This window comes from Lathyrus oleraceus, chromosome 1 (assembly GCF_024323335.1).
Source record: "Lathyrus oleraceus cultivar Zhongwan6 chromosome 1, CAAS_Psat_ZW6_1.0, whole genome shotgun sequence".
Classification (NCBI taxonomy): domain Eukaryota; kingdom Viridiplantae; phylum Streptophyta; class Magnoliopsida; order Fabales; family Fabaceae; genus Lathyrus; species Lathyrus oleraceus.
The window spans coordinates 140,873,941-140,946,029 of record NC_066579.1 but is presented as its reverse complement, the minus strand read 5'-3'; the positions used below and the strand labels follow the sequence as shown (position 1 = coordinate 140,946,029).

The 72,089-nt window shown below is 39.3% G+C and overlaps 2 protein-coding genes across 2 annotated transcripts; both read right to left on the bottom strand.

Annotated features, from left to right (window-relative positions):
• Positions 1-28,096: 28,096 nt before the first annotated feature.
• LOC127096008 (protein argonaute 5) lies at positions 28,097-47,490 on the bottom strand. The gene is made up of 8 exons (XM_051034639.1): positions 47,276-47,490; positions 47,027-47,182; positions 46,805-46,938; positions 46,600-46,706; positions 46,411-46,514; positions 46,086-46,253; positions 29,441-29,589; positions 28,097-28,296 (listed from the first exon to the last, which is right to left on the bottom strand). The coding sequence occupies exons 1-8, from the start codon at positions 47,422-47,424 to the stop codon at positions 28,097-28,099; spliced, it is 1,167 nt and encodes a 388-aa protein (XP_050890596.1). The 5' UTR covers positions 47,425-47,490.
• Positions 47,491-47,528: 38 nt separating this feature from the next.
• LOC127095999 (protein argonaute MEL1-like) lies at positions 47,529-48,000 on the bottom strand. Its single transcript, XM_051034632.1, has 2 exons — positions 47,626-48,000; positions 47,529-47,549 (listed from the first exon to the last, which is right to left on the bottom strand). The coding sequence occupies exons 1-2, from the start codon at positions 47,998-48,000 to the stop codon at positions 47,529-47,531; spliced, it is 396 nt and encodes a 131-aa protein (XP_050890589.1).
• Between the last annotated feature and the right edge of the window lie 24,089 nt (positions 48,001-72,089).

Here is a 72,089-nt window from a genome sequence, read left to right as displayed (position 1 = left end):
CATCCGTACCTTTCCATCCTTCTTAGTTACTGGAACGATATTTGCAACCCATGGTGGATAATTTGTGATTGCTAAAAACCCTGCATCCAACTGTTTTTGCACTTCTTCCTTTATCTTGACAGCCATCTCTGGTCTTGTTCTTCTGAGCTTCTGCTTGACCGGAGGACAACCTTCTTTGAGAGGCAAACGGTGTACCACAATATCTGTGTCAAGCCCTGGCATGTCCCGATAAGACCAAGCGAAGATGTTAACATATTCTTGCAGCAATTCAATCAGCCCTTTCTTCACATTATCTTCCAAAGCAACCCCTATCTTGATTTCTCTCTTGGCGTCCTCGGTGCCGAGATTAATCACTTAAACAGACTCTTGATGCGGTTGAATGACCCTTTCCTCCTGTTTTAATAACCTGGTAAGTTCTTCAGGGAGTTCACAGTCTTCATCACCCTCTTCTTCAGCTTGAAAGATTGGATTTTCAAAGTCGAAGCGAGCCATAGCAAAACCGTTATCAATAGGATCCGGTGATGTGCATCTGCATGAGTGATGGTATGTGCTTATGAGTGTGAACAAAGAGTAAAAACTAAACAAAACATTACCATTTTTTAAAATTTTTGAAAACTGCAAAAATAGAAAGACAGGGAACGAAATTTTTGCATGCAAAAAGATGTCCTTTATTTATGATAAAAAATGCAGGTATCCACATAGATGAGCCCTACAATGAGTCATTACGCCCTGGGCGGAACGTAAGACTTGGATATGCATGAATAAACAAAGAAAATTACTCCTCTAGAAGAGTGACTTGGATAATCTCCCCAGAAGACCAGTTGCGGAGAATTTCACCCGGGACCCTTGGACGCACCCAGTTGTCGATGTCGCAATCACTATCCTCATCTTCATCGTTGACCGCAGAAACCTGGCCAACTGATTTGGCTTCTCCTTCAACCATGTTAACATTCGCACTACCATGTTGTGGCATGTGATTATTGACGACATTAGGAGCCGGTGCAAGGTCGATGGCCTTTGAATCTATGAGGTCCTGAACTACGTGCTTAAAAGCTTCGCAGTTCTCAATATTGTGGCCAGGTGCCCCAGAGTGGAAGCTACACCTAGCGTTGGCGTCGTAACCCATCAGAGGTCTACCAACGGGAGGAGCCAGAGTGCGTAACTGCACAAGTTGTAGTTGTTGAAGACTAGAAAGTAGCTGAGCGTACGACATTGGAAGAGTGTCGAAATGCCGGTCCATCGTCCTTGGCCTCTGTTGATAAGCGGGTCTGTTACCCGGTTGTTGTGGTTGGTACTGAGCTGGTTGACGCTGGGGTTGTTGTTGTTGTAGTGGTGCTGCAGCTGGAATGGTCACAGCCACAACATACGGTTGTTGATGATAGTTCTGAAAGTTATTCCTCTGGTTATCCCTGTTCTGATAAGAAGATATGGCACTTGCATCCCCTTCTCTCCTCTTCTGTCCCTGAATGAACAACTTCTTCACCCCTGATGAGGATCCACCTCCACTCTGGATCTTGTATGTCTTCAAATAGCTCTCCACCCTCTCACCGGTAGAGACTATATCAGCAAAGTTGGAGGCATTGCAACCTACCAGGCGCTCCAAGTAAAGTTCGGGCAGAGTGTTCATGAACATGTTAGCCATTTCCTTTTCCAACATAGGAGGTTGGACATGGGAAGCTGTTTCTCTCCAGCGTTGAGCATATTCCCTGAAGCACTCATTGCTTTTAAGAGACAGATTCTGAAGTTGAGTTCTGTGTGGAGCCATGTCTGCATTATACTGATACTGCTTCACGAAAGCCTCAGCCAAATCCCTCCAGCAACGGATGTGGGCTCTGTCCAGCCTCATGTACCATTTCAGGGACGCCCCAACTAGGCTATCCTGGAAAAAGTACATAAGCAACTTCTCGTCATCGGAGTATGCAACCATCTTCCGAAAGTAGGCTTGCACATGGGTCTTCGGGCAAGAGTTGCCACTGTATTTGTCAAATATCCGGACCTTGAATTTCGGTGGCACCCTTACGCCTGGGACCAATCCCAAGTCAGCAATGTCTACTCCTAGAGGATTCTGTCCTTCCACTGCCTTCAACCTCTCTTCCAGGCTTCGAAACATAGGGTCCATACCATGACTCATACCAAAGTCCTCCTGAAGCAAGGGGAACTGATCCTCCTGATCATCATGGACGGGTTGCTGACCGGAGTTGACAAGTAGGATCGGGGTAGGCCCTGGTCTACTGGGTTCATTAACCTCTCTAGCTGGAGGATTAGTCAACGTCTCTGGTTGAGTAGTGGCAGGATTCCTCTGCATCATCTACCTGAGCTCTTGCTGTCCCTGAGCCACCCCTTGAACCACATCCATGAACTGATTCATGCGAATCTTCATCTCGGCGAGCTCTGCTTGTAGGCTTTCCATTGCTCTCTGGTGGTTTCTGCGGGTACCGTACTGGTGAATGCCTGGGTCAGCTATCCTGCTAGTGGAACACCAAATAATATGAGAACACCACAACGGTACCTGTTATGCAAGATATGCAAATGAACATGTAAATGCAATGACACGTTTATCGATTCCAAAGGGTATTCTACCCCTTTGATTCCAGTCTCACGCAAGAAGACTGAGTCGTAGATAAGCTTCGAAGATCAAGATGCAATAAGGAAAACCATCATATAAATGAGTTCAAGAAGGGAAAGGCCTTAGCCAACAGTACATCAAAAAAGGATCCCCACAACAAGCCTGTGGATCATCACTACAATACAATAAGTAAAGAGAGGAACAAAGATCAGGAATCAACCTCCTGTATACAACCCATAAGGACTGCTCCTCGCTTCATCCAGTAGTGCCACTGTGTCAGGACGATCTGGAGATTCTGTCAAACACCGGATAAGCAGATTCCTTTTGTGAATAACTCCATCCAACTCGTTGATGTGCTCTCTGTAGTAATTCTCATCATCTTCTCCGAATACCTTTTCAAGTCTGGATTCCTTCAAACCTGCCAGTAGTTTGAGTTCCTCAATCTGTCCTTGAGCTTTGTTGAACTGATATGTGATATAGCCATTGGTTGAACGGGCGCACAGCAGCTCATGGCTCTTCTCCCTCAGCAGGATCTTCAACTTCTCCATCTGACCAGTCAATTGGACCACCGTCTCCTCCTCTTTTGCCTTCCGAGAAGCTAAAAATGTATCCCATTGCTCTTGCCAACCAACTAACTTACATGAGCATCTGCTAATTGCTGTTTGACTCGCCTCAACTCAGAACTAGATGATCTCAAGGCTTCGTCTGTCTTCCTGAAGAAATCCACCTCCACCACTAATTTCCTCTCTGTTTCCCCTTGCAATCTGACGGATTCCCTCTTCTGATATTCCGCCTCATGGAATTGATGCATACAGTCTTGCAGCTTCACACTTAACTCCGAGTTTTCAGATTGAAGCTCCTCCATGGCATTTTTCAATTTGTCATACTCTTCTCGGTTCACCATTGTTGACTGCTCAGGAGTAGGTGGATACAAATGTTCCTCAATAGGAAATGGCAGACCAAACTCTTCGACTCTTCCTTGAAGCCAATCTTCATACTGAGGGTAAGTCCTGCAATCTCCTTTTCCAAGCACAGTCCTTCCTCTCTTGATCACCTTGAGCCAAGCCTCAGTTGCCTTACGGGATACAGTCAGATCAGATGAAGAATGGAAAAACAGAGATTCTTCCACATCCTTTTCTAAAGGCGGAGTTCTTAAAGCATATCCAAACTGTCTGACTGCCAGAGAAGGATTGTAGTTGATACCTCATCTTCTTCCTACCAACGGTACATTCGGGAAGTTCCCATAACTGTGAATAATATCCGCCCCAAGCAAGCCCCGGTCTGACCACCAAGAAATATCTTTAGCTCTTATCCCCATCAATCTCTTCGACCAACTCAACGAGTCCTTGACATCAATGAACGCTCCTGACTTGGGCAGGTGGGAACTGAACCACTTATAAAACAAAGGCGCACAACAATTTACCAATCCTCCCCTTCTATTCTCATTCATGTGATGCACTAAATGAAAGAAATCTCCCAACAAGGTCGGCACTGGATTTCCCAACACGAGGAGGCGTATGGCGTCTACGTCTACAAATTTCGCCACATTAGGAAACAGGACGATCCCATACACACAAAGAGCCAACACAACATTGAAACCCCTCTGGTCACCATCTTCAAGCTTCTTCTTTGCTTCTCCCAGTAAGAAACTCAGATGAAAACCATTAACTTCTCCCTTCTGACACATATTAGCCTTCAAGACTGATTCCCCCAAATATGTGGTTGAAGAAACCATGCTGAGATCGGGCAGAAACTCGGAACTGTAGAATAGCAACTGCGGCTTGATAGGAATTCTGAGAAAACTAGCAACCTCCTCCAAAGTAGGGATCAAAATGTAATCCGGGAATGTGAAACACCTCAATGGAGGATCATAGAACTGCAACAATGTAAAGAGAGCATCGTGTTGATCTTTGGAAAGAACCGCGATGAAACTTAGAATCAAATCGGAATCCTTTCGGAATCCTTCTAGAGAATCAGGATCCATTAACTTCATCAGTTGTTGAATAGGCTCCAAACAGACCACAAGAAACTTGTAGGCGACATGTCTCTTTCTGCCAATATCCATCTTAAGAGAACCAGAGAAACCCCGACCAGAATCAAGAGGAAGATGTAAACCCCCCTAGAAATAGATAAACATGTGTTAAATGATATGAATGCAAAATGATGTGATGCAATGATGTGACATGGGAATCAGGATTGCTGTATCGGCTTGAACATCTGTCGGGTTGCACTATCTGAAGAGAAACCCACTGAAGAATATAATACAAGATCAAAGCTCTGCTCCAGAAAACCGGGTTGGTTGGAGGTTAAGGCTTCCTGAATTTAGCCCGCCCCTCACTGGTAGGTTCTAAGAACAGAAGTTTGTCAACTTCGGCCCTTCGGTCGAGAATAATACGTTTACCACTGAAGGTTTGGCATTATTACGGGATAAAAGACCTCCACTGACTCCCCTCAACAGGACACCCTAATAGCAAGTTCCCGGTCTCGGGGTCCTTAGATTGATCAGTGAGAATGCGCCCACCAGAGCTAACATAATCACGTCTCGGAGGAGAGGCCTCGACTGAGTTCTCGGGAAATGGTCACCAGAGTCGACGATTTCTAGAGGAACATCTGCCGTTATGGAACACCCATAGGACAGAATATATCCAAAAGAAACCTCGTCTGGATGTGGGTCTTCATGAACGACTGAACGTAGCAACACGCCACACAAGCCTCATAACTATCCACTCTAAACCTGTGTGTACACTCAAGCCTGGGTAATGGGCTTATCTCTCATAGAACACCCCATCCCAACAAATAAACAAACCAACAGCAGAGCCAACAGATACAACAATGATATGTACACAATGCAATGAAGCAGGTAAATACTGAAAAATAAATAACTGTACAAAAGAATGAACACCCAATAAACAAACAACCTACAAAAGCTAGGAGGGACTCGCTCAGGGAAACCAGGGTCCCCAACAGAGTCGCCAGCTGTCGCAACCTGAAAAAGGAGATGCGAAAAAACAACCGGCGAGAAAAGAAATGAAAGAAGAGTCGCCACCGCGCGTTATTCATCCCAAAGGAGGGAAAGGAAACGCTCGAAGTAAACCTGGAAAAAGGAAAGGAAAAGATAAGGTCTCGCAACCAAATCTTGGGTTCGGGAGTCGATTATGCGAAAGGAAGGTATTAGCACCCCTACGCATCCGTAGTACTCTACGAGATCCACTCTTGTTGTTCTTGTCTAAAGGGTGTGGGTTTGTCTAATGTACTATTTACTAAAAGAGGGTCAAAAGAAAATGACTCGCACGGATGTTGCATCCACTGCATACGTATCTCATCTGAATATGAGAATCAGAGTCTTCGTAGCTCGGCTACCTATGGGTTAAAGAGGAGTGTGCCCGCTAAGACATCGCGTCTTATGCCTACGTATCTCATCTGGAATGAGAATCAGAGCAAGCCGTAGTTCGGCTACCTACGGGTTAAGGGTTGTGTTTTTTAGATGAACGACGTTACTATGCAATCTACCGGATGCTCGACCTTTGGAGACTTACTCGCCTGTAGTAGAAGGAGTTAACGTGTTCTTAGGAGAAGAAAAATCAATGAGTTTGTTTGTGTTTTAGGAATGCTCATGCAAAAAAGGAAGTCCTAGACGAAGGAACAGTGCTACCTTAATTGACATGCAAACGAGAGACTATACGAAGCCTAGAAATCCTATGGGGAGACGATCATATCATACAAAACAAACATGCATAAAGTAAATACGCCAACAAGGGGGTTTAAACATATATGGGTAGGGCTTTAGTCAAGAGGGGTCATATCAACCTCGACAAACAAGCCATGGAATAGGTAATCAAATGGGCTCTTAACCACTGACATTGAACGTCAGGATGAGTAGATCAAAAGGGTAATGAGGGTAAGACCTCATAGCTCTTAACCCTGGACAGGGTGAGCTCATGACAAAAAGTGGGGATTCAGAAAGCTGGAACCCTCTCCACTGACCGACCGGACAAAAGATCTTGGGCTTTTGTTCTGAAGCATCGACACGTAGTGTGAGCATAAAGAACGACACACTGAATAACGGAGGATTGACTACTAATCCCTTTTATCCGTCAATTGCCTCTTCATGGAGGTCTTTACCACTGGTGCCTCTTCTTGGAGGTCTTTGGGCACAAAAGTAAACAAACAAAAGAAAACATTGCCTCCTATCGAGGTCTTCCAGCTAAGAAAGCGATAAAATGCGGGAAAGAGGTAAAAAGGATCAAAAGATCTACCACACGGATAAAGATCCGAAGTAACAGTAACTAAAGAGACAAGAAACCCAGAGATCTCTCGAGCTGCCACCATCAAAGAAAGCAAGTCAGTACAGGTAATCAGAATAAATCTCCAAGTGGTATCCCACAAATATAGTGGAATGCCAAGCAAGCTATCTCTTCAGGAGTCATATGAGCCCTCACAAAAACTCAACAAACAGGTTAGAATAACAAGACGGGGTGCAATCAAGAGTTGCCCCAAATTAAAATGTAACCACATGAATCATGCCATTAAAATTCACAAAAAGAGCTCACAAAAAGCAACCAAGTGTAGGAGGCCTAAACCTCTTGTCAAACACATGCATCAAAAGGGTATCAAAATTCAAAGTCAGGGGGCAAGGATCCACACATCAAGACATGACATACATGCTAAAACATGTGCCCACATGCAAAACCTAACGATACCCACTCTTCCAAATTCACCCATAATACCTCATACATTCAGAAATTTTAGGTTGAAAGTATAAAGTAGTGGAAATAGGGCATACCTGATTGGGGAGGATCGATTGAAATTGAATTGCACCGTTGACTTTGTAGAACAATCTTAGGGTTTATATGAGAGGGAATTGGTTCTTTGCAGATGAGTTCCCTTCAGTCTCTGGAGGTTGCTCTGAATTAGTTAGAATCTCTCTAGGCTTTTTCCACCGATTTTTTTTTAGAATTTATAACCTGATTTTCGTGGCTTTGTGGGCTCAAATGAGAGAGGTCCAAGTCCAAGATTTTTCTGTTATATTTTATTTATTTATTTATTTTATTATTTTTTCTTTCTTTTTTATTTTTTTTATTTTTTTTTCGTTTTTTTTCTTCGTTTTATTTATTTATTTATTTTTTTAATTTTCAAAACGAGTGGGCTTCGCCTAGCGAGCATGACAGTTTAAGAAATTCCTCTGAGCGTAGGTGATTCTGGTGGCTTTTCTTCGGACTCGCTAGGCGACCCATTCTGCTCGCCTAGCAAGCATGACAGCTCATGAACAAACTTTTGCTCCTTCAAGATTAACGTTTTGAATGATGAATAGACCCCATTTGAACATGTTGGAAGTATCTCAAGCCATTCCCTTGTGTTGACTGATCACCCAGATAGGACCCACAAAGTGTCTTGGATGATATTCAAGCTTCTTGGATCTAATTCCGATTGACATGATGAAATGTAATATGAAATGTTAAATGACCTAAAAATGAATGCATGAATGAGGGGGGCAAATTTTGAGGTATTACATGTGGTTGAAGGAATCTTGAGTGTTTTGGTTCAGTTCTATGATCCTCTCTACCATTGCTTCACTTTTCCTCATTATCAGCTTGTGCCTATGTTGGAAGAGTATGCCCATCTCTTGGGAGTACCTGTTTCTGACAAAATGCCTTTTAGTGGATTGGAAGAGATTCTCAGATCTCATATTATAGCTGAAGCTCTTCACTTGAAGAAGTCTGAGATTAAGGCTCATTGGGTGAAGAAAGGAGGAATGTTTAGGTTGACTTCTTAGTTCCTCATCAAGGAAGCTATTGCCTTTGCTCAAGCTGGTAGTGTGGATGCTTTTGAAGCTATCTTTGTATTGCTCATCTATGGTTTATCTTTGTTCCCTAACATTGACGGTTTTGTTGATGTTAATGCCATTAGAATCTTCTTGATTGGGAATCATGTGCCTACTTTGTTGGGTGATATGTATTTCTCTTTGCCTTTAAGGAATTCTAAGGGTGGCAGAACTATTATCTGCTGTGTTCCTCTTCTGTACAAGTGGTTTATTTCGCACTTGCCTCAGACACCTGCTTTTGTGGAGAACAAAAAATGTATAAGGTGGTCCCAGAGACTTATGTCTCTCACTAATGATGATATTGTTTGGTGTGATTCTGCGTTGAGTAGTGTGGATATTATTGACAGTTGTGGTGAATTCTCTAATGTGCCTCTCATTGGTACACAAGGAGGAATTAACTATAATCCTGCTTTGGCTCGTCGTCAACTTGGGTTCCCCTTGAGAGAAAAACCTAATAACACTTTGTTAGAAGGTTTTTTTCTATCAAGAGGGTAAAGATCCCTAACATTTGAAGCAGAAGATTATGCATGCTTGGCATAATATGCATAGGAAAGGAAGATCCAAGCTTGGTCCGTGCAACTGCGTAGCTTTGGAAGCTTACACTCTTTGGGTGAAGAAGAGAGATTTGGAGTTGAAGATGCCATATGATTGTGAGAGACCTATGTCTATGGTTGTGGTTAGGCCATTAACTCTCCCTAACCAAGATGTAGAGGAGTTGGAAGACGCACTCTCCAAGATGAAGCAAGAGAAGGATATGTGGGAAGAGTGATTTCATGCTTTGAGTAGAAAGCATGAAGAGTTGCAGCTTGAGTCTAAGGACAAAGACGCACTAATTGAGCTTCTTGAAGACCGAGAACTGAAGAGACAGAGAGAGCCATAGGTTTCATCTTCCTCTAGTATGCCTCAGCCTTCCGTTGCTTGGAAGAAGATTGTTGATCATCTTGTCCTCGAGAAGACTCAGATGAAGACTTCTTTTGAGCCCGAGATTCGACGGATCCGAAGGAAGTACGCGCAAGTAACCAGATCATCTGACACCACTGTTGTTAGGGGATCCTTAGGATGATTAGTCTCCCTTTCTCTTGTATTTTTGTATTTTTGGTTTCTGGAATTGTACTCAATGTAATCCTTCCAATTATATAAATAAAAGAGATTTTATGGTCAATCAAGATTGTGTAATTGTTATTATTATATATTTTCAAATAAAATAGTATGTTCCTAGAAAATAAAAACTATCAAAACATTGTATTTCATGCATCATTTGCATAACAAGTTTTTCCTTTCGCCAGATGTCTAATTGGTTATTCTTCTATTCTTCAGCCAAGCTGACTCATCAATACGATACCCGCGCCAATCATCCGCGAATTATGGAACACTTAGAGCAAGAGAACAGAGACTTAAAGGACGAGATTTCCCGCCTGACTGCCATGATGGAGTCAGTTCTAGCTGCCCAGAGTCAATATTCTCCAACATCTGCAACTCCTCCTCCTCAGAGGATTGTCATTTCAGAGGTTTTTACTTCAACCTTTCTTGCCACTCAATTCGCTCCTGCCATGCCTACCGAATTCCCGTGGGGAAGTCCGCCCAACTTTGTGCCCGAGGGTTTTGCGCCTACCTTTGCTTCCATGCCGTCATCTAGCCCGGTCATATCTGTGCCACCACCAGTTGTTCATACTCTGCCTCATGTTGAGGACACCATCTACCATTCTGAGCCGTCTGAGGGTCTGGATGTTTATGAGAAGATGAATGAAATGAAAGACCAATTCCTTGAGCTGCGAAAGGAGTTTAAAACCTTGAAGGGAAAAGATTTGTTTGGTAAGAGTGCTACGAAACTTTGCTTGGTTCCCAATTTTAAGATCCCGATGAAGTTCAAAGTCCCCGACTTTGAAAAGTATAAAGGGAATACTTGTCCACTCAGTCATCTCGTCATGTATGCTAGAAAGATATCGACGGAAACTGATAATGATCCAGTATTGATTCATTATTTCCAAGACAGTCTGACTGGTGCCGCTCTGACGTGGTACATGTGTTTGGATAGTGCGAGTGTCCGCACATTCAATGATTTGGGTGAAGCTTTCGTGAAGCAACATAGGGTAGTCTCTTCATCTTCTCCCCATTTCTTTAATTTCCAAATCTCTCCTTCCATTTTTCAAAATCTTCTTTGTGAGAACTACTTTTCTAAACTTAGACCAGTTTTTGCAAAAAGATAGAAACTTTGACCTTATGCCATTGCATTTTCAAACTTCTTTTCTTAAAACAAACTTGTAAATAAACTTAACTATACTTGACTAAAAATTTCAAAAAGCCAAAAAGAACTAACTCATTCAAACCATTTTTAGGCCTTTGTGCCTTTCAAACTTAATTTTTTATTAAAAATAATGCACCCATTTTAAAATTTGTATCACGAACTACGAGGTTTTGATCCCTCATTTTTATGTTGGTACGTAGGCACAAGACCGAAGGTCTTGTCAAACACAAAAATATAATTAATGAATTCTTTTCTCATCCCCCCATTCTGTTTTGTTTGTAAACATCAATTTATACCAAATGCATATGCACACAAAAAGGGCTCCCTAGGAGTACCTAGGACACTTTTGGTGCTAACACCTTCCCTCTGTGTAACCAACCCCTTTACCTGTGATCTCTGACTTTTTATTAGTTTTGATTTGAAAACTTCTTACTTTTTGGGTTTTGTTCGTACTTTTTTCCCTTTTCCTTTGGAAACAATAAAAGTGCGGTGGCGACTCTTGTTATTTGATCTTTAGCTTGTCAATAGCTTGATGATCATGAATATCCTGCTACACTCATGCCCGAGCTTTGATTCAGAAACCCCAAACCCACACCATTGAAGGATAAACTTGAGGATTTTCTTTGAAAACCGAGTTTCAATTTTTCATCTGTTTTGAGATTGAAACTCCAAGAGTCCATCCCTTTATTTGATCCATTTCTCTTCCATCAAGCATCTGAAGCAATGCCAAGCATAATTGAAAGCAAGATCGTGCCAATCTGAAGCTCCATTGAAGGTGAATTTTCAGATTTTGATTGTATATATTTGTTTGTGTATCTTGTTTGTGTTTGTGGTCTTAGGACCATAAGATACCTAATAAACAACAAAAACCCTAAAAAAAATGTATGTGTGGACTGTTGGATGTGATTTGAGCTTTGGACTTAGAATTAAGCAACACTCCCTATGCAAAAGGACTTGGCCAATGCCAACATTTCTGAAACCAAGTTATTGTGATTTGAGCTTTCATCTGATGTAAGTATTGGGATCCACTTGAGTTCATCTGCTACATGGTCTTGATACAAATGTTACTTTGAAACTGTGTCTAATGCCTTATTCTGAGTCATTCAAGAAGTATGTCATCTGATACATGGAAGATTATGAAGAAGACTATGAAATTTTTAGCTTGGATGTGGATATCTTTATTTGATGCCTTTCTTTTCATCTTGCTATTTGTGTGTTGATATTGCTTGATTCCAAAGTCTAAAGGAGAAAGTGGGTTTCTATATGACACTCCTGTCTATTGGATTGCATCCCACTGGTCAAACCTTTTCAACTCTTAACTTTTAAATTTCTTCTTAGGATTAGTCTCTTCATCTCCTCCCATTTCTTAAATTTCAAATCTCTCCCCCCTTTCAAAATCTTCTTTGCTTGTGATTTCTAAACTTAAACTTTATTGCAAATTGGAAACTTTGGCCTTATGCCATTGCATTTTTAAACTCTTTTCTTAAATCAAACTTGTAAATAAATCTAATCATACCGACTTAAAATTTCAGAAGACAAAAAAGAACTAGCACCCATTCAAACTCTTTTAGGCCTTTGGTGTCTCTCTTAAACTTAAATTTTTGTTAAAAGCAATTCACTCATTTTTGAAATTGATACCACGAACTACGAGGCTTTGATCCCTCATTTTTATGTTGGTACGTAGGCACAAGTCGGAAGATCTTGTCAAACACAAAAATATAATCAATGAATTCTCTTCTCATCCCCATACTCTATTTTTATCAAACATCATTTTATACCCAAAAAACACATACACACACAAAAGGGCTCCCTAGGAGTACCTAGGACACTTGGGGTGCTAACACCTTCCCTCTGTGTAACCTACCCTCTTACCTATAATCTCTGGAATTTTATTAGTTTTGATTTGAAAACTTCTTACCTTTGGGTTTTGTTCGTACTTTTCCCTTTTTCTTTGGAAACAATAAAAGCGCGATGGCGAATCTGGTTTAATTGACGTTAAGTTTAACCATAGCTTAATGGTCATGAATTTACCGCTACAGAAATTAAGTGGCGACTCTGCTGGGAAGTAGTCCTCAGTGGGTTTAGCCTACTTTTTTATGTGTATATAATTGTATATTTGATGTTTGTATATTTGTTTTGTGTGATATAATCTGCTTGTTGTGCTTGGTGATCTCTGAGTGGTGAGATACGTTCTAACCCAAACTTGATCGCAACTAAGATAGGAGGATGATATAGTCATGTTCAACTTGTCTGAAGTAGTCCTTAATAAGTTGGCTTGAGATCCATCTATTCAGTGGAGACCCTTTTAGAGTTACTGATGTCACATAAGTTATTTGTGGATAGGCAATACTTTATCTGATTTGGGGTCCAAGAAGCTGAGGACCGTAGAACATTTAACCTAACTTACCCTATTTAGGACGTAGTGCAGAGACTATTCAGGTGTAGACTAGATAACAGTTGTTACGCGATACTACACTCAGACGAGTTTCTCTTGAGAATATTATGGGTTGATGAGTCAGTCATCCTAACCTGTAATATCAGACAGATGGAATTAAGACTCTGGGAACTTTTTAGAACATTATCTACAGGTTTTATCCTTAGTACACTCCTTTGGGATGGTTCTTAACCTGACTCCATGCTCGTGACTTACAACAAACCCTTGATTCTTGGTTGATCCAATCAAGTCTTGTCAATATCAATGGAACTTGGGTGTTGATAAGGTGAAAACCACAATCCACCAAAATGGATGATTGATCTTGACAAAGACTTGATCCATTCTTTGACCTTTGTTTGCCTTGTGTGTGATCCCTTATTTGTGATTGTTGCATTCATGCATGCATGCGCATCATAACATTCATCACACGAAAAATGGCTTCAAGGAACTGAGGTTTTATTTGCAAATATTTTCAGACCATGGATTATGGATGAAGGAACACTAAGAAGTACATTTTCAGATGACCCGACTTCAAAGAGCTAAGGAAGTTATCATCCTTTGTATTAGATCCCTTGGACTTCAAACAACGTCACAGGAAGTTGTTATCAGTGTTATCTACTGATATGGTTGAAGGACTCTTGAGTGTGTTGGTTCAGTTTTATGACCCTCTCTACCGTTGTTTCACTTTTCCTGATTATCAGTGTATGCCTATGTTAGAAGAGTACGCCTATCTCTTGGGAATACCCATTTCTAACAAAGTGCCTTTTAGTGGATTGGAAGAGATTCCCAAATCTCATATTATAGCTGAAGCTCTTCACTTGAAGAAGTTTAAGATTGAGGCTCATTGGGTGAAGAAAGGAGGAATGTTTGGGTTGACTTCTGAGTTCCTTATTGGGAAAGCCATTGCCTTTTCTCAAGCCGGTAGTGTGGATTCTTTTGAAGCTATCTTTGTGTTGCTCATCTATGGTTTAGCTTTGTTCACTAACATTGATGGTTTTGTTGATGTTAACGCCATTAAAATCTTCTTGATTGGGAATCTTGTGCCTACTTTGTTGGGTGATATGTACTTCTCTTTGCATTTGAGGAATTCTAAAGGTGGTGGAGTTGTTGTGTGTTGTGTTCCTCTTTTGTACAAGTAGTTTATTTCGCACTTGCCTCAGACGCCTGCTTTTGTGGAGAATAAACAATGTCTACGATGGTCTCAGAGACTTATGCCCCTCACTAATGATGATATTGTTTGGTATGACTCTGCATTGAGTAGCTTGGAGATTATTGATAGTTATGGTGAATTCTCTAATGTGCCTCTCATTGGTAAATAAGGAGGAATCAACTACAATCCTACTTTGGCTCATCGTCAACTTGGGTTCCCCTTGAGAGACAAACCTAATAACACTCAGTTAGAAGGTCTTTTCTATCAAGAGGGTAAAGATCCCCAACATTTAAAGCAGGAGATGATTCACGCTTGGCATAATGTGCATAGAAAAGGAAGATCAGAGCTTGGTCCATGCAACTGTGTATCTTTGGAAGCTTACACTACTTGGGCGAAGAAGAGAGTTGTGGAGCTGAAGATGCCTTAGACTTGTGAGAGACCTATGTCTATGGTTGTGGTTGAGCCATTAACTCTCCCTAACCAAGATTTAGAGGAGTTGGAAGACGCACTCACCAGAATGAAGCAAGAGAAGGATATGTGGGAAGAGCGGTTCCATGATTTGAGTGGAAAGCATGAGGAGTTGCAGGTTTAGTCTAAGGACATAGATGCGCTTATTGAACTTCTTGAAGACCGAGAAGTGAAGAGACAATAAGAGCCAGAGGGTTCATCTTCCTCTAGTATGCCTCAGCCTTCCGGAGCTTGAAAGAAGATTGTTGATTAGCTTGCCCTCGAGAAGGCTCAAATGAAGTCTTCTTTCGAGTCCGAGATCCGACACATCCGAAGGAAGTACGCGCCTGCAGCCAGATCATCTGACACCGTTGTTAGGGGATCCTTAGGATGATTAGTTTCCTTTTATCTTGTATTTGTATTTTGGTTTCTGAAATTGTACTCAGTGTAATCCTTCCAAATTATATGAATAAAAGAGATTTTTATGGTTAATTAGATTGTCACAACTGTTATTATTATATATTTGCAAATAAAATAGTATGTTCCTTGAAAATAAAAATAATCAAAACATTGCATTTCATGTATCATTTGCATAACAGGTGTCTTCTACCAAATGTCTTATTGGTTATTCTTCTATGCTTTAGCCAAGCTGACTCACCAATACAATACTTGCGCCAATCATCCAAAGATCATGGAACATTTGGAACAAGAGAACCGAGAGTTGAAGCCTGCTTGACTGCCATGATGGAGTCTATTCTAGCTGCTCAGAGTCAGTCTTCTCCAACTCCTACAACTCCTCCTCCTCGAAGGACTGTCATCTTAGAGGTTGCTACCTCAACTGTGCCTGCTCCTTAGTTTGCTCCTAATATGCCTGTCGGATTCCCGTGGGGAATGCCACCGAACTTTTTGCCCGAAGGTTTTGCGTCTACTTTTGCTTCCATGCCGGAATCTAGCCCAGTCATGTCTGTGCCGCCTCCAGTTGTTCACACTTTGCCTCGTGTTAAGGACACCATCTACCATTCTGAGCCGTCTGAGGGTCCAGATGTTTATGAGAAGATGGATGAGATGAAAGACCAATTCCTTGAGCTGATAAAGGATTTGAAGACCTTGAGAGGAAAATATTTGTTCGGTAAGAGTGTTGTGGAACTTTTCTTAGTGCCAAACGTCAAGATCCCAATGAAGTTCAAAGTCCATGACTTTGAAAAGTATAAGGTAAATACTTGCCCGCTTAGCCATCTTGTCATGTATGTAAGGAAAATGTCGACACAAACTGATAATGATCAGCTATTGATTCACTACTTTCAAGACAGTCTAACTGGTGCCGCTCTGAGGTGGTACATAGGATTGGATAGTGCAAGTGTTCGCACATTTAATGATTTGGGTGAAGCCTTTGTGAGGAAGTATAAGTATAACATGGACATGACGCCTGATAGAGACCATTTGAGTTCGATGTCTCAGAAGGACAAAGAGAAATTCAAAGAAATACGCTCAGAGGCAGAGAGAGCTTGCTGCTCAAATCAACCCTCCATTGGAAGAAAAAGAGATGACCAAGATTTTCCTTAAGACCCCGAGTTCGTTTTATTACGAACGAATGATTTCTAGTGCCCCCAGTGACTTTACCGATATGGTAAACATGGGGATGAGGTTGGAAGAGGGTGTCCGTGAGGGACGTTTGTCTAAGGAAGAAGTATCATCGAGTAAGAAGTATGGTAACAGTTTTGCTAGGAAGAAGGAAGGTGAAACCAATGCAGTGCCAACAGGGAGGCAGAGGAGGCCTAAAGTTAGAAGAAGTTCACAACCGCGTCAACATCATCATCAAGTTTCATCCATTATTCCAGTATTTTCCAACAATCAATCTATTCCAATTCAACAATAGCAACATCAACAACAACCTCAACAAAGAAGAAACAACTACAACAACAACACCAATAATCAACAACAACAACAGAATTTTGAGAGGAAGAAGGTATCTTTCGACCCTATTCCTATGACATACGTTGGGCTATATCCGTCTTTAGTTCTTAAGAACCTACTTCAACCAAGAAATCCGCCACAAATCCCAGAACCACTTCCATGGTGGTATAAGCCCGAACTCCGTTGTGCCTTTCATCAAGAGGCTCCTGGCAATGATATCGAGAATTGCTACCCATTGAAGTACGAGGTCCAAAAGCTAGTAAAGAGTGGGATGGTGTCCTTTGAGGGTCGTGCGCCGAATGTGAAAGCTAAGCCATTTCCAGCTCATGGTAATCTCTTTGTTAATATGGTAGATGGATGTCTGGGAAGTTTCTGAGTGTTTGATGTGCGATGTATTCGTCGATCCTTGGTGGACATGCACAAGACCCTTTGTACGATTAATGATTGTGAACATGACCACGACATATGTGCAATCTGCAGTGTGAACCCCCATGGGTGTTCAGTCGTCAAGAGAGATATCCAGAGGTTGATGGATGAGAATGTAATCCAGATTCAACAGTCGAGGGATATAAATGATGTTAATGTTATAGTACCAATGTTCAAGACCTCTGAGCGGGTAATGATTTAGTTTGATAGCAACATCGTTAACAACATCAATAGATCAATATCGCTGTTAGTGATATGGTTAGAGGGCCTCATCTCGTATGCATTCGATAGAGTTATTCCATATCAGCATAACACTGCTATGTTGGAGAATGGTCAAGAGGCTCCGTTGCCTACGACTAATTGTGTTGTAAACATTGCTGATATTGCAAAGGTGACTCGTAGTGGTCGTGTTTTTGGTCCTATTTTCCCAAAAGATGTAGAAGATATTGGTAAGAAGGTTGAGGTACCTGCAGCAAATCCAGTTAGTTCTCCTACGTGTCAATCTGGTGAATCCAGAAAGCTAAAGCCTAATGATTATGATGAGGTACTGAGGTTGATAAAGAATAGTGAATTCAATATGGTGGAGCAGCTGCTCCAGACTCCTTCCAAAATTTCAGTGTTGTCTTTGCTTATAAATTATGAAGCATACAGAGAAGCATTGCAAAAGGTATTGGAGCAAGCTTATGTGGAACATGATGTGACAGTAGATCAATTTGACCACATTGTGGCTAACATTACTTCCTACAATAACCTGAGTTTCTGTGATGAAGAACTTCCCGAGGAGGATAGCAATCACAATATGGCACTACATATATCAATGAACTGCAAAAAGGATGCACTATCAAATGTGTCGGTTGATACTGAAATTATGGTATAGTCAGAGTTCAGATGTTCTACACGAAGTCATGACATCTGATCCAACATTGTTACTAATACAACAAGACAATTATAAAAATTAAAACCCAGTACTCATATGCACTCAGTCACATATGTCAAGACATCTGCTAATATTCCACCATGGAAAGAAGAACATCCAGTTTTGTCCATCTAGTGCAAAGACACAGTAGAGATCAAACATAGCCCTTATGTTTATTTATCCTGCCCAGTTATCAGCATGATGTCTCAATATTGATTTGAACATCACTTGTCCCAACATTACAGATGGGTGAACTGTAACAGACCAACCAGTCTATACACCAGTATTAGCAGTCAATAATGAATTTCATAACATCCTGTTTTGCATTCAGACTGCAGGCTATGTGTCAGGTCTGTTATTCCCTTCATAAACAGACTAGAAACAAACTGAGTTATAACAGACAAAATATAGTGTGCAGAAGGTAAAAACACCAGTAATTGTTAACCCAGTTCGGTACAACATTACCTACTCTGGGGGCATACCAAGCCAGGAAGAAGATCCACTATTAGCAGTATTAATTCAGAGTTAAACTCCCCCGTTTACAACTCTTCACTTAATCCCTACCCAATGCAATCTATACCTAGGCACTCCTAGATAGAAACCTCCAGTTTCCATTCCTATCATTACAATTACCATGTAATGCTTAGACAACTTGAACATGCTTCACAGCTTTGTTCAAGAACATAACAACTCTTGCCTACAGGCTTTAAGTTACAAATAATCTCATGCTTTCAAGCACTGAGAAACACCTGGTAACCTTCCCACAGGTTGGGAGGTTTACCTCACACACACCCCTAATTTTTACATTGTTTGAGGCTTACAAAACCTAGGTTACAATCTGCTATTTATAACCTAACCACCCAACTGGATTTGGGCCTTCAGAAATCGTAGCAAGCTTCTCCTTTGCTGTTACAGAGCTGACAGAATTCTTCTGCTACAATCAAGGTCTTCAATCTTTTATTTCCTAAAAGATCTCCATATTTGGAAACTGTATATTCACCAAATATATTCACCAAATCTTCTGATTGAATCTTCAAGATCTCCACATAGGAGTTAGGATATTCACCAAATATCCTAATTAATCATTTAACACAAACCAGAATTAACTGATTCAGTTTCATACACATGTGAGATATCACAGTCCCGATGTCCTGACATCTTACATGACATGTTGGTCCAGATGTTGAACTTCTTCAACCCAACATATTAAAACAACAGAGGTGATTACATTATTTGTTTTACAAAATTAATGCCAATCTTAAGGTACTAACAGATACCGAATGTACTCCCCAAATCAACTATGTCGAGATTACCGTACCAAGGAGCTCTTATGAGATACAATGGCGTGATCGTCAAAGCTTTTGATGGTTCTCGCAAGACTGTTATTGGTGAAGTGGAACTTCCAGTAAAGATAGGTCCGAGTGATTTCCAAATTACTTTCCAAGTAATGGATATCCACCAGGCCTATAACTGTTTGTTAGGAAGGCCATGGATACATGAGGAGGGAGCTGTGACATCCATTCTGCATCAGAAATTGAAATTTGTGAAGAATGGTAAGCTCGTCATTGTGGGTGGAGAAAAAGCATTGTTAGTAAGTCATCTATTGTCTTTCTCATATGTGGAAGCTGAGGATGAGATTGGAACCCCGTTCCAAGCTCTAGCTATTGCTGAAGAGACAAAATTTGGGGCACCTATGTCCTCTTTTAAAGACGCTCAAAAGATTGTTGAAGATGGTGGTTCTGATCAGTGGGGACGGATGGTAGAGGTCGCCGAGAACAAGAACCGATCCGGTTTGGGTTTCCAGCAAGGGTCGTCTACGGTTAAAGTTGAAGATGTGCAACCTAGTTTCCGTAGTGGAGGGTTCATTTACGGTAATGAACAACACTCAGCTGCTGTAATCGAGGATGATGAAGATGAAGACTGCACCAATTTTGTGACGCATGGAAAAACTTGCAACAATTGGATTGCTGTCGATGTTCCTGTTATTGTTCATCACTCTAAGTAATTGTTTTATTATTTTTGAAAATACTTCTCCTATGCCTAAGGGAGAAGTGAACATTGTTGGGCATATTTCAATTTGATCATTAATAAAGTGTAATTCTATTCATCCGCATCTATGATGTTTTATTTTGCTTTTTGCTTTCTGAAAATGGTAATCACAAAAAACATAAATAAATAATAATTGTCCATCTACATAATATTTGGTCACAATTCAATTCTCTAAAATAAAAATATCAAATCATTATTCTGGTTGGTTTCTAAATCCATTGAATACAATGATCCTACTCCTTCTCCAAACATTGAATTCCCTGTGTTCGAGGCTGATGAAGAAACTGATGAAGAAGTATCTGATGAATTGTCTCGTCTACTTGAGCATGAGGAAAAATCCATTCAGCCATTCGAAAAGCAGATTGAGTTAGTCAACTTGGGTTTCGAAGATGAGGTGAAGGAAGTCAAGATTGGGTCTCAACTATGTCCAGAAGCTAAGAAGGGGTTAATTTATCTTCTTCGAGGGTATTCTAATGTGTTTGCCTGGTCCTATCAAGACATGCCTGGTTTGGATTCTGAGATTGTGGAGCATAGATTGTCGTTGAAGCCAGAATGCCCGTCAGTCAAGCAAAAGCTGAGGAGGACTCATCCTGATATGGTAGTAAAGATCAAAGAAGAAGTGCAAAAGCAGATCGATGTCGGTTTCCTTGTTACTAGTGAGTATCCGCAGTGGGTGGCCAATATTGTGCCTGTTTCGAAGAAAGATGGAAAAGTTTGTATGTGCGTCGATTATAGAGATTTAAATAAAGCCAGTCCGAAAGATGGTTTTCCTCTGCCACACTATGATATGTTGGTAGATAATACAACTAAATTTAAAGTCATTTCACTTATGGACGGATTTTCCGCTTATAATCAGATCAAAATGGCACACGAGGATATGGAGAAGACCATATTCATTACACCCTGGGGAACATTCTATTATAGAATGATGCCTTTCGATTTAAAGAATGCTGGGGCAACATACCAGAGAGTAATGACCACTCTTTTTCATGATATGATGCATAAAAAGATCGAAGTCTATGTTGATGATATGATTGCTAAATCCAGTGATAAAGAAGAGCATGTTGAGCATTTGTTGAAGTTATTCCAGCATTTAAGGAAGTACAAACTCCGCTTGAATTCCAATAAGTGTACTTTTGGTGTTCGTTCTGGTAAGTTGTTGGGTTTTATTGTCAGCGAGAAGGGTATTGAAGTTCATCCTGCCAAGGTCAAACTAGTACAAGAGATGCCTGCACCCAAAATTGAGAAGCAAGTCAGAGGTTTTCTCGGCCGTTTGAATTATATCTCAAGATTCATTTCGCACATGACTTCCACGTGTGCGCCTATATTCAAGATCCCTCAAAAAGATCAGTCTTGTGATTGGACCAAAGACTGCTAGAAAGCTTTTGACAGTATCAAGGAATATCTGCTGGAGCCTCCGATTCTGTCTCCGCCTGTTGAAGGAAGACCGTTGATCATGTATTCGACTGTGCTTGAAGAAAGTATGGGTTGTGTTCTGGGTCATCAAGATGAAACTGGAAAGAAAGAATATGATATTTACTACCTGGGTAAGAAGTTCACTGACTTCGAGACTCGGTATTCTATGCTGGAAAAGAATTGTTGCGCATTGGCTTGGGCTGCTAAGCGTCTGCGTCAATATATGTTGAATCATACCCCTTGGTTGATATCCGAGATGGATCCAATCTAGTATATTTTTGAGAATTCTGCTTTAACTGGGAGGATTGGCCGTTGGCAGATGTTATTATCAGAGTATGATATCGAATACCGATCTCAGAAAGCAATTAAAGGTAGTGTTTTGGATGATCACTTGGCTCACCAACCAATCGAAGATTACTAGTCAGTACAATATGACTTCCCTGATGAAGAGATCTTGTACTTGAAAATGAAAGATTATGATGAACCATTGCTTGAAGAAGGGCCAGAACCTGGTTCCCGCCAGGGCATGGTATTTGATGAAGTTGTTAATCAGTATGGTAATGGAATCGGGGTAGTGATTATTACTCCTCAAGGCACTCATTTTCTGTTTAAAGCTAGATTGACTTTCAAGTGTACAAATAACATGGCTGAGTATGAAGCTTGCATTATGGGGCTTGAATAGGCCATTGATCTCAGAATCAAATATTTGGACGTCTATGGAGATTCAGCCTTGGTTGTGAATCAAATCAAAGGTGAATGGGAGACGAATCAACCCGGTTTGATACCATACAAAGATTATGCAAGGAGGATTTCAACTTTCTTTACAAAGGTGGAATTTCATCATATCCCTCGAGACGAAAACCAGATGGCAGATGCTCTTGCAACATTGGCTTCAATGATTGTAGTAAACTTTTTGAATGAGGTTCCTGATTTGGTTCTGATGCGTCTTGATAGGCCGGAGCATGTGTTTGCTGTTGAAGAGATCAAAGATGAGAAGCCGTGGTATTTTGATATCAAGTGTTTTCTCCAAAGTTAGATTTACCCGCCTGGGGAATATTTGAAAGATAAGAAGACTTTGAGGAGATTAGCTTACAACTTCTATCTGAATGGTGATGTGCTTTACAAGAGAAACTTCGATATGGTTATGCTCAGATGCGTGGATAGACACGAAGCAGACTTATTGATGACTGAAGTCCATGAAGGTTCCTTTGGTACTCACTCCAATGGATATGCTATGGCTAAGAAGATATTGAGAGCAGGTTACTATTGACTGACAATGGAATCTGATTGTTTCAAGTTTGTGAAGAAATTCCATAAGTGTCAAATCTATGCAGATAAGATTCATGTCCCTCCGACATTGTTGAATGTCATTTCCTCTCCATGGCTCTTCTCCATGTGGGGAATTGATATGATTGGCATGATTGAGCCCAAAGCTTTGAACGTACATCGTTTCATTCTGGTGGCTATTGAATACTTCACAAAGTGGGTTGAAGCGGCATCATATGCAAATGTAACCAAGCAAGTTGTTGTAAGGTTTATCAAAAATCAGATTATATGTCGGTATGATGTGCCAAGTAAGATCATTACTGATAATGGGTCTAATTTGAATAATACTATCGTGGAAGCTCTTTGCAAAGACTTCAAGATTGCATATCATAATTCTTCTCCCTACAGACCAAAGTTGAATAGGGCTTTTGAAGATGCACACAAGAACATTAAGAAGATCATTCAGACGATGGTGGTAACGTACAAGGATTGGCATGAGGTGCTCCCGTTTGCTTTACACGGGTATCGTACATCCATCCGCACTATAACAAGGGCAACCCCTTTCTCACTTGTTTATGGCATGGAAGTTGTGCTCCCGATAGAGGTTGAGATCCCATCACTGTGTGTGCTGATGGAAGCCAAGTTGACAGAAGCTGATTGATGTTAGACCAGGTATGACCAGCTGAATTTGATTGAAGAGAAGAGGTTAACTACTATGTGTCATGGTCAACTCTACCAACAGAGAATGAAGAAAGATTTTGATATGAAGGTCAGGCCTTGTGTGTTTAGAGAAGGTGACCTTATGCTCAAGAAGATTCTATCTTTCAAGCCAGATACTAGGGGCAAATGGACTCCTAATTATGAAGTCCAATATGTTATGAAGAGAGCCTTTTCAGGCGGTGCTTTGATTCTTACAACTATGGACAATGAAGAGTTCATGCATCCTATGAATGCCAATACAGTCAAGAAATACTTTGCCTAAAAATAAAAGAACAACTCACTAGGTTGAAAACCCGAAAGGGTGGCTTAGGCAAAAAATGAGCGTCTCGGTGGATTGAAAACCCGAAAGGGCGATCCAGGCAAAGGTTAGAGACATAAAACAGAAAAATTATCCCGATAAATTGAGTACCCAACCTTGGGGCAATTTATGAAAAAATTAGGGATCATGGCAAGTAACGGCAGGCGATTGATCTTCAGTCTTGAAGACATTCTTGAGCACGTCATTGGGTTCTGTTTGTCATCCTCAACCGAAGCCAAGAGCATAGTGGATATCAAAATTGGTAGAAGGATTAGTGATCATTGTATTCAATGTAACCCTTTTCCATGTAAATTACCATTTTTCAACTTTTGTAAAGATCTATGGAGTCTTGCCATTTACAGACTACAATTCTATTAAATGAAGTTAAGCATTTTATCCAATTATTTCCACTCTAATTTATCTTTCAGCCAAATAGATTTACATTTTATGATGATAATTTTTGAATTTAAATTTAAATATCAAAATCATTTTTTTCTTAGGATAATAAAAATAATTACTTTTTAAAGAGCAATCTATTTCAGGAATATCAACAGCGGTCCGAGAACAGGTAAGCCCTAAAATGCGCAGTATTGTTGGTTTTTTCCCAAGCAGTTGGTGTGATCTTTGTTTCCTCCCCATAAACTTTTCAATCTCTAACAGGGTATTGTTGGTTTCCCCAGCTGAGTTTGTAATTGCCTCCCTCGAGTTGTAGGCGCATTATCGCAGTGGGTTGCATAGATTCAGCAAAATTTTGTTTCCCCTCAAGTCACCAGCGGAGTTACCCCTGACCCCGGTCAGCCATGATTCTTGAGCAGTATTTTCGATTCTCTACAAGGTTGTCTCCCACTTGACATGGTGTTGACCTAAAATTCCCCGTAGAGTTAATAGTGCAGATTTTCGACAAATCTTTTCTTTTTCCCAAACCAGGGTGGAGCCTTTGAGATAGATGATTCACATTCATCCTTTACCTCTCTTCCTCTAGTTGATTCCTTCCAGTGAGGATAGGCTGAGTGTTGTATTGGTGATGCAGGCCAGTGACATTTGTATCCTTTGTGATCGTTATGTCAGCATAATCATCATATAACATATACATATACATATACATTCATAGATTTCATCATTGCATTGTTAATACACTTTGTGATTCATTATTTATCTGATCCTCTACTACGGCGGTGTCTTTTTCCCCCCACACAAATTTGGTATGTCTGTCCTCTTTCAATTGTAGAGTCTCAGCCCTTTAAGTAGAAAGAATTTAACCTTTCTCATTCCCCACTGAGTTATTTCCTCGTGGATGATCATTATTTCAGTTTCCTCCCTAGTTGATTGTCTGGATGGAACCACTCCTCTTGAGCTACATCCTCATTGGGTTGAGTCTTTGATTGACCGTTTCTTTCTAGATCTTACCTAGATAGATGCTTTTGGTCCCCTGAGAGTCTATTACCCAGTAACTGGTAATATTCTTCTCAATTTGCAAGTATTTCACTTTTGCCCTAACACCCGACAAAAGTAACGTATTTTCTCCCCAACGGATTCGTTCTCACGTCTCCCATGAATTCTATCCTTGATATGTTCATCTTAACCGATGACAGATACTCTCTCCCTTCTGAGTCTATCCTTGATATGTTCATCTTGACCGGTGACGAATATTCTCGTTTTGGTATTCTACCCAGTAAAAAGGTAGTTGTAATCCATATTTTGTTCTCTAGAAGGTTAATAATTGATATGTTTGAAATTATGGTATCAGATATAAGATGTCGAAGGAAATGTCACGACACTAATATCTGTTAACACACAATGGATAAAGATACATAATTGTAAAGCAAATCACACAAGAAATTGTTAACCCAATTCGGTGCAACTCACCTACGTCTGGGGGCTACCAAGCCAGGAAGGAAATTCACTAAAATATAATTAGTTCAAAGACTCTCCGTACACTTCAACAAGTTACAGTCTTTCTCACCTAATCTCTACCCGTGTAATTTCTACCTAAGCACTCTTAGATATGAGAACCCACTCACTTCCCTTACAATCACACACCAGTGATTTTAAACAACAATACCTTGAGAAAAGCAAATACTTTTCAATTACACACTCTTGATTTTACTTCACAATTTCAATCAAGAAGACACACTCTTGATCTTGCTTCACAGCTTTGGTCAAGAAGACACACACTCTTGCTTAACAACTTTAAAGTGACAAATTACAACCACAAATCAGTCCAATTCAATCATCAATGGATGACTTGAATGACCTACAAGTCTTACGACTAAACAGACACAAACCCTAACTCTCTCTATGTATTTCGCTCAGTCTTGGTTGTGTATTCAAACAGGTTTTCCGAGTCCCTTTTTATAGAAGCTTTCAGCTGGGCTTGGACATCTTGAAAACCCTAAATCTATTTTCCAGTCAAATCTTTTTATAACAGCTGGTTAGATCTCCTTGGTAAATAAGTAAATCTGGTTGTAATCCTTGATTGAATTTGCCAGCTAATCAGATCTTCAATCATTCAAAGATTGCCATTAATTGTGCAATCACAAAACACCAGACATTCACACTGAATGTTCTATGTACAGGATGTCATGACATCGGGTCTGACATTCTGGAAAAATCTTGCATATTCCAATAATTCCTTTTATAGCTTTTAGCAGGTACAACCATATCAGATGTCATGACCTTGTGCATGTCATCTGAAACAATCATGCATGAACATGTCTTTCATTTAAGCTCCAGCAGGTACATCCAATATCAGAAGCCATGGCTTTGTATGTGGCATTCTGAAACAATCCTGCATGCACATGTTCTTGAACTCCAGCAGGTACATAGGATATCTCATGTTAAGACATCACACATGACATCTTGTGAACACTCATTGTTTTACCAAAATTGCTGCCAACACTTAGAATCAACAAACTCCCCCTTTGGCAAATTTTGGCTAAAACATATATCTGTCCTTTTTGTTCACAAGGTAAACTATCAGTAGTTAAACAACATAACAGTAGTTTAAATAGCAGCAGAAGCAAATACAATTACTAAATATAGCTACTAGTAATGCACACATGCACAAGGGTACTTCTCCTCCCCCTAAATCTGTGAAACAAAAATAGAATTACTAGTTATGGATGCAACTAGTAAGACACACAAAATGCACAATGCACAAGGGTACTCCTTCTCCCCCTAAATATGTGCATTCATCAAATAACAGCTACTGTAACTCCAGCATCTGTACCAGCCGGAATGTCATTCGGACATCTGCTACAACATCAGCACCTGTACACCATATCAGACATCCCCTTTGACATCTGTAAACAGAATAACATTCTGTTTTAACACCTGTGCGCTTCCCTAAATAATAGTTGTCCTCCAGATCAGCTACATACATCTCACAACTCCACAACTGCTTCCACAATCCATATCAACACTTCTCCCCCTTTTTAGTCAAAAATTAACCAAAGGTGACCAATCAGACAAAATAAATGTCTATTAGCCTAGCAGAGAAAGTTAGATCAGATGTTATAACATTCAGCATGTTAAAACATAAAATTTAGGAAGTACAAACCATCATTATACACAGCTGTGATAGCTGGGATAATGAACAAATTCAAGGAACTCTTTAAGAGCCCTAAATATTACAAAACAGGCATCAATGAGGACTGCCACACATTACAAAAAAAAAACAAGAACTCCATATAGCAGCAGCAGAACATCACCCAAAACATCAGACATAACAGCTTCACAGTCTTCACAGCACACCTCATACAATCTTCAGTCTTTAACAAAAAAAAGGGGGAACCATCAATAACAGGAAGAAGTATCACCTTCACCTTCATCTTCATCTTCAAAGCCATCAGAGCTTCCAGAGCTGTCACAGGATTGTGCTTTTGCATCTCAATCCTTACCAGTTTTTTCTATCTCCTCTTTTTCCAGGCTACAAATAAGAGCTTCCAAAGCTTCTTTTCTTGCCTTAGCCACCTTTATACCATTCTCCAATTCCTTGCAGGTATCTCTTAGTTGGTCAATTAAGCTCCCTTGAGATGCAGGTTCCCTTCTGGCAGATGTCATGACAACATCATTGACATGACTTGCCTCAAAAAGCTTATAGTGAATTGATAGAGGGGCCTTTCTCCTGCTTGGAATGTCACTTGCACTTAAGATGGCATACTTGACAGTTAGTTTACTTGCTGATAGGTGTTTCCTACTAGGCCATTCCTTAACTTGGCCAACTGTAATCATCCTACAGACCTCATTATCTGTGGTCTCTAGATCTACCCCTCCATTAGTTCTTCTCCATAGGAACTTGTTGATGATGGTTGGTGAAAGTTTCACACACTTACCCCTAACAACAACTTTGCAGAACTCCCTGCTGCTTTTTTCATAAATCTCCTTAGGGATGTTTACAATGAATTCTTTGACTAGCCCCTCATAGCACTAAGGCAGAGCAGTCACAGTTTTCATAAGACCAGCTGCCTTAATTAACTCCATTATTTCCTTTACTTCAACAACGTCTTTTCCCAATTCTCTTTCAACCACTACCCTTCTTTGAGTGACAAACCTCCATTTGTCTAGATGAACAACAACCACTTTGTTTGGAGACTTCTTTGCAGCCTTCCTTTTAACAGAGGAGATGTCTGGAACATCATCTTCGACATTCTCATCAGATTCAGAGCTCTCACTACTTTATTTTCCTCTTTCTCACCTCTACTTTGCTCCAAGACTTGGAGGGACCTATACCAACAACCTTTTTCTCTCTCCTGGCTGTCCTTATCTCAGTCGTACTCTTCCTTTTTCTCAGTTTATTGGCTACACTTATTTTCACAAGATTGACCAAAGTGTCATCTTCTTCTTCAGACCTTTCTTCTTCAATATCTTGAGCAGTATCAGGAGACCTGCTTGGTAAATTTTTTCCAAGAGAGCATAGTCCCTCAGCAGCTACTTCCTTTTCTGTCTTAGATGAGTCATCATCTTTCTCAACTTGGGTTTCCACCTCAGGAGAGGGGTCCCTTCTAGACAAAGGGGTAAAAATATCCTTGACTCCATGTTCTTCATTCAGTATTCTAGTAACTAGGTTTCTTATGGTGCGATCAATGAAGTGCATGTCCTCTTTATCAGAAGATTTTTCAGGAGTGTTACCTTGCTTAGCTCCAGTCGTGGAAGAAGAGCCTGGGACGTCACCTGGCATCATACACAGAGGAGTCACGTCCATCAAATCTTCGTCTAAAAACTCCATGGAGGGAGTTCTTGTATGAAGGGGTTTTGAGCTAGATGATGATGGATGTTCAGACATGTTGTTGAACTTTTGAGAGAAATTTCTTTGCCCTAGCAGAGGTTTTCTGAGTAGTTTGATGAAGATGAAAAGAATTGTGTTCAGGCAGAGCGTGTAAATGAAATAGCCACTATTTCCAATACTAGATGATGATTCATTATTAATGTGGCTTTTTCTTTTCATTGGGCAGACACTATTTTTGTTACCTTTTCCACTCCACATTAATTGCCATACTTTCTCAAGAAACCAAGCCCCTAATTTCTTTTCATATTTCAGTTGGTCATTAAACACATCCCTTGCAGCCTTGTTAGTAAGTTGCATTTCATGCTGTAGAACCATGAGTTTGTTTTCCATATATTTTCTAATTGAGTGATGACAACAAATAATGTACTTGGTTCAGCTGTGCTGAATATGATCTTTGGACATAGTTGTATCATACAGGTTGTCATAATACAATGTCATGACATCGAGTGTGACATTGTATATAATTATCAGTAGATTCATCCAACCTGATTGAGAATTATTGCTTTCATCTGATATATTTTCATCATCATAAGCATCAGTTTCATCTTCCAAATGTGAAGGAGCAGGTGTCCTTTTACTGTCTGTCTCAATCTTTTTTACACGCATAGTCCTTTGTGGCCCAGTTCCAACAAAGCTTTAACCAGTTTCAGACTGCATATAACCAGTCACATGTTCCCCTTTTTCAGATGTTTGGGCCATCATGGCCTTCTCTTCGTCGAGGTTTGGTCTTGGCATCCTTGTCCGCCCTTTCCCACAGACTTGTCTTTCATTACCCTTGAAGGTTCTTCCAGCAACTGTACTCATCTTAGAGGAGTCATCCATTTGAGAGCTCCACATGTAACAGTTGTCTTTGATCCTGATTCCTTCCATAACTACTTCACCGTCTTTGTTAATAATCAGACATTCAGTTTTAGTGAAGATGATATTCAGACCTTGATCCCCTAGCTGACTGATGCTTATTAGATTTGAAGACAAGCCCTTGACAAGTAGAATATTGTCAAGTTTAGGAGCTCCAGGACACCCAAGCTTGCCTATCCCCTTTATTTCACCCTTTGTTCCATCACCAAAGGTTACATGGCTTATGTCATGAGGGTGAAGGTCAGTTATCAAGTCTGAGTTTCCAGTCATGTGTCTAGAACATCCACTATCAAAGTACCACTCTTCTTTGAGGGGAAAGTGAGCTATTAGACTTGTATCATTAGGCTTAGGAACCCATTACTTCTTGTTGATAGGCCTGTGCTGTTTGGGTCTGGGTTGATAGTGAGTCTGTTGATAAGCAGGGGTAGGGTAACCATACAGCTTATAGCAGAAGGGCCTTGAGTGACCAAGTTTCCCACAGTAATGACATCTCCATCTTTGGTGTTTGCCTTTCTGCTGTGTTCTCTTCTGATGATGTGACATATGATGTGACATCTTAGGACCGCTCTTACTGTTGCTGCATTTAGGTTTAGCTTGAGGTTTGCAACTAGTGTAACTGCTTTCAGCCTTAGATTTATGGTACCCTATTCCAGATTTGGCTCCTGTGATTAGTCCAGTTTGGAGAATCTTGTCCAAGGAGTCAAATCCATTGCTCAGCATCCTTACATACTTGGTTATCTCTTCTAGTTTTGAGTTTAAGAGCATGGCTTCAGTTTTTAGCTTGGAGATGGTTTCCACATGTTCTGCTTTTTCATTCTCCAGCTGTGCTATCTTCTGGCTTTCAACTTGTTGACTTTCATCTAGCTTGACCTTCAGAGCCACAACTTCTGTTTTCAATTTGGAGATGGTTTCCAAATTTTTTCCCTTCTCATTCTTAAGTTGAGTTATCCCCTTCTTCTGGCCTTCTACCTGTTTACACAGCTCTACACTTTTGTGACACAACTTTCTGTAGGTGGAGGCCAAAGCTTCAAAAGTCACTTCTTCATCACTTGAGTCTTCATCAGAACCCCATTTTCCTATTAATGCAGTCACCAGATTTGCAGCCTCTTTTGTATCACTCTCATCTGACCAAGTGGCAGCAAGACTCATCTTCTACTTCTTGAGGTAGGTTCCACATTCAGTTCTAATGTGTCCATATCCATCACATTCATAGCACTTTACTTCTTTTCCTTCTTTGGGCTTCTCATATGACCTTACTCTCCTTCCATTGCTGATGTCAAGTGAGATGTTCTTGACATTTGCCTTGGATCTTACATCCATTTTCTTTAACAATCTGTTGAACTGTCTCCCCATCATTGCAACTTCATTGGCCCACTCTTCATCCACATCTTAACTGTTTTCCTCTTCTATGTTTGATTTGAAGGCAAGGCTTTTGGTTTTCTTTTCAATTCCATCATTCAATCCCATCTCAAAGGTTTGGAGGGAACCAATTAGCTCATCTACCCTCATGCAGGAAATATCTTGAGACTCTTCTATGGTAGTCACCTTCATTGCAAATCTCACAAGCAATTGTAGAGCAATGGATAAGATGTCGAAGGGAATGTCACGACACTAATATCTGTTAACACAATGGATAAAGATACATAATTGTAAAGCAAATCACACAAGCAATTGTTAACCCACTTCGGTGCAACTCACCTACGTCTGGGGGCTACCAAGCCAGGAAGGAAATTCACTAAAATAGAATTAGTTCAACGACTCTCCGTACACTTCAACAAGTTACAGTCTTTCTCACCTAATCTCTACCCGTGCAATTTCTACCTAAGCACTCTTAGATATGAGAACCCACTCACTTCCCTTACAATCACACACTAGTGATTTTAAACAACAATCCCTTGAGAAAAGCAAATACTTTTCAATTACACACTCTTGATTTTACTTCACAGTTTCAATCAAGAAGACACACTCTTGATCTTGCTTCACAACTTTGATCAAGAAGACACACACTCTTGCTTAACAGCTTTAGAGTGACAAATTACAACCACAAATCAGTCCAATTCAATCATCAATGGATGACTTGAATGACCTACAAGTCTTACGACCAAACAGACACAAACTCTAGCTCTCTCTATGTATTTCGCTCAGTCTTGGTTGTGTATTCAAATAGGTTTTCTGAGTCCCTTTTTATAGAAGCTTTCAGCTGGGCTTGGACATCTTGAAAACCCTAAATCTATTTTCCAATCAAATCTTTTTATAACAGCTGGTTAGATCTCCTTGGAAAATAAGTAAATCTGGTTGTAATCCATGATTGAATGCGCCAACTAATCATATCTTCAATCATTCAAAGATTGCCATTAATTATGCAATCACAAAACACCAGACACTCACACTGAATGTTCTGTGTACAGGATGTCATGACATCGGGTCTGACATCCTGGAAAAATCCTGCATTATCTAATAATTCCTTTTATAGCTTTTAGCAGGTACAACCATATCAGATGTCATGACCTTGTGTATGTCATCTGAAATAATCCTGCATGAACATGTCTTTCATTTAAGCTCCAGCAGGTACATCCAATATCAGAAGCCATGGCTTTGTATGTGGCATTATGAAACAATCTTGCATGCACAGGTTCTTGAACTCCAACAGGTACATAGGATATCTCATGTTAAGACATCACACATGACATCTTGTGAACACTCTTTGTTTTACCAAAATTGATGCCAACACTTAGAATCAACAATGGTCATCCTAACCGGTGATGGATTTCCTCTTCTTTGCGATTTTCTGCCCAGTAACCGGTAGTTATAAATCATTCTTCCCCTCAGAGCCTATCCTTGATATGTTCATCTTAATCGATGACAGATATTCTCTTTCCTGTATTCTATCCAGTAAGCAATAGATATAATTCCTACTTTTTCAGGCATATTATCCTTGGTATGTTTACTCTAACCGGTAACGAATATTCTTTCTAATGTCCCAAAGTGAGTATATCCTTGATATGTTCATCTTAACCGATAACATATATTCTTCCCTTTGAGTCTATCCTTGATATGTTCACTTTAACCGGTGACGGATATTCTCTTTCTAGGTGGTCTTCTGCCCAGTAACCGGTAGTTGTAATCCCTATTTGGTTTTTCCTCAGCAGGTTATTCTTACCCAGTAACTGGTAATGAGTACACCTTCTGTTGCCCTTAGCGAGTCATCCTTGATATGTTTACCCTAACTGGTAACGGAAGTCCTCTCTTTCAGAGTATGTTATCTCCTTTCCCAGTAACCTGTAGCAGATAATATACTTCTGGTACTCCTGTGTTGAAGATCATTTCTTCCCTAGTCGAGTTTGAGTGCATATTTCCTAGTGAGATCGTCGTTCCCTGCTTGGTTCGAGTATTTTGGCTTGGTTCTGATCTACCCGTTTCCACTGCAGATTTTCCTTTTATCCCCGGCTGAGCCTTTCCATTGATTTATTTTCGTGGAATCCCTCGTGTCCCCCAAAAAATTTTAAGTCGTAGCCTGGCCTATGCACAACCTTTTATCCCCTAGAATCTCTGTCTCCCCAGTGATTTTTCCTTATGGAATGCATTATACTTCTGCGTGTAAGACCCCAATTTTGACCCTAAGATCCCTCATGCAATTTCATCATAAGCATTAGCATTGGGATCATACCTTGGCATCCTCCTTACCCCTCTTTCTTGGGTTTGTTTTGGGAGAGATCACCAAGCACTATATGATTGTATCATACTTGTATTTTACCTTTTTACTAACCAAAATACCAAAAATATGTCTTTGCATTTGCCTAAGTCTTTTGTAGGAAGGGCATGATCCCATTGATCTATCAAGTCCACATCTAGGGTTTGAGACCCTCATTACTAAAGAGCACAACCATGGATTGATCCAAGAATGGTTATAAGCATCATATATGAGTCCCATTGTTATCTACATGTCATATTGATCAAGTTCTCTTCAAGAGTTTGAGGGGGATTTGGAAACCCTAGTTTGACTAGGTATCCTGAGTAACTTCTCCAACAAGCTATCTCACCAATTGATCAAATTTCTCAAGGGAAATTTCAAAATTCATCATCTTATGCATATATGATCTACCATGAGCCTAAAAAGTCAAGAGAATTGAAGGTTAGCAAGTTGGTTGATGGTGGTTGGCCAGATGAATTCATCTGATCAAAACTAGGTCTCCCTAGACCCTATATCCTACAATTTCCACCATATGAAAATTATTACAAGGTATAAATTACTCTAAATGACATTCCAAACAACGTTCATGTTGGGACATAGAGCTATTTTTGCTTGGAAAATCATTTTCTATGTTGAAACATTATAGGTCATTTTGTCTAAACCCTAATTTGAAAGTCAACTTACCAAGACCATAACTTGATCAATTTTTATGAGATGAAAGATTTCCAAGTTGCACAATTAAATTCAAGATGTCTACTTCAACTTTGATGTTTGGAGTGGGAGCTAATTCAACTTTTTTGAGCATGTGATATAAGGTTACATTATAAGTCATTTTTGACCTATACCATTGAACAAGTGATTTTTCCAAACTTCAAAAATGTATAACACTATCATTCTAAATCCAAATGACATGAAATTGGTTACCATTTTTAAGGTCTTTGAAAGAGCTACAACTTTGATGAAGACACTTTTCTCATTTGAAGCTCACATAAAAAGTTAAGCAAGGTGGAATATTGAGATATATGGATTGACACGAATATTTTTCAACATATTGAAATTTCCAAACTTCCACCTCCAAATTCTCCATGTTCCAAGCTCCAAATGAAAAAGTGTTCAACATCAAACTTGTTCCGCTTGATCCAAGCTTTCCAAAAGAACCCAAGCTCATGCATTATAGACAATAATTGCTAGGTATGCGCATGGCTTTAACAAGGCTGCTTCATTGGAAAGAATCAAACTCAAAACTTCAGTTCACTTTGCCTTGCCAATCAAGCTTCCATTCAGACTTCATTTGGATGCATTTTGGACCTTTTTGCATTGCATCATGGGCCTGCAAATGCCCATGCACTCGAGCCATCAACATTGCCAATTTTGGACAAAAATTTGAAGTGTGCAAATATCATTCCATTCGGCTATAAATAGCATGCTTCTGAGCTCATTTGAACAAGACTTTGCACGCCAGCTTTTCCCCCCACTGAAACCCTCTCATTCTAAAGTAAAACCTGATAAATTTCAAATTGAAATTTGAGTTTGAATCTCAATTGTTGGAGATTCAAGAACTCCAGGATCCAAAGCCTTGCAACCTCATCAATCACTTCCTACTAGCTTCTCAAGTGTGATCAAATCATGTTTGGAGCAAGCAACATCAAGAACTGCATAACATTAAAGGTAATTTTCAAAAAACTTCATCTCTTCGATTCTCACTCAATTCTACTTAATTCTCTTGAATATTTGGTTGTCTAAAGTCCTACCAATGTAGGCAAGAAGATTGAGTTGCTTAGAGGTCAAATCGAAGCAACTCAGTTGATGCACCTCAAATTCAACTCCATCTCTCTCTCTCTCTCTATATATATATATATATGTTTAGAGTTAGTTAAAATTGAGGTGATATTCATGATCTACACCATTTTATCTTTCAGATCATGCCCTATTTTTTTTTTTGATGTGATGATGATCGAACCAGTTCGGCCAGGGTCATCGGAGAAGATGACCGACCTTTGGACTCCGACAATGCGCTGGAAGTGTTCAGAGCCATTGATCTGTTTTAAAAAGTTATAATCTCACGTGTCCATTGTGAATATCAAGTGTGTGGCGCGTTGACTAGAGTCCATTGTGGAACGCGCGCACTAAGCCACTTGATCTGCCACCTCAATTAATGAGGGAGATCAAATGGTCCACGTTTTTTTTCTATTTTCTAATTTTTGTTTAATCCTTTTATTTTCATTAATTCATATTAATTTTAATATTGATCCAAAAAATATGAGAGTTTCACCAAAAAAATTTAAATAATTTCCTCTTTCATATTTTGAATTAAAATTATTTTTTTGGATCATTATTAATATTTTTCATGTTTTAATTGATTTTGTGTTTGTTTTTAATTGTTTAAAAATACTTTTAAGTCTTTAAAAGTTCTGAAATTTTTTCTCCAAGGTCATTTGACCTTGTTTGACCTATGATAAATCTCATGGCCATTTCTTTGGTTGTTTTGATGAGATTTTAGGAATTTGACAAACCTTATTCAATTTAAATGCATTATTTTAGTAGTTTTAATTTGAATAAATGCCAAATAATTATGTTGACCAATTGTGATGACTTGTTTGAGTTTGACTCTTGTTGTTGGGCCTTGGTCAAGGTTGATTTGACTTTGTCAAGTTAATATCATTGTATTTAAGGGATTGATGGAATGTACATTCCATCTCCGCAAATGAATGAATGATATTAATTTGGTAAAAGTCCTCCTTTGACCAAATTGAGTTTTGATCCATTCCTCTCTCTCTTCATCTAATTCCCATTCTTTATGCATTCATCTCATTTGGCCTATAAAATCTCAAAGTCCTAAGGCTAGTTGATTGAAAAATTACCATAAGTATGGATGAGATTATGCCACCTTTTTTGCATATTCTTTTTGTGTGTGGTATGTTTCATGAGCATAGTCCATTATACTATGTCTCTAACATGCATTAACACGAAAATTTGATTGCCCGACCTCAAATAGTTGTGACTTCTACATAAGTCCAATTACGATTGCTTAACATAGCGCTAAATTTGTGACACAAAAGGTATAGCATTCTAGTTAGTGAGATTGTAAGTCTCCCCTCTTTTATGGTATTGTGTGAAACTTGGCCTTTTTTCTTTCCTTTGAAAGATGTCTTGGTTCAAGGATCCATGCTTGTGATAAGTAGGTGGAGTGTTCTCCAAAGAATGACTTCAAAATAAAAAGCAAAAGCAAAACAATACTAACTTCTAACTCATAACAACTAACCTTTAATTTCAAGTCATTTACCTTAATGCAATTTAATGTTAGTCTTTATTCATTTGCCATTATTCATACCATTCTAATTGTTTATGTTAATGTCATTTTCACTTTGTCCACTTGGACCATATTGAGTGGTATATCTTGTTTGTGTGTATTTTGTTTGCTTGTGTGGTCTTTGACCATTAATGTACATAATAACAACAAAAATCCTAAAAAACTTTTGTGTGGACTGTTGACTTGATCTTGGACAAATGGACTTAGAGTTTAGGCAACATTCTTATGCTAAAGGACTTGGCCAATGCCCACTTTTGTGAAACCAAGTGCTTGCAATTTGAAAACTCATCTGATACATCTTTGAAAATCCCTTTGAGTCCATCTGCAACATGATCATTGTGAAGTTGTTATTTTGAACTTGTGGCTTGTGGAATTCATCTGTTACATGGGCTAATTTAAAGAAGATCATGGAGTGGCTAAGCTTAGATGTGGCTATCTTTATTTGATGCCTTACTCTTCAAGTTGATATAATTGTGCATTGTGTGTTGTTTGATTCTAATGTCCAAGAGAATTAGGGTTTCTATTTACATTCTTGTCTATTGGATTGCTACCCATTGGTCAGATCTTTTCAACTCTTATCTTTTAATTTTTTGTATAGGATTAGTCTCTTCATCTCCTCCTCATCTCTTTAATTTTAAAATCTCTCCCTCCTTTTTTTAAAATCTTCTTTGTGTGAATTAGTTTTTTTTTGTTCTAAACTTTGACCACTTTGAAAAAAGGTAGAAACTTTGGCCTTATGCCATTGCATTTTCAAACTTCTTTTCTTAAATCAAATTTGTAAATAAACTTAACTATACATGACTTAAAACTTTCAAAAATCCAAAAAGAACTAACTCATTCAAATCATTCTTAGGCCTTTGTGCCTTTTAAATTTAAATTTTGTTAAAAGTCATTCACTCACTTTGAAATTTGTATCACGAACTACGAGGTTTTGATCCCTCATTTTTATGTTGGTACATAGGCACAAGTACGAAGGTCTTGTCAAACACAAAAATATAATTAATGAATTCTTTTCTCATCCCCCCATTCTATTTGTTTGTAAACATCATTTGTACAAAATACATATGCACACAAAAAAGGGCTCCCTAGGAGTACCTAGGACACTTTGGGTGATAATACCTTCCCTTTGTGTAACCAACCCCCTTACTTGTAATCTTTGACATTTTATTAGCTTTGATTTGAAAACTTCTTACTTTTGGGTTTTGTTCGTACTTTTCCCTTTTCCCTTAGAAACAATAAAAGCGCGATGGCGACTCTGGTTTTATTGGCATCTAGCTTATCCATAACTTGATGGTCATGAATTTACCGCTACACTGCGGACTTTCAGTCTCTCCGGATTCTTTTCCTTTGTGGCAGTATTTTCCCCATAGAGATATTTTTAACAGTCATATCATATGCATCAGGAGGTCTCTTAGGGACCAAAATTTGTTTCTATATGTTGTTATTTAAGTCCATTCTACTGAGTCGATGCGAAGATTTAAACCTTCATCTCCTCAGCTAGAACATCCTAGATTAGGGGTAGCTCTAAGATCCCAATTTTGACCCTAAGATCCCTCATGCCATCTCATCATATGCATTAGCATTGGGATCACACCTTGACATCCTCCTTACCCCTCATTCATTGAGTTTTCATTAAGAGAGATCACCAAATACAATTTGATTGTATCATACTTTTTTTTATCATTCTACTAACCAAAATACCAAAAATATGTTAATGTATAGTTTAAATCTTTTGTAGGTAGTGGGTGTAACACCCCTTTTTCTACCCCAAAATATTTAACATATAATCAGAGTAAATAAGCACGCATATAAACAAAAGGGCGTCACATCGACGTTTTCAAAAACTAAAAGCTTTCAAAAACAAACAATACACCTGGTCATTAAAATAACACATTTCAATTATCATGAATATTCAGGAAATATGCGTTCGCAACGGAAAATAATGAATACTCATGTATGTCATAAAATGATCCATGTCCCATACCATGATCATCTCTCAATAATCACCTCAAGATGAAATAAACAAGTAATAACATAATGCATATCCAACTAAGATATGAGTTCGATACTACTAATCTCCCCGTGTTACAGGACCAGAGCATTGACTCATTACCTAATCTTCAAACTAAAATACGGGAACTCTCCGGCTAATCTCGAGCGAGCTACCGTCCACTTAATTCAGCAATACTACTCTGGAGTATCTGCACGATACCCATGTAAAGGTAACATTCAAACAGAAAGGGTGAGAATTCAAATCATCATGGAAAAGTATAATAAGGCAGAATGATTAAATCAACAATTAACGGAATTCATCACACCTTGTATAATCATGTCAATAATATTAACCAACATTTATTTCACATGTTTCAAACATACATCAAAACTCAAGGAGTTAATATTAAAATTAAATGCTATATTCTCAAATATACACATAACCACAATTATCACATAATCACATATATCACCAAGTTATGCATCCAAACATCACCAAATTCAATTACTATATCTCGAACACACATCACAATCACATCAATACACACACTCAATTATCACATAACTCTAATGTGACTCAATGCAAGACATGTGACTCTATGCATGCGGTACCTCAATGTGAACCCAACGTTTCACCGCTTTCCGATTCAATATCTAGAATCCAAGCCATGCTTCCGATCCGGACAAGATCAAAGTCACTACCACGCTTATTTCCAATTAAGGATCAACGTGTGCTACGTCTATTTCCAATTAAGGATCACCGTCTACTACCACGCCTATTTCCAATTAAGGATCAACGTGTGCTACATCTACTACGCCTATTTCCAATTGAGGATCAACGTATGCTACCATGTGAACCCACAGTTTCACCACTTCCACTATGAAGTCGACCATGCCATGAATGAATGTACAAATACCAACACATATGCAATTAAGATCATCTCTACCATCTTAACATTCCACATATCAACATAATTCAATTCAATGAATTATCCACCAATGGTACATATACACATTCATAACAATATATCATTCACAAATATAGGCTAATTATCAAATACGCACATTAGATTTCAATTCAAATGAATACAACTTTAAAAATCTCAAATTTTCATTTTTCAAATAGCGGTAACAGGTTAACGCTCGGTGAGCAACCGATTAACATAAAACAGAGCAAGTAACCGGTTAACGCTCGGTGAGTAACCGGTTAACATAAAACAGAATCAACTTCCTGCGCATATTTTCAAGCAAGTAACCGGTTAACGCTCGGTGGGTAACCGGTTTACATAAAACAGAATGCAGAAATTTAAGCAAGTAACCCGTTAACGCTCGATGGGTAACCGGTTAACATAAAACAGAATGTAGAATTTTCTGCGTTTTTCATCGTTTGAGGACTTTCGGACCACAGATTTCGATTACGTAAAAAGCTACACATTTAGAGAATTATGACTCATACAATATAACATTAATTTACAGTTTTAACACAATCCAATCACAACAAATCGAGAACATTCATCAAGACCTAACAATTCCAAAAGAATGCAATTTAAGGATTTCAACCTACACATGCTTCTACCCATTGACCCAATCATACTAACCCATAATAATAAGGATTCCCCCCTTACCTCTTCAATTTGATGGAAACCCTAGCTTCTCCCCTGTTCTTCCCCTCTTCTCCTTACTTTTCCTCTTCTCTTTCTCTATTTTGTCAAATGATCAAATGAATCAGATTCTCCCCCTCCTCTTACTATTTATATTAGTATTCTATTTGGGCTTAAATCATGATACATCTAATTTAATTAATAGGCCCAATAAGACCTAATATTTAAATATCTCTATTTAATTCAAATAATTCAAACCAACTCAATAGACACACCAAGTTAATTAATCCCATTATTCATTATATCTCATATCAACTAAATAATTAATAAAAACACAAAATTAATTAACATAATCAATTATTATACTACCTAATAACCAATTAATTAATTAACACTCCAAATAAATAAAATAAAATATAGTAATACTAACATAAGAAATAATTGCTAAAATTGGGTTGTTACAACTCTCCCCCACTTAAAAGATTTTCGGCCTCGAAAACTTACCTCACACGAACAACTCTGGATGCGATTCCTTCATCTTATCCTCGAGTTCCAGAGTAATATTGTCATTGGCGACTCCGCCCCATATCACTTTCACCAAAGCAATCTCTTTGCCACGAAGCTTCTTCACTTCTCGATCTTCAATTCACATAGGTGATGTATCGACCGTCAAATTATCCCTCACTTGAACATCATCTAATGGAACAACATGCGATGGATCCGCAATGTACCTCCTCAATTGACACACATGGAACACATCATGAAGATTAGAAAGTGATGGTGGTAATGCAATCCGATATGCCACTTCACCTACCCTCTCGGAAATCTGATAAGGACCAATGAAACGTGGCGTCAACTTACGCGACTTCAACGCTCTACCAACACCCGTTATTGGCGTAACTCGAAGAAACACATGATCATCTTTCTCAAACTCAAGAGCCTTCCTCCTCTTATCATGATAACTCTTTTGACGACTCTGAGAAGCCTTCATCTTCTCTTGAATCATCTTAATCTTATCCGTAGTCTCTTGAATCAACTCGGGTCCAACCACAACACTCTCTCCCGATTCGTACCAACACAAAGGAGTTATATACCTTCTACCATAAAGAGCCTCAAAAGGTGCCATTCCAATACTCGAATGGAAACTGTTGTTATACGTAAACTTGATCAAAGGCAAGAAACTATCCCAATTTCCTCCTTTTTCCAAAACACAGGACCTCAAAAGATCTTCAAGTGACTGAATAGTCCTCTCCGTTTGACCATCAGTTTGCGAATGATATGCCGAACTCAAACGCAATTTCGTACCCAAAGCACTTTGCAAACCTTCCCAAAATCTCGAAGTGAACTTCGGATCTCTATCCGAAATAATGCTCGACGGAATACTATGCAAACACACAATCCTTTCGATGTACAACTTAGCAAGTCTCTCCATCGAATAATCCATCCTCATCGGAATAAAATGAGCACATTTCGTCAACCTGTCCACAACGACCCAAATTGCCTCACAATTACTTGATGTTCTCGGAAAACCCGAAACAAAATCCATAGAGATACTATCCCACTTCCACTCGGGAATAGATAACGGTTGCATCAAACTAGACGACTTTTGATGTTCAATCTTTAACTTTTGACAAGTCAAACATGAATACACAAATTCCGCTACATCCTTCTTCATACCTTGCCACCAAAACATATTTCTTAAGTCTTGATACATTTTAGTAGCACCAGGATGAATACTCAAACCACTTCTATGCCCTTCCTCAAGAATCCTCTTTCTCAAATCCGCAACATCCGGAACACAAACTCGATCACGACACCTCACGATACCATTCTCATCAATCCGAAACTCACTACCTTGGCCTTGATTAATCAATGTCATAACCTCGACTAATTTCAAATCTGACTTCTGACCTTCTCTAATCTCGTCGAGAATGCCACACGTATGCTTCAACATACCAAGCTTAACACACGAAGACGTTGTTTCACAAACCAAACTCAAATCTCTAAATTGCTCCAACAATTCAAACTCTCGAATCATCAACATAGACATGTGCAATGACTTCCTACTCAATGCATCGGCTACAACATTCGCCTTTCCAGGATGATAATTCAAACCAAAATCATAATATTTCAAGAATTCCAACCATCTCCTTTGCCTCATATTCAATTCTTTCTGATCGAACAAGTACTTCAGACTCTTGTGATCACTAAACACATCAAATCTCGACCCAAACAAATAATGTCTCCAAAGCTTCAACACAAACACCACGGCGACCAACTCTAAATCACGCGTCGGATAATTCTTCTCATGAACTTTAAGTTGCCTTGAAGCATAAGCTACCACTTGCCCTTATTGCATCAGAACACCTCCCAAACCCAACAAAGAAGCATCACAATACACAACGAAAGTTTCTAACGGATCCGGTAAAATCAAAATAGGAGCCATAGTCAATCTTCTCTTAAGCTCTTGAAAATTCGCTTCACACTGCAAAGTCCAAATGAAAGCTTGACCTTTCCTAGTCAACTGCGTCAACGATAACGACAACTTAGAAAATCCTTCAATGAACTTCCTATAATAACCAGCCAAACCAAGGAAACTTTGAATCTCACCAACAGACTTAAGATCTTCCCACTGAGATACAACTTCAATCTTCGTAGGATCCACAGAAATACCACCACTCGAAATCACATGTCCAAGAAAACTTACTTCGCTCAACCAAAACTCACATTTAGAGAGTTTAGCAAACAACTTCCTCTCTTTCAACACCGATAACACAACCTTCAAATGCTCGACATGATCCTCTTGACTCTTGGAATAAATCCATATATCATCGATGAACACAACAACAAACTTATCCAGATAATCATGAAAAATTCTATTCATATACTCCATAAATACACCAGATGCATTAGTCACACCAAAAGGCATCACGAAGTACTCGTAGTGACCGTACCTTGTCCGAAAAGCAGTCTTTTGAATTTCCTCAGCCTTTACCCGAATGTGATGATACCCAGACCTCAAATCAATTTTGCTAAACACACAAGCTCCAACCAGCTGATCCATCAGATCGTCAATCCTCGGAAGTGGATACTTGTTCTTAATTGTCACTTTGTTCAGTTGTTTATAATTAACACATAATCTCATAGAACCTTCTTTCTTCTTGACCAAGAGAACAGGCGCACCCCACGGCGACACACTAGGACGAATAAACCTCTTCTCAAGCAAGTCTTCAAGTTGACTCTTCAACTCTTTCAACTCAGAAGCATACATTCTATAGGGAGCCATCGATACAGGACTAGTTCCAGGAACTAAATCAATCGAAAACTCAACCTCACGTTCCGGCGGTAAATCACTTATATCTTCCAAAAATAGTTCTCCAAGAAGACATCACGGAAAAGAGCCCAAGTAATCTCAATGTTGTCTTCTTCAAACCTCTGAAGAGTGTTATTCCACAAATCTTCAGCTTCCTTCTCAAGCATATGGGTACCAAACTGCACCTTCTGAGAATCAGTACAGTTCATGACTCTGAAGATCTTCTCAATTGCCTTCAGCCAAGCTTGAGCTTTATCAGGTTCATGCTCACCCTCAAAGACAGGAGGATTGTTCCGCTGGAATCTCCCCGAAGCACGGAACTCATCATCATCTCCATTTCGGTTACCAGCATTCGCTTGAGGGATCTGACCAATGGATTCAGCCAACATCCTCAACGCCTCAGCAATTGCATCGTCATTCCTGCCTGCAACCATCGTCCTGAACAACCCGAACAAACAGTATCGATCGTGTCAGATACACAAATCAAATACCACATAATGGAAAACCCTAACGACTATTGACCAACTGGTCAACCAGGCTCTGATACCACTAATGTAACACCCCTTTTTCTACCCCAAAATATTTAATATATAATCAGAGTAAATAAGCACGCATATAAACAAAAGGGCGTCACATCGACGTTTTCAAAAACTAAAAGCTTTCAAAAACCAACAATACACTTGGTCATTTAAAATAACACATTTCAATTATCATGAATATTCAGGAAATATGCGTTCGCAACGGAAAATAATGAATACTCATGTATGTCATAAAATGATCCATGTCCCATACCATGATCATCTCTCCATTATCACCTCAAGATGAAATAAACAAGTAATAACATAATGCATATCCAACTAAGATATGAGTTCGATACTACTAATCTCCCCGTGTTACATGACCAGAGCATTGACTCATTACCTAATCTTCAAACTAAAATACGGGAACTCTCCGGCTAATCTCGAGCGAGTTACCGTCCACTTAATTCAGCAATACTACTCTAGAGTATCTGCACGATACCCATGTAAAGGTAACATTCAAACAGAAAGGGTGAGAATTCAAATCATTATGGAAAAGTATAATAAGGCACAATGATTAAATCAACAATTAACGGAATTCATCACACCTTGTATAATCATGTCAATAATATTAACCAACATTTATTTCACATGATTCAAACATACATCAAACTTCAAGGAGTTAATATTAAAATTAAATGTTATATTCTCAAATATACACATAACCACAATTATCACATAATCACATATATCACCAAGTTATGCATCCAAACATCACCAAATTCAATTACTATATCTCGAACACACATCACAATCACATCAATACACACACTCAATTATCACATAACTCTAATGTGACTCAATGCAAGACATGTGACTCTATGCATGCGGTACCTCAATCACTACGCCAAATAAGGGAAAAGAGGGCGCTTATTTCTGCCTATAACAGCGCTTTTAAGCGCCCTCTAAAGTGGCGCTGGCATAGGTAAAGACAACGCTTTGTTTTCCTGGAGAAAGCGCTGTCTAAAGTGGCCCTTTAAGGGCCACCTTAGAGGGCGCTTTCTGGATAAAGCGCCCTCTAAAGTTGTCATGTAAAGCCACCTTAGAGGGCACTTTCTGGACAAAGCGCCCTCTAAAGTTGTCAATGTAAAGTGTTTAGAGGGCGCTTCCTGCAGAAAGCGCCCTCTAAAGTGTTAGTTATTTTAAAAAAATTTGTTTGAAAAGTAGTGCGTATTTAATTGGGAACCTGTTCGCATGCTGCAAAAGTGTAAAATTCATATTGATTTCATCCTTTAATCCAATGTTATACACCATTAATCCATTGATATATACAACATGAATCCATTTATATACAACATTAATCCTCCATATATACAACATTAATATATGATTCTTTGATCAACAATATACAACAACATATTCATGATTTAGTAAAAGTACAACAACAATATACAACATATATACAACAACAGCATACAACAACAACATTCCATACATATATGTACAACAATATACAACCTAGCTATATGATTCTTTGATCAACAATGAATTGACACAATTCATCCTTCATTTCATCCAAATTTGCTCTTGAGTAAGATTTGTATTCCTCAAAGTACTACAATTAAGAGAATAAAACATATTCATGATTTAGTAACAAATTAAATGAATTGACACTATTATAAGCAAAAATAAGATACTTAATATCCTTACCAGCGCTTTTCAACTTTCGACCGGGAACCTAAAAATTCATATAAAATAAATCATGACTTTTTGTGATGCAACCGAATTGTTGCGTATATAATTAAATGGGTATATATATTTGTACCTCTTTTTGAGATGCAACCGACTCGATGCGTAGACAGAGAAAGAGTATAACCTCCATTGGAAAAAACATAGGTCTCGAGTCACTTCCAGCTTGGAGAGCAGGAAGAACTGGATGCTTTAAGACAATATTGTATTTCTCATAAAAATAATCAATAACTTTTTTTCTGGTCACATTATCTTCAAGCATGAACCTAAAAGAAGAACAAATTACAAAGAGTGGTGAGATAAAAATAAAGCTCGACCAAGGAGTTTACAGCTAGCCCTTAACCTAAACCTTATCATATAGAACAGAAATTTACCCCAGACAAGGAATAACTAAAATGCTAGAAAGAAATTCAAATTGCTCACGTTAGGTCTCTGAGTGGCTCTCTTGAGACACCGGTCACTTTACAACTCCTTATTTTCCCACTATGAGATAGTTTCACCTTAACACCTCTCAAAGCTTTCTTGATCTGACTCAAAGTAAAATATAAACATAGGATTTCAGGCTACTAGTATTCATTCATGGCTCATAACATATAAAATCACAAGTATTACCTTGACACGATCTTGATCAGACAGTGGCCTTGAAAAATTCAATTTAAAATGTTTGGAAACAAAGTCCGTGACAAGTATCGGTTCATAAAAAGCTCTTGAAGATACATCTGAATCAAAGTATCACTGGTCAAATACTGCAATTGCAACCTAGATTCAATTGAAGAGTTCTCAATAAGAAAATATTAGTAATGTGTAAAACCAAAACCTATGTTAAGAGTAAGCCCAATTTGGGTCGGCCTGATGCTTTGATAAAAGCCCCTGTAATACTCCGTCCCACCACCAAGAGGACCCGGTTGCCCCAAACTCAGAGAGAAAAAAGACCTCCCAGCAACAATATAACTGAAACACAATTCATCAATAATAACATGATCACTTAAGAAACAAACTCAGCAAACCCAAATAAACAACACTCAAAATATAACTCTACTTCTCAGATGGAGTTGCCCTCAAAGCAACATCAAGAGCTTGAATGGTTTCGTAAGGACAGTCCAGCTGCATGCGACGGAGAAACTGAGTAAGGTTGTAGAGATCCGTCTTGGAAGCAAACTTTATAGTAACCTTAAACTCCCGCTCACGCTTTTTCCTGTAACGGTACATAAAATCAGCAATCCATTCATAACATATCACAAATAGTAACCATATTTACTCATTACTAACCCAGTTGCAGCAAACTCACCTATCAGAATCAGAAGAGGATCCTCTATTGTCGTCAGTCAAGACAACCACAAAAACCTTGGAAGTAAAAGGTAACGGTCCGGCAGTAAATAAGCTCTTTCTCCCATCGTAAGCAGGTATGCGGTTGTCCAACTGGGATTCCCGATACATTTTAACTAACTGGTTGATAATATCTCTGCACACTTTTTTTGAAGTAATCTCTGGCGAAATAGATACGTAATAACATTTATCAAATTTTTCAGCCTCTCAAAAATTCATACCACATTGTAACTTATCTACATAATAAACAAAAACAAAAGCTATACACTTAAAATCATAGTTTAAAAAAACGTATGAGCATAATATACTAACATCATAGTGGTGTAGATCCCTATCAGCCACTTGCAACTGAAAATGATTAGCACGAACTTGAATCTTCCTTCCCAATCGACCGTAATCAGGTCGGTTAGGAAACCTAATCGCCTTCTGAGACGATGGAGCAGACTGTAGAGTAGCCTTCTGTTTAACTTCAGCCGATAGTGTCTCGATGGAAACCGTCGCCGGCGACGGGAGATTTGGAGCCGAACTCGAGGAAGCAACGGACGCTGCAATAGATGGAGGAACAATCGGTGCTGCAACAGATGGAGGAACTGTAACCGGTGCCGAAGCATATGACGGAGGAGGTGGATGTACCAAGGAAGAAGAACCGGCGGTGCGTCCACCGCGCGAGCCGCGTCCACGTAACATAACAGTCAATCCTCGTTTGATTTCTTTTTCAACATTGTTACGTGATCCATTCGCGTCATGGGTATCGTCTTGGTTAGCCATTTTATCTGTAATATAGAAATGATTCAATAAGACCCAAGTAAGACAATGACCATATTCGTGAAGCTACACAAAAAACACATTCAATCTAAACTCTTTTTTTTATCATTATTGAATACAAACTCACACACACCTACTGCATACAAATAACCAATGCAAACTTATGGTGTTTGGAACATGAACAAACTTGCATCCATAATCATCAAACTTCCAAGCACAAGCTCAAACACACTTCAAATGATATGAGTTTTCAATCAGAAATAAAAAACTTAGTTTGCCCTAAACAACATTAATCAACATAATGCACAAAATGTAAAACTAAGTTTAGAAAATGCCCTAATCAAACACATGAAGAAAGTGAACGGTAACGATGGAGAAGAGAAATACCTTCAAGGTGACGGTAACAATGGAGACGAAAGTGAACAGTGACGGTGGACGCAGATAACTCAGTGAACGTGAACGCAGCAGCAGAAAAAGGCGACGGCGACGACGACGGTGAGTGAGGGAGAATGACGGTGAGTAATCGCAGTAGAGAGTAATCGCAGTAGAGAGAAAACCCAGTTACGTAAACGAAATAGCTTGTAGAGAGGGAAAATAAAGAGACATGCAGTATATGTTATAATTTTAATGTTTACTAAAGGGGGCCTTAGAGGGCGCTTTTGTCAAAAAAGCGCCCTCTAAAGGGGGCCTAAGAGGGCGCTTCTGAAAGCGCTCTCTAAGGCTTTCCAAAAGCGCCTTCTAAACTGGAAATGTACATGGACTTAGAGAGCGCTTTTTTAAAAGCACCCTCTAAGGTTACCTTTAGAGGGCGCTTTCAATAAAGCGTCCTCTATTGGTTTCCCTCCATTTCCTCATTATTTTTTCGTTTCACTTTAGAGTGCGCTTTGTTACAAAAGCGCCCTCTAAAGTGCGCTGTCTATTCCAGTAGTATGCTCCTTATTTTTTCTCTTCACTTTAGAGTGCGCTTTTGTAATAAAGCGCCCTCTAAGGGGCGCTGTCTATTCCAGTTTTTGGCGTAGTGAATGTGAACCCAACGTTTCACCGCTTTCCGATTCAATATCTAGAATCCAAGCCATGCTTCCGATCCGGACAAGATCAAAGCCACTACCACGCCTATTTCCAATTAAGTATCAACGTGTGCTACGTCTATTTCCAATTAAGGATCATCGTCTACTACCACGCCTATTTCCAATTAAGGATCAACGTGTGCTACATCTACTACGCCTATTTCCGATTAAGGATCAACGTATGCTACCATGTGAACCCACAGTTTCACCACTTCCACTATGAAGTCGACCATGCCATGAATGAATGTACAAATACCAACACATATGCAATTAAGATCATCTCTACCATCTTAACATTCCACATATCAACATAATTCAACTCGATGAATTATCCACCAATGATACATATACACATTCATAACAATATATCATTCACAAATATAGGCTAATTATCAAATACGCACATTAGATTTCAATTCAAATGAATACAACTTTAAAAATCTCAATTTTTCATTTTTCAAACAGCGGTAACCGGTTAACGCTCGATGAGTAACCGGTTAACCCAAAACAGAGCAAGTAACCGGTTAACGCTCGGTGAGTAACCGGTTAACATAAAATAGAATCAACTTCTGCGCAGATTTTCAAGCAATTAACCGGTTAACGCTCGGTGGGTGACCGATTAACATAAAACAGAATGCATAAATTTAAGCAAGTAACCAGTTAACGCTCGGTGGGTAACCGATTAACATAAAATAGAATGTAGAATTTTCTGAGTTTTTCATCGTTGGAGGACTTTCGGACCTCCGATTTTGATTCCGTAAAAAGCTACACATTCAGTGAATTATGACTCATACAATATAACATTAATTTACAGTTTTAACACAATCCAATCACCACAAATCGAGAATATTCATCAAGACCTAACAATTCCAAAACCATGCAATTTAAGGATTTCAACCTACACATGCTTCTACCCATTGACCCAATCATACTAACCCATAATAATAAGGATTCCCCCCTTACCTCTTCAATTTGATGGAAACCCTAGCTTCTCCCTTGTTCTTCCCCTTTTCTCCTTACTTTTCCTCTTCTCTTTCTCTATTTTTGTCAAATGATCAAATGAATCATATTCTCCCTCTCCTCTTACTATTTATATTAGTTTTCTATTTTGGCTTAAATCATGATACATCTAATTTAATTAATAGGCCCAATAAGACCTAATATTTAAATATCTCTATTTAGTTCAAATAATTCAAACCAACTCAATATACACACCAAGTTAATTAATCCCATTATTGGTTATGTCTCATATCAACTAAATAATTAAATAACACACCAAATTAATTAACATAATCAATTATTATACTACCTAACAACCAATTAATTAATTAACACTCCAAATAAGTAAAATAAAATATAGTAATACTAACATAAGAAATAGTTACTAAAATTGGGTTGTTACAGTGGGTATGCTCACCTATGCTCTATCAAGCTCATACCTAGGGTTCAAGACCCTCAATGCAAGTAACTAAATCAAGAAATGGTTTACATTGACTCTAAGTGTCATATATGAATCCCCATGATCTTCACACGTTATTTTAATCAAGAAATCATCAAGAGTTTGGAGTTTGTTTGCCTTGGAAACCCTAATTTATCTGAGTATCTTATGTGACTTCTTCAACAAGTTTCTTCAACAATTGATCAAATATTTCAAGGGATAATTCACATTACATCATCCTATGCATATATGATCCTCCATGGTGCCCAAAAGTCAAGATAATATCAAGCTAGCAAGATGGTTCATGGTGGTTGACCAGAGAAAGTCAACTTGTCAAAACTGGGGTTCCCTAGACCCTATCTCTTACAATTTTTGTCATATGAAAATGATTACAAGATAAAAGTTACTCAAAATCACACTCCAAACAAATTTCATGTTTAGGTCAAGAGCTAGTTTTCCTTGGAAAGTCACTTTTTATGGTGAAAGATTATATGTCATTTTGTCTAAACCCTAGTTTGAAGGTCAACTTCCCAAGACCATAACTTGCTAAATTTTTATGAGATGAAAACCATTCAAATTGAATGATCAATTTAAATATGTCTAATTAAACTTTCATGTTTGTAGGAAGTTCAAATTCAACTTGCAAATACATGTTCCAAGAGGAAACATTATAGGTCATCTTAGGCCAATACCATTGAACAAGTGATTTGGTTCAACTTCTAAAATGCATAACTCCTTCATTAAAAATCCAAATGAGGTCCAATTTATGCCCATATTGAAGGGATTTGAAAAGTATACAACTTTTCTAAAGGAACTTTTCTCATTTGAAGTCCATATAAAAAGTTATTCAAGGTGGAAGAAGTGAACATATGGCTTGGTACTTAGAAATTGTTTTAATATGTTTGACTTTCCAAACTTCCACCTCAAAATTCATCATGATCCAAGCTTCAAATGAAAAAGTATTCAACAATAAAGTTGTTCCCCTTGATCTCACCTTTCCAAAAGGTCCAAAATCATCTCATTTGGACAAAGTATGAGGCACTTTCACATGGGTGAAAGATGAAGCACCATTTGGATGTTTTCAAGGTCCAATTTCCATACACATTTGCATGAGCTTCCGACATGAATTCAGTACTTTGCACACTCAATTATGGATCAGATCACATCATTTCATGGGCCTCATGCACTCCCATGCAACCATGCAAAGAATATTTTTGAATTTTTTCCAAAATTGGAAGTGTATGGATATCATTCTATTTGGCTATAAATAGAACCTCTCATGCTCAGAATTAAGGACCTCATGCCCAAGCTTTGATTTAGAAACCCCAACTCTCACCATTGAAGGATAAACTTGAGGGTTTTCTCTATCTTTTTTGAGATTGAAACTCCAAGAGTCCATCCCTTTCTTTGATCCATTTATCTTCCATCAAGCATCTGAAGCAAGGCCAAGCATAATTGGAAGCAAGATCATGCCAATCTGAAGCTCCATTGGAGGTGAATTTTCAGATTTTTCATCTCTTCAATTCTCACCCAATTCTCCATTATTCTTGTTGATTTTTGGTTGTCTGAAGTCCTACCAATGTAGGCAATAAGATTGAGTTTATTTGAGGTCAAATCGAAGCAACTCAATTCATGATCCTCAAAATTCAAATCCCTGTATCTTTTTATATACTTAGAATTGGACCAAATTGAGGCCAAATTCGAGCTCCTGAGCATTTCCCTTCAAAATAGTGTACTCATTTTTCATTTTCCTTGAGATTTTGGTTGGACCAGTCTGGTGGTCCTCACCAGAGAAGATGACCGAAGCTAGGGCTCAGGTGGTGCGCTGGAACAATCTAGGCCATCTGATTTGGTTCCCACGTTCTAATCTCAGCCATCCAAAGTGATTACCACACGTGCATCTCATTTGACTGGGGACCATGTAGAACGCGCGCTTTGGACCATCTGATATGCCACCTCAATTAATGAGGGAGATCGGATGGTCCATGTATTTTTCAATTTCTGATTTTTCATTTTAATTGCTTTATTTGCATTAATTCATATTAAATTCACTATTGATACAAAAAATACGGGACTTTCACCAAAAAAATTCAAATATATTTCTCTTTCATTTTCTGAATTAAAATTATTTTTTGGATCAATATTGATATTTTTCATGATTTTATTGTTTTTGTGCATATTTTTAATTGTTTAAAAATACTTTTGACTTTCCAAAATTATGAAATTTTTTGTCCAAGGTCCTTTGACCTTCATTGACCTCGGATAAATCTCTTGACCATTTATTTGGTGTTTTGAAGAGGTTTTAGGTTTTTGATCAAACATAATTTAATTTAAATGCATTTTAATTTGATTTTTAATTGTTTAATTGTGAATAAATTGTGTTGAGCCATTTTTATTAACTTGTGAAATTTGACTATTATGTTTGGGCCTTGGTCAAGGTTGACTTGACTTTTGTTGGATTAAAATCATTGGATTTAGGGGATTGATGAAATGTACATTTCATCTCCCAAAATGAATGAATAATTTTAATTTGATAAAATCCTTCCCATGACCAATTTGTGTTTATCTCATTTCCCCCTCCCTCTTCATCTTCAATCCCATTCTATCCCATCCATTCCATTGACCAATGACATCTCAATATCCTAAGGCTAATTGGTTCATAAATCAATATAAGTATGGATGAGATTAGGTCCACCCTTTTGTCATTTTCTTTTTAAGTGTGGTATGTTTTAAGAGTATGGTTAATTATACCATATCTCTAACATGCATTAACACTTAAATTTCTATTGTCCGGCCTCAGATGGTTGTGACTTCTACATAAGTCCAATTACGATTGCTTAACATAGCGCTAAATCTTGACCCAAAAAGGCATAGCATTCTAGTAAGTGGGATTGTAAGTCTCCCCCCTTTCATGGTATTGTGTGGAAACTTGGATTTTTTTCATTCCTTTGGAAGATGTCTTGGTTCAAGGATCCATGCTTGTGAATAGAGGGTTGAGTGTTCTCCAAAGAATGACTTAATCAATTGAAAAGAAAAAACAATACTAACATCTAATCAACTAACATTTGACTAACATTTATTCTATTTGCTTTTAATTTCAAGTCATTTACTTTATGTCATTTAAAATTCAAGTCATTTACCATTTTCAAATTTACATATCATCTAACTTGTTTATGTTTATGCCATTTTCACTTTGCTCATTTGAGTCATATATTTTGATTGTATATATTTGTTTGTGTATATTGTTTGTGTTTGTGATCTTAGGACCTTAAGATACCTAATGAAATTCTGGTATAGTCAGAGTTCAGATGTTCTACACGAAGTCATGACATCTGATCCAACATGGTTACTAATACAACAAGACAGTTATAAAAATTAAAACCCAGTACTCATATGCACCCAGTCACAGATGTCACGACATCTCCTACTAAACCACCATGGAAAAAAGAACATCCAATTTTTGTCATCTAGTGTAAAGACACAGTAGATATCAAACATATCCCTTATGTTTATTGATCCTGCCCAGTTATCAACATGATGTCTCAACATTGATTTGAACATCACCTGTTCCAACATTACAGATGGTTGAACTGTAACAGACCAACCAGTCTATACATCAGTATCAGCAGTCAATGATGAATGTCATGATATTCTGTTTTGCATTCAGACTGCAGGCTATGTGTCAGGTCTGTTATTCCCTTCATAAACAGACTAAAAACAGACTGAGTTATAACAGACAGAATATAGTGTGCAGAAGGTAAAAACACCAGTAATTGTTAACCTAGTTCGGTACAACATTACCTACTCTGGGGGCATACCAAGCCAGGAAGAAGATCCACTATTAGCAGTATTAATTCAGAGTTAAACTCCCCCATTTACAACTCTTCACTAAATCCCTACCCAATGCAATCTATACCTAGGAACTCCTAGATAGAAACCTCCAGTTTCCATTCCTATCACTTCAATGACAATGTAATGCTTAGACAACTTGAACATGCTTCACAGCTTCGTTCAAGAACATAACAACTCTTGCCTACAGGCTTTGAGTTACAAATAATCTCATGCTTTCAAGCACTGAGAAACACCTAGTAACCTTCCCACAGGTTGGGAGGTTTACCTCACACACACCCCTAATTTTTACATTGTTTGAGGCTTACAAAACCTAGGTTACAATATTCTATTTATAACCTAACCACCCAACTGGATTTGGGCCTTCAGAAATCGCAGCAAGCTTCTCCTTTGCTGTTACAAAGCTGGTAGAATTCTTCTGCTACAATCAAGGTCTTCAATCTTTTATTTCCTATAAGATCTCCATATTTGGGATCTGTATATTCACCAAATATTCTGATTGAGTCTTCAAGATCTCCACATAGAAGTTAGGATATTCACCAAATATCTTAACTAATCCCAGAATATTAAATTAGTTAACACATGCCAGAATTAACTAATTCAGTTTTATACACCTGCTTGATGTCACAGTCACGATGTCGTGACATCGTACCTGACATGTTGGTCCAGATGTTGAACTTCTTCAACCCAACATATTAAAACAACAGAGGTGATTACATTATTTTTTTTACAAAATTAATGCCAATCTTAAGGTACTAACAATCTCCCCCTTTGGCAAATTTTAGCTAAAACAAATAACCCAATATGGGTTTGTACTTCCTCTTTGTCATTGACAGCCCCATTACCAACACCACTTTTGGTGTACATGAGGAAGAAGATGTACAAGGATCAGCTCCATCACAATCCTTCCCCTCAACAGTGGAGCTTCCTGAAGAATATGTAATGTTGAGTACATAGATAATGTAACTTAGATCACAAGACACAACTTTCCTCTTAACTCAGATCACAAGACACAACTGATATACCCAATTAGTGACTTTTGTGTCTGAACCCATCTTCTCCTTGCTACCAGATATTTCTTGCTTCTGGCTCCTCAGGACAATGTTTCTCTCCCCCTTTTTAGCTAAACATTTATAAATGCCACCTTCACAAAACCAGATCCAGGAGCAGTATGCCCAGATCTTAACAAACCCAATGGTTTAGAGGGAATGAAATGTCGCTCTTGTAAGAAAAGGAGTGCTGATACATCCTTTAAATAGGCCAGACCATGCTTAGGAATTAACGGTAGAAATAAATGCTTGGTCAAGATCCATAAATGTTTGCTGAGAATCAGACAGAGAATCACTACCAATATCCCAGACTATCTTTGAATACCTTTTACAGCTCTTGACTATTTCTTTCCAGAAACAACGGTTCCAAGACTCTTCCATAAATGCTGTTAGACACGTTGCAAGCTATGTCTTAACATTTGACACTGCTTTTGTCTGCATTCTTCATATATTCTCCCTATCACCATTTCCTAAAACCACTTTCTCACCTCCAATGGTAGCTTGACATCTAGCACCACACATCCATATTTCCTTATATAACTTCCAGCAGGTACATAGGATATCTTATGTTAAGACATCACATATGACATCTTGTGAACATTATTTGTTTTTACCAAAATTGCTGCCAACACTTAGAATCAACAAACCCCCCCTTTGGCAAATTTTGGCTAAAACATATATTTGTCTTTTTGTTCACAAGGCAAACTATCAACAGTTAAACAACTTAACAGTAGTTTAATCAGCAGCAGAAGCAAAGCAATTACTAGCTATGGCTACTAGTAATACACACATGCACAAGGGTACTTCTCCTCCCCCTAAATCTGTGCAACAACAACAGAATTACTAGTTATGGATGCAACTAGTAAGACACACAAAATGTCCAAGGAAATGTCATGACATCCAGTCAGACATTCTTCTGCTCACTCAGCCTTGACACACACCACATCATCCCACTAACTAACAAGGTTCTATACCTTGTTATCTGAGAACACATAGACCACAAGCTTGATGATTACTTGCAGTGCAAAGACAAAACCCCCCCTGTCATGAACAACCAACTCTCCTCTTGAAACTTGGAGATCACACATGTGTAAGACCCCAATTTTGGCCCTAAGATCCCTCATGACCCATATCATATCATATCATGGCCTCAAGGATCATTGCATACCCTAGCTTCCCTCTTAGTGGGTGAGATACCTTGTGAGTGTGATTCTTGATCACCAAGCATGTATTGCATTTGTATATCATTGCTTTTCATATGTTTACTAACCAAAAGTACAAAAATATTGTCATCTAACCATGTTGCTTGCAGATGAAGCTAGCTAGGTCAAAGCAGTTAAATCAGGCATTGAGCAATTGATGGTGACCATTCTTGAAGAATTTGGACACCATGATCATTCAAAAAGAGTTCATATAACTTGTGATATCATTTGGAATCAAGATCTCATCTGAAAGAGGCTTGAAATTCATCAGAACTTGGCCCAGTCAACCCAGTCAACAAAAGTCAACTGTGGTCAACTGTGCATTTAATCAGGGATTGGAGGGTGTGAGATGGTTTGAAAGACCTCTTTCATGTCCACACAAGTCTCATTTTATAGTTCAAAGATCAAGGTTGAAGGATTTGAGGTCAAACAGAAAATTTCCAAAAATGGCAAGTGGACCTATAATTTCAGCTGCCCAAAATGGAAAGTTTTTCCCCTTAAGATAACTTCATGATACAAGCTTCAAATCAAAATGTGTCCAACATGAAAGTTTAAGATCTTGATCTCACCTTTCCAAAACGTCCAAGAACTTGAAAATCCCATGTGTGGTTTGCAAGATATGGTCCAGTGAATTTCAAAAAAGACCTGTAATCAGGAGGGCATAACTTCCACATGGATTGTCCAAATTGCAAGTTCTTTATATGCACAAACTCCATTTAACAAGTACTTTCATCGTGCATAATTGGATTTCTTTAAAAATGGTCAATGCAAAAGTTCATTTTTGAAGTGAACCAATTAAAAGGGAGGGGCAAAATGGTCCAAATGCAAAGTATGAAGAATTTGGACATGAGACCAATGCCATTAGCTTCCAAATGAATTTTGTGACTTGTTCAAAATGATAAACCATGGTTGCATTGCTTCTAATCATCCAAGGGCAAAAAAGGCCAAATGCATTACAAGCTCATTTTCACTAATCACCAAAATTGGCTAATTATGATTAATTATTGGATTAAGGGCAAGTATATAAGTTTAATGCTAACAGAATTGCAAAAACTAATCACTTTTCAAGATCACAACAGAAAATTTTCAGATTTCTCTCACTTTTTCACTTTGAGTTTTCATCTCCTTTTTTCCAATTCAGCAATAATTCGTCATCTTTTATGCAGTTCCTTGGCAAATTCTCCATGTACAGGTCGTGTATAGCTTCTGTTTGAAGCATTCGGAGGAGAAAGACTAGCCAAAAGCCAACAGTTCAAAGCATCACCTCTAATGGCAGTTGCGGATTCCTGTAGATTCCTACGTGCTTGAGCTAAAATCCTACCATCAATCACCTCCTACAGCTCAACACTACTTCTGTTTTCTCAATTGGACGCTCGAAACCAACTGTATCAAGAATCACACGCTCATAAGGTCAGATTTTGACTTCGTCGATTTCGGAAATTGATAGGTGGTTCTTGTAGATCTCATGACGTAGGTTATACTGCAATTTAGATCGTAGATTATTGTTGAGTATTCATGGAGAAATATGAATTTGAACATTTAGATGTAAAACGTTTCTTGATTGAATCTCTCTGTATGTTAAGTTCTGGACGAAGCTATGGTGATATTATTCATGTACGTTGCGAGACGAATCCATCCGTATATCGCATGCTAGTTTCTGTGCAAAAATGTTCGTATCGATGATGAACAGTAGGGTACGATGATGAACAGCGATGAAGCTTGAAATTTTCTGCAGGAAATCGCGTTTTGATCCTGAACGCATGGATTCTTTTCAAATTTTTTGTTTCTTGAGCGCCTGGACCAATAGAATGCCGCCACCGTTTTAAGTAATACTACTGCGTTTTGGCTCTGGATAGAAGATTTACGGATTTGCCATTCGTCCTAAATTAATCAATTAAATTCATATTAATCTTAAATAAATATTTCAATAAATCCAATAAACTTCAAAAAATCATAAAATGACCAATATTAATCCAAATAATTTGAGACTTTTTTTGATAATCTCCATTTTTAATCTACTTTTTAATAGACATAGAAATTAAAATTGTGCTTGATGGAAAAATTAATTGGTATAGAGATCTTTACAATGTATGCAAATTTCACATGTTCCACTATTTTAATTATGAAATGACCATGCCTTATCCAAATTAATTGAAATTTTAGGGAATGATTCTTGACTCTCTTCTGGAGATTTTGACATATGATTTGTAATTTTTGGACCTCTGGTCTATTAGATATGATTTGTTGAACTTGAGTGTGACAAAATGTGTCACAATATGCCATGCAATGTTCACCAATTATTTTTCCATGCTTCCCTTTGGCCTATGGCCTTGATTTTTTGCATGAGACACCTTTGACATGTTAGCTTTCACTGTGAATTTTTGTGGATTTTAAAAATCCAGTTCCTAATTGATTAGGATTTTAGTCTACTGCTTAGCATTTTTTGGGCTTTGCTTGTGTCACATTCTTATGTATGTTGCCAAATCCTCATACCTAACCCTATGAATATGAAAATTGATGGAGTAGTTCCTAACATATTAAGCTTTCATTTAGCTTTGGTCCCATCCATTTCCCATTTAATATCACTGTTTACCATTGGATTGAAGTTGGTGTACATTTAGGGACCTCATTTGATTGTGTTTTTGCATGCTTTGACATGTTGAATTAATTCCCATAGCTCCACTAGTCCAAATGGCATGAAAATTGACATGTAGCTCATTGAATGTCCTCTGTTTAGGATATAAATTTTGTGGAATTTATTGAGCCATTTTGGCATTTGTTTGAGTTTGATCTTGCTGGTTGCTTATATGTGATTTAACATTGCTTCCTTTGCCTTACATGGTGCATAAAATGAAATTAGGGCATAGTTAGGATGTAAGACCAATTGGAGTCTCTTTTTATTTGAATTATCTTGACTTTGATCATGATTTGCTTGCTGTTTTAAGATTTTTCCCTCTTTTGGACCCTAGGCTTGTCCTAGTGGTCTTGTTACTTACATTTGAATTTGACTTTGGCTTTTCAGGTTAAGAAGTTAATGCTTAAGGAAATTGTTTCACATTTGGATTGTTTTACTTGACATTTGTGGAATAACCTATTTGTTTTGTAGGGTGTTTGGTTCGCTTGAGCCTTGTGCTATGCACATGATTGTTTGATTGTACCTTGTTGGTTGATCATTATATTGTTGTTTGATTATGACTGGGATGCTGATTATATTTGATTGATTTCAGGTACCCTTAGTTGCTCAGTTCTCTTAAGAACTTGCTTTGCTTTGCTGAAATAGCAATTTGCATTGAGGTAGACTCTCTTGTCTCCATGTAGTCTGGAAGACCTGGCTTGTTACTTAGCCAGGCACCTGTCTGAAGTCCTCCTTAAGAGGCGATGTTTGTGATTGTTTATGTTTGTCCCAAGCAGGAAAAGTCCTCATTTGAGGCAATTGGTGGATATAAGAGATATGTAGCCTATCTCCCACTATTCAGTGTGTCTTCTCCTTGCTCCCATTACATGGTTGTAGCATTGAGATCCCAACCCAAGATCTATAGAGTCTATATATTGTGGAGAGAGTTCCTACTTTCTGAACTCCCACATCTTCTTTCATCTGATGCTCTCCCAGACCAGGGATAAGAGCAATGAGGTACACCCCTCATATCCTTTCATCTGCTTCACCTTAGCCCCTCAATGGCAAGGTTAAGAGCAACTTTAACCCTATTCCAGTTGGCTTTAATGCCTTACCCTTGCTTGAGCCTGATGCTTGTATATAAGTGTGTGCTCTTTGATTATATGGTTTTATTACTTGATTCATAATACATGATCACTTGATTGCCATTGTGCATTATCATCATTGATTGCCATTAGTGCATGACCATTTCATTTGTCCTTGTGACATTGTTGTTTACCCATTGAGGACAACTGTAAGTCCATATATTGGCTAGTGTTCCTATGACATGGAAGGGATAGAGTGTAAGACCTTCATTGGTCACTCATATCCACTTTGCTCTTTGATTGAGCATTGTTCTTGTATGTGAGGATCCATTATAAGTCCCTGTGATGTGGCATTGGTTTCCTATGATCATCTGTGGAGTTAGCTTAAGTCCAGATAGATTGGCAGTTGACTTCCACATTTTTTTGTTTTGTTTTACTTTGGTGGAGATTAGTATAAGTCCATAGAGTGGCTTCTGATATCCTTTGTTTATTCTAGGAGACTGATGTAAGACCATTGAGTGGCGTTCGGTATCCGCTTTTATTTACTTTCATCTGTTACCATGTACATATTATTGCTCATCTGTTGCCTATTCCAAAGGACACACTTGAATCATCTTCTATATGATTTCAAGAGGTGGACCCTTCTAGGAAGTTTTACATCCCATCCATTCATTCATCCATTATGTCCTACCTTTTCACACATGTTTTAAAAATTTGAAATAAGTGTTGTGCAAACATTCTCACCCCTTTCTAAATTAGAAACCTGGACCTTAAGTCCTTGATTTTCCAAACTCCATTTTGTAAATACTTCATTGTGAATTGACTTTAATCATACTTTGGCCATAATTTTGTAAATAAACCAAAACAATTAACTTCACCCACTCAAATGATTTTGTGGCTTTGTCCATGTTTGTTAAGTTTTCATACATTAGCTATAGGTTTGATTTACCCTAGTTGGTTGATATTAATCTCACCTATTTGTCCTTAGTAGATGAATTGTAAGTCTTCCTTGCCTATTATAGGGTTAACCCCTCCCTGGCAAGTTGAAGCTTTTCTCACATGGTGGACTAGTTGTTATAAAAGGTTGAGTTTTCTCCCATGGGTAACGTAAAACCTTAGGGCTTGTGTTTAAAATTGAATCCACTAACTTTTGGAAATCTTTTAGCCGAACTACGGCGTTTTGATCCTTACCTTTGATGGAAGGTACGTAGGCAACGGGTTCATCCGTTCGAACATAAAAATAATTAAAATGTACATTCTTTTCTCATCATCCCAATCATGTTTGCACATCACTTATGTCAATAACAAATAATTTTCAAAACAACAAGTGTGAAAAGGGCTCCCTAGGAGTACCTAGGACGTAGTGGGTGCCTAACACCTTCCCATTACGTAATTTACCCCTTACCCCGATCTCTGATCTTTTCATTAGTTTTCTAAGTGTAAAACTTCTTAGGCTTTTGTTCGCTTTTTAGCCAGTCCTTTGGATAAATAAAAGTGCGGTGGCGACTCTATGTTTTTGTATACTTTGCTTATGATTTAATCAATAGATCATATAGTAATGAATACACCGCTACAGAAAAGTGGCGACTCTGCTGGGGAAAAATCCTTGGTGGTATTGCCAACTTTTCACCTTTGTGTGCTATATTATTATTGTTATTTGACATATTTTTGTACATTTTGGGATAACTGTATTGATTGTAATGTGTGAATTGCTTGATATACAATGCTGTTTGCTTTGGTGATCTGTGAGATGAGTTCTATACCCGAACTCGAGTGCACTCTAGGATAGGAGAATGGCATAGTCTTGTTGACTGGTGTGGAGTAGTCCTTAGCCAGTTGACTTGCGAGTCCATTCACTTGGTGGAGGTCATGTTGGATTAATAATGTCACACAAGTTATTTGTGGTTAGGCATTATTCTTTCAATCATGTGCCTTAGAAGCCAAGGACCTTAGTTTACCAAACCCATCTTGGCCTATTTTTAGGACGTAGTGCGGAGGTCGTCCAGATGTAAGTTCTGATGCGATTGTCACGCGATACTACACTCATAAGAGTTTCTCTTGAGAATATTTTTGGAATACGAGTATTCGTTCCTCTGATAATATCTGAAAGATGGAACGATGATTATGAGAACCTCTGATAGAACATGTCTGGAAGGTTTAAACCCTAGTACATTCCCTCTGGGTGGTTCTTAACCAAGACCCCATGCTCGTGACTTTCAGCAAACCCGTGATTCATGGTTGAGTCGTTCAGACAACCTTAATATCAATGGATCCCGGATCAGGTGTAAAACCTAAATCCACCAAAGCGGCTGGTTGATATTAAGGAGGTTTGAACCGGTTCATGTACCGTTAATATCAATGGAACTTGGGTGTCGATAAGGTGAAAACCTAAATCCACCAAAATGGATGATTGATATTAGGGATACATTGAGCTTTCCCATGACCTTTGTTTGGTGTGCTTTGCTTGATCCTTGAGTGTGATTGTTGCATTCATACATTCATACATTCATCCGCATCCATGTCATAAAAGAAAAAGAGACAATCTTCAAGGAACTTAAAGGGTTTATTTGCAAAATTTTCAGACATGGAAAGACCAAGGAGGCATACAAAGAAGTACAGTTTCCGACAGCCTGATGTAAAAGAGTTAAGGAACCTGACATCTTATGTACTAGATCCCCTGGGTTTCAAGGCTCGATATGGGAAGCTTCTGCCGCTGTTGACTACTCAGGTGGATGAGGGATTGATGAGCACTCTTGCTCAGTTCTATGATCCGCTCCATCATTGCTTCTTATTTCCGGACTTCCAGCTATTGCCTACATTGGAAGAATACTCTCACATTATTGGGATTCCTATTCTGGATCTGGTGCCGTTCAGTGGCCTAGAGAGTATTCCATCTGCTAAGGAGATTGCTAGCCTGTTGCATATAGACGAGGCCTTGATCAAAGCTAATCTGATTACCAAAGGTGGAATTAAGGGTTTTTCTTCTGAGTTCCTTGTCGCTCAAGCTACCTTCTATGGAGAAGCCAGGAGTGAGGATGCCTTTGAGGCTCTGTTTGTGCTACTCATCTATGGATTAGTACTATTTCCCAACTTTGACAAGTTCGTGGACATGAATGCTATTAGGATCTTCTCAGTTCTTAATCCAGTGCCGATCTTGTTGGGTGATGCTTATTTCTCCTTACACCTGAGGAATATGAAGGGTGGTGGAGTCGTCGTCTGCTGTCTACCTTTACTGTACAAGTGGCTTATTTCGCACTTGCCGCAGACCATTGCTTTTAAGGAGAACAAGGGATGTCTACGGTGGTCTCAGAGACTCATGTCTCTCACTAATGATGACATCACTTGGTACGATCGCGTGTATGATACCGTTCAGATTATTGACTATTGTGGTGAATTCCCGAATGTGCCTCTTCTTGGTACATGTGGTGGGATCAGTTACAACCCTATACTCGCACGTCGTCAGCTTGGGTTCCCCCTAAAGGATAAACCCCATAACATTCTGTTAGAAGGTGTATTCTTTCAGGAGGGTAAAGATCCCCAAGGCCTGAAAGCCAGATTTGTCCGCGCTTGGCACAGTATCCGCAAGAAGGGTAGGAATGAATTGGGTCCGAAGAATTGTATTGCTTTGGAGCCATATACTTCCTGGGTCAGACAGCGAGCTGCCGAATACTTGATGCCTTACGATTATCCGAGACCTACACCTTTGGATGTGGCTGGGCCTTCAACCCTCCCTATCCAACGTGTAGAGGAGTTGATAGAGGAAGACCTTTCACGTGCTTGGATCCGTGAAAGAGAAGAGTTGTTGCAGCAGATTAAGGAGAAGGATGCTCTGATTGAATTCCTCGAGCATCAGGTGATCGACGATCCGAACGATGCATGGACTTCCCTACTTCCTCAGTCTTCCAAGTTTTGGAAGAGGAAGTATGATCAGCTTGCTAAGGCAAAGGCGGATATGGAAGCAGCTTATGAGAGAGAGATCAAGAAGCTGTGTGCTTCTCGTCCTCCAGCGTCCCGAGATCCTAGGGATCCATAGGATGTTGTTTTCCTTCTCTCTTTGTAATAATCAAAATGATGTACTTCTTTGTTGAATATATTGAATGAGATGTTTTCCATGAGAAATTCAAAATGCTTAAATATTCAAAATATTGCAAATAATACCCTAAGGGTCCCTTGAAAATAAAACAATGCATCTGCACAAGCATTCAAGCATCATTTTGCATAAGCAGGTACCCTTGTTTCTGGTCTTCCTGTCCTAACTCTGTGCTCTTCATTTATTTTGAAGACAAGCTGACTCACCGGTATTACACTCGAGCCAATTCCGCCAGAGTAATGGATCAGCTTGAACAAGAGAACCGCGAATTGAAAGAAGAGGTCGCCAGACTTGGCGCTCTGATGGAGCAACTGCTTGCTGCTCAGAATCAACCTGCTCAACCGCCTGCGACTCCTGTCCAGAGGACCGTGATATCAGAGGTTGCTACTTCTGATGTGCCTGCTGCCAATGTTCAGCATGTGCCCAACGCCATGCCAGCCGGGTACCCTTGGGGCATGCCTCCATGTTTCATGCCTGATATCCCAGCTCCGACTTTCGCTCACATGCCGGCATCTAGCCCGATCCTTACTGCTGCTCCTCCTATTGTGCATGCCGTGCCAAGGGCAGAAGAACCCATCTATCATTCCGAGCCATCTGAGGGCCCGGACGTTAATGAGAAAATGGACGCTATGAATGACCAATTCCTCAAGCTGAGGAAGGAATTGAAGACCCTCAGAGGAAAAGATCTATTCGGCAAGTCTGCTGCCGAGCTCTGCCTTGTTCCAGGGGTAAAAATACCGATCAAATTCAAAGTTCCTGACTTTGAGAAATATAAAGGGAACACCTGTCCGCTTGCTCACCTGGTCATGTATGCCAGGAAGATGTCTACTCAGACAGACAACGATCAGCTCTTGATCCACTACTTCCAGGACAGCTTGTCCGGTGCTGCGCTTCGGTGGTATATGAACCTGAACAGTGCCAACATCCAATCCTTCAATGACCTCGGCGAGGCTTTCGTCAAACAGTACAAATATAACATCGATATGGCACCTGACAGAGATCAACTCAGGTCTATGTCGCAAAAGGATAAGGAGACTTTTAAAGAGTACGCCCAGAGATGGCGAGAGCTGGCAGCTCAGATCACTCCACCGCTCGAAGAGAAAGAAATGACTAAGATTTTCCTTAAAACTCTTAGCTCATTTTATTATGAGCGAATGGTGGCTAGTGCTCCCTCAGACTTCACTGAAATGGTGAATATGGGGATGAGACTTGAAGAGGGTGTCTGTGAAGGACGTTTGGCAAAGGATGAAGGCTCTTCTAGCAAGAGGTACGGCTCATTTGCTAAGAAGAAGGATGGGGAAGCACATGCTGTGCAGTCCCATAGATCCAGAAAACCTCCGGTTCAGAGGAAACCGGCTCGCCGTACAGGTCATCAGCATCAGGTGGCCCATATTGCGCCTGTCTTCAAAGACAATTCTCAGCAATACCAGCCTCAGCAACCATATCAGCAACCACAATATCAGCAACAACAACGCCCACAGCAACAGGCCTACCAACCTCGTGGGAGCACAACAAATCAAGCCAATCTGGGCTATGACCGGAAAAAGATCAGCTTCGATCCTATCCCCATGTCATACGCAGAGCTTTATCCCTCCTTGTTGGAGAGAAAGTTGGTAACTCCCAGGGATCCTCCTGCTATTCCTGCCAATCCACAATGGTGGTATAAACCAGATCAGCATTGTGTATATCATTCCGGAGCTCCGGGCCATAACGTCGAGAATTGTTATCCACTCAAGACAAAGGTTCAAGACCTGATGAGATGTGGAATTTTGAGCTTCGAAGATTCGGGCCCAAATGTTACCAAGAACCCATTGCCTTCGCATGGGAAATCTGTAAATATGGTCCAGGAATGCCCTGAGAAATACAAAGTCAAATATGTGAGTCATATTCGACAATCGTTGGTGGAGCTACATCGCCTGCTATGTCAGTATAGCCATATGGAGCATGACCATGCTAAGTGCCGTATCTGCTCGGTGAACCGCTCAGGTTGCAACCAGGTACGAAAAGAGCTACAAGAATTGTTAAACAAAGGTACCATTGAGACTCTCCAGAATCGCAATGTTGATGAAGTCGAACCGGAAATCAATGTTGTATCTCCAGTGTTCAAATTACCAGAGCCTGTTGTTATTCGCTATGATAGCAGCAAGCCGAAGACTTCTCCTTCCCTTGTGATTAAACCTGCCGGCCCTGTGCCATATTCCTCTGATAAAGTTGTGCCGTTCAGGTACAACCCAGTTGCTGTGCAAGATGGGGTGGAAGTGCCCTTGCCTTCAACTGCTGTGACTAACATTGCCGATGTGAGCGGCCTGACCCGGAGTGGTCGAGTATTCTCTGCGCCTCCTAATGCCCCTGTTGCTTCTGAATCTTCTGAGCGTCCAGTTGGGACTGCTGTCAATAGTCAGAATCCGGCACTTGATGTTGCCAGACCCTCCTCAATACAAAAAACTCCTGCTTCTTCAGCTGGCCCGAGTGGCATTTCGAATGAAGAATCTGATGAGATGCTGAGGCTCATCAAGAAAAGCGAGTATAATGTTGTAGACCAGCTTCTACACACGCCATCCAAAATCTCCATACTATCCTTGCTGATGCATTCAGAACCCCATAGGGAGGCTCTGCAGAAGGTATTGGACCTGGCGTACGTTGATCACGACGTCACTATTGAACAGTTTGACAGTATTGTTGCAAACATCACTGCTTGCAACACCTTGAGTTTCAGTGACGCTGATCTCCCTGAGGAGGGAAGAGACCACAACATGGCTCTACACATATCTCTGAATTGCAAATCTGATGCTATGTCCAACGTGCTGGTGGACACAGGATCATCTCTCAATGTGTTGCCAAAATCCACACTCTCCAGATTGTCATATCAAGGGCCTTCCATGAGGCAGAGTGGGGTAGTGGTGAAAGCTTTTGATGGGTCGCGCAAGACCGTAATAGGGGAAGTTGATCTCCCTATCAAAATAGGCCCAAGTGATTTCCAGGTTACCTTCCAGGTAATGGATATCCACCCATCTTATAGCTGTCTCTTAGGCAGACCATGGATTCACGAGGCTGGCGCCGTGACATCCACCCTACACCAGAAGCTGAAATTTGTGAAGAATAAGAAACTGGTTGTGGTAGGGGGAGAAAAGGCTCTCCTGGTTAGCCACTTGTCTTCGTTCTCTTATATTGATGCTGAGGATGAAGTTGGAACGCCGTTCCAAGCTTTGTCTATTGATGAACCTATTGAGAAGAAGTCTCCTTCATTCGCTTCCTACCGTGATGCAAAGCTGGCCATTGAATGTGGTGCAGTCGCTGGTTTAGGAAAGGTGATCGAGCTTGAAGACAATAAATCCCGGGCTGGCATTGGCTACTGTTCTGGGGCATATAATGGGCACGGTCTGTTCACGAGTGGAGGATTCATCCATGATGATCAGTCTGTTGAAGAGGAAGCTGCTGCTATCATTGAAGAAGATGCAGAGGATACGAGCAACTTTGTTATTTCTGGTGGTGTCTGCCACAATTGGGTCGCTGTGGATGTTCCTACAGTTATCCATAGATCAGAGTAAATATGCTCACTTTGTTTAAAACCCTTCTCCCATGCCAAAAGGAGAAGTGATGACATTGTTTGGCTCATATATACAATGATGTTTTCATTCAATTATTGCATTGTCAAATATTTGTTTTTCCATTTGTTTTCACTTTTCGCTTTTTGCATGAAATCAGTGATCACAAAAAACCCATAAAAACAAGAATAAAAGCAATCCTTTTCATCTGCATAATGGTTTGCTTATTTAAATTCTAAAAGTTTTTCCTTAACCGAAATCATTATGCAGGTTGATTTTAAAACCCATTGAACATAATGATCCAATGCCATCTCCCAACTTTGAATTCCCTGTATTTGAGGCAGAGGAAGATGATGTTGAAGGAATTCCTGATGAGATTACCCGTCTTCTTGAGCACGAGAAGAAGATCATTCAGCCGCACCTTGAAGACTTGGAAACAGTCAACTTGGGGTCTGAGGATTGTGTTCGTATGGTGAAGATTGGGGCACTTCTTGAAGAGTCTGTAAAGAAGGATTTGATTGAATTGCTACGAGAATATTCAGATATCTTCGCTTGGTCATATGAAGACATGCCAGGTCTAGATACAGATATTGTGCAACATTTTCTGCCTTTGAAGCCTGAGTGCGTGCCTGTGAAGCAGAAGCTCAGAAGAACTCATCCAGATATGGCAGTGAAGATCAAAGAGGAAGTTCAGAAGCAAATTGATGCGGGGTTTCTGGTGACTTCTACATATCCTCAATGGGTGGCCAATATTGTGCCTGTTCCTAAGAAGGACGGAAAAGTCCGTATGTGCGTTGATTATAGAGATTTGAATAAAGCTAGTCCAAAAGATGATTTTCCTCTACCACACATTGATATGTTGGTAGATAATACAGCTGAATTCAAAGTCTTTTCCTTTATGGACGGATTTTCTGGATATAATCAAATCAGGATGGCACCAGAGGATATGGAGAAGACAACATTCATCACACCTTGGGGAACATTCTGTTATCGAGTGATGCCCTTCGGTTTGAAGAACGCCGGAGCCACGTATCAATGAGCCATGACTACCTTGTTCCATGATATGATGCACAAGGAGATAGAGGTCTACGTTGATGATATGATTGCTAAGTCCCGAACGGAAGTTGAACATGTTGAGCATTTGTTGAAGCTTTTTCAGCGTTTGAGGAAGTTTAGACTTCGCCTGAATCCGAACAAATGTACTTTTGGAGTCCGTTCCGGCAAGTTATTGGGTTTTGTTGTCAACGAGAAATGTATTGAAGTTGATCCTGCAAAGGTCAAAGCAATACAAGAGATGCCTGCACCCAAAACTGAAAAGCAAGTCCGAGGTTTTCTTGGCCGCTTGAATTATATTTCCAGATTTATATCCCACATGACTGCCACATGTGCGCCTATATTCAAGCTCCTTCGGAAAGATCAGTCTCATGATTGGACCGAGGATTGCCAGAAAGCTTTCGACAGTATCAAAGAGTATCTGTCTGAACCTCCGATTTTGTCTCCGCCTGTGGAAGGAAGACCTCTGATTATGTATCTGACAGTTCTTGAAGACTCGATGGGTTGTGTACTCGGTCAACAAGACGAATCAGGGAAGAAAGAGTTTGCCATATACTACCTCAGTAAGAAGTTTACTGATTGTGAGTCTCGGTACTCTATGCTTGAGAAGACGTGCTGTGCTTTAGCTTGGGCAGCTAAGCGTTTGCGCCAGTACATGATAAATCATACAACTTGGTTGATATCCAGAATGGATCCAATTAAGTATATTTTTGAGAAGCCTGCTTTAACTGGGAGGATTGCCCATTGGCAGATGCTGTTGTCTGAGTATGATATTGAGTATCGAGCTCAGAAAGCTATCAAAGGTAGTATTTTGGCTGACCATTTAGCGCACCAGCCAATTGAAGATCATCAGTCTGTTCAGTATGACTTCCCTGATGAGGAGATTCTGTATTTGAAAATGAAAGATTGTGATGAGCCTACACTTGATGAAGGTCCAAAACCTGGTTCCAGATGGACGATGGTGTTTGATGGCGCTGTTAATCAGTTTGGAAATGGAATTGGGGCAGTGATTATCAACCCCCAAGGTTCACATATTCCGTTTACAGCAAGGCTAACTTTCAAATGCACGAATAATATGGCTGAGTATGAGGCCTGTATTATGGGACTTGAGGAATGCATTGATTTGAGAATCAAGCATCTTGATGTTTATGGTGATTCGGCTCTAGTTGTTAATCAGATCAAAGGTGAATGGGAGACGAATCAACCAGGTCTCATTCCATACAGAGATTATGCAAGGAGAATTTCAACTTTCTTTACAGAAGTTGAATTTCATTATATTCCTCGAGAGGATAATCGGATGGCAGACGCGCTTGCTACGCTCGCTTCCATGATAGTAGTCAGATGGTGGAATGAAGTCCCCAACATTACTGTGATGCGCTTGGATAGGCCAGCCCACATATTTGCAATCGAAGAAGTCAATGATGACAAGCCTTGGTATTTTGATATCAAAAATTTCCTCCAGAACCAGGCCTACCCGCCTGGGGCATCTGTGAAAGATAGGAAAACTTTGAGAAGGTTGTCAGGCAGTTTCTACCTCAGTGGTGAAGTGCTGTACAAAAGAAATTTTGACATGGTTTTGCTCAGATGCGTGGATAGACACGAAGCAAACCTGTTAATGACTGAGGTCCATGAGGGTTCATTTGGTACTCATTCCAATGGACATGCTATGGCTAAGAAGATGTTGAGAGCAGGCTACTATTGGCTGACAATGGAGTCTGACTGTTGCAAATACGTGAAGAAATGTCACAAATGTCAGATTTATGCGGATAAGATTCATATTCCTCCGACACTTCTGAATGTGATTTCATCACCATGGCCTTTCTCTATGTGGGGAATTGACATGATCGGCATGATTGAGCCGAAAGCGTCCAATGGACACAGGTTTATTCTCGTAGCAATTGATTACTTCACCAAATGGGTTGAAGCCGCTTCGTATGCGAATGTGACTAGACAGGTGGTTGTGAAGTTTATCAAGAACAAGTTGATTTGCCGTTATGGTGTGCCAGAGAGGATCATTACTGATAATGGATCTAATCTGAATAACAAGATGATGGATGAGTTGTGCGCTGAATTCAAGATTGCATACCATAATTCCTCTCCCTACAGACCCAAGATGAATGGGGCTGTTGAAGCTGCTAATAAGAATATCAAGAAGATTATCCAGAAGATGACTGTCACGTACAAAGATTGGCACGAGATGCTGCCATTTGCTTTACATGGATATCGTACGTCTGTACGCACTTCAACAGGGGCAACCCCTTTCTCTCTTGTTTATGGCATGGAAGCTGTTCTCCCAGTAGAGGTGGAGATCCCGTCAATGCGAGTCTTGATAGAAGCCAAGTTGACTGATGCTGAATGGGTTCAGAGTCGTTATGACCAACTGAATTTGATTGAAGAGAAGCGATTGACTGCCATGTGTCATGGTCAGTTATATCAGCAGAGAATGAAGAAAGCATTCGATAAGAAGGTCAAGCCTCGTGTGTTCAGAGAAGGTGACCTCGTGCTCAAGAAAGTTTTGTCTTTCGCGCCCGATTCCAGGGGCAAGGGGACTCCAAACTACGAGGGTCCATATGTTGTTAAGAGAGCCTTTTCAGGCGGAGCTTTGATGCTTACAACAATGGATGGGGAGGATTTCACTCGTCCTGTGAATTCAGATGCAGTTAAGAGATACTTTGCCTAAAAAAAGTATATGCAAATGAAAAACAGAATTATTCGCTAAGTTGAAAACCCGAAAGGGCGGCTTAGGCAAAAATGAGCGTCTCGGTGGAGAACCTGCAAGGGTAATCCAGGCAAAAATTAGAGACATGATAAAAAAGCATATTTGCATCCCGCTAGATTGAGTACCTCACCATGGGGCAATCTAGGCAAAAATTAGGGATCAGGCAAGTAACTGCATTCTGACAAGACTTTCTGTTTCACCAGCCGTCTTTTCGTCAGAAGATTCTCGATTCGTCGTCAACTGAAGCTTCGAATACATCGAGACTCAAATTGGTAGAGAAAGGATCATTATGTTCAATGT

Coding starts and splice junctions, on each gene's coding strand:
- LOC127096008 (XM_051034639.1), bottom strand. CDS start 47,424: ATGTATCGGGAATCCCAGTTGGACAACCGCATACCTGCTTACGATGGG. Junction 46,939..47,026: donor AGGGCAACTCCATCTGAGAA/GTAGAGTTATAT, acceptor ATTGTGTTTCAG/TTATATTGTTGCTGGGAGGT. Junction 28,297..29,440: donor AAGCAATAATTCTCAATCAG/GTTGGATGAATC, acceptor ATGATGTTCCAG/ACATCTCCTCTGTTAAAAGG.
- LOC127095999 (XM_051034632.1), bottom strand. CDS start 48,000: ATGTTACGTGGACGCGGCTCGCGCGGTGGACGCACCGCCGGTTCTTCT. Junction 47,550..47,625: donor GGGATCTACACCACTATGAT/GTTAGTATATTA, acceptor TTTATTATGTAG/ATAAGTTACAATGTGGTATG.